The sequence below is a fragment of the Neomonachus schauinslandi genome, chromosome 4 (genome assembly GCF_002201575.2).
Source record: "Neomonachus schauinslandi chromosome 4, ASM220157v2, whole genome shotgun sequence".
Lineage (NCBI taxonomy): Eukaryota > Metazoa > Chordata > Mammalia > Carnivora > Phocidae > Neomonachus > Neomonachus schauinslandi.
The window spans coordinates 123,130,097-123,202,185 of record NC_058406.1 but is presented as its reverse complement, the minus strand read 5'-3'; the positions used below and the strand labels follow the sequence as shown (position 1 = coordinate 123,202,185).

The window sequence follows — 72,089 nt, the reverse complement described above, 5'->3', positions numbered from 1 at the left end:
GATTTTCATAAAAGCCTTTGCAAAATTGAATTAAACTCCACTCAATATGAACTTTAAATGACCTTTTATCACAGCAGTAGTGAGATACATACTCTATGTAAGTTGGGTAGAAATATCCTACAGTTCAAGGTTATCATATAATTTAACAAAATTGTACATCCTCAAAGCTCTTCATAATATAAGAAATTAATTTTCAAACCAGAACTATTCACTTGAAAACATACCATAGTAGAATGTTTACTTAAATAACAAAGAGGAGCTACTGTAAGATTTATAGTTAACTGTAAGTTCTGCCATTCTTAATAACTCTTCAAGATGCTAAGTGTTTCAATTCATATTTAATGATAATTAAATCGTGGGAATTTTAACGTTTGTTCCAAAATAGCAGAAATTGTAAAAATTGTGAATTATTGGAGAAAATGCCATTACTTGTATATCTGACATTTAATTTTTTAAATTATGGAGTCTACATGCTTTTGTAGTATAATATTAATACAATGATTATTCTCTTGTAAAAGAAAAGGAAAACTAGTAAAAAAAGTTTTAGTTGATGTTATCTGCTTGTGAGTATCAATTACTTAGTATTAAAATTTGAAGGTATTACATACTTTTCTTTAGAATGCACAAGTCCCTTCCTGAGCCTTTATGCCTGTGGTGGGGCAATAAAGGACTGAAAAGGTTATCAATATTTTCAGGTTTATTGGACTTTAAGAATTAGTGCCAAGAGCTGGAGAGTCTACTTTTTTGGAGGGAAATATTCTTTAGAAAATGTAAAAATAAGTGGTAATGTAAATATTTAGAAAAATTACATAGCAAGTGCTTTAACTGCTCAATTAAATAGTATAAATGTTCTATCATCCCTAAGGCACTGGCTGTTACCCATTATTTTCTGATTTTGTCGTTGCTGTATATATTACATTTGAGTAATAAATAATTGGTAATAGTGTATTATAACTATAGTGTTCTACACACCTCACTGTACAGTATTTGAAGTTTTCTTTTATATTAATAAAACTATAAGTTAATACATACTGATTTTCCCCTCGACTTCTCCACATTAACTTTTTAAAATGATTTTTATTCTTGAGTTTCCTGGAATTATACTTTAATAATATAATGCATGAAAATATAGTTTAGTTTTATAAAGGAATTCTTTTTTTTTTTTTTTAAAGATTTTATTTATTCATTTGAGAGAGAATGAGATAGAGAGAGCATGAGAGGGGGGAGGGTCAGAGGGAGAAGCAGACCCCCTGCTGAGCAGGGAGCCCGATGCGGGACTCGATCCTGGGACTCCAGGATCATGACCTGAGCCGAAGGCAGTCGCTTAACCAACTGAGCCACCCAGGCGCCCTATAAAGGAATTCTTAATGTAATAAAGGTCTTTTTTAAACCTCCTTTAGTGGGACATCATATAGGAACAGGAATTTCTCCCCTTTACTGTGATCTCAATGTAAATGAAATGGACTCAGTTAAAAAAGAATAAGCAAAATTCCTTTAGACATTTTACATAATTGGGTTATGCTTACTGAATATTTAAGACAAAACAGACATGTTCTAATAGAGAACTTAGTTTTGTGCTGATTTTTCAAAAATACTGGTTAGAGATAAAGAGGGAATAAAGGGAAATACAGAAAATAGTAGTAACATTTCTATGGCTTAGCAATCAACATGACTTATATTTACTTTTAAGTTTTAATACGTATGCTTAATATCCATTCTGTTAGAATAGACTTGTTTAACTTAGAGCAGAGCCTCAGACACTAGGCTCCTAGAACTGAGTCTTGGCACACTGTTTACTGTGTGATCTGTCTGTGCTTCAGTTTTTTCTCTAGTAGGATGATGAGGACATCTACTCCTGGGGTTCTTGTGAGGATTAAATGAGTTAACATGTATTCGACGATTAGAACAGTGCCTGACATACAGTAAACACTTAAATGTTTACTATTACTGTTGTTTACATATCAAAATAATTCAGTAGAGTTCAGTTGACATTAAAACTGATAAATCCTCATATATAGGGCACACATTATTTAAATAATTTGTTTTATTAGGTTAAAACCTGCTTTATTTGTGATACATAGTTAATGAGCTAAAAACAATGGTTTCTATGTTCAAATATTTATGCAAGAGCTTTATGACCACATGCAATACTGAAAATCTGGAGAACTGACAGTCTGTGCTTTGTGACTAACTTGTTCTGTGACTTAAGGCAAGTCATGGAGCCTTTCAAGCCCTCAGTTTCTACTATAATTTTGGTTCTTTAGTTGCTACCCCCTTGTTCTGCTGATAGGTCATCATGGGCTCATTTGCTGTTGGCATAGTGCTGATGGGACAAGTGACATTGGTGTGGGCTCCAAGTAAACTAAACATAATTAGCTTTGCTTTATGCTTTGGCTGGCTACACTTGTCCCAAGCTTGGACTTGAGGTCTTGTACATGCGTCCCACTGGTCACATACCATATAGTTTGGAGCTCTCAAAAACTTCAGTGAATAAGATAAACATCCTACTTATGACAGTTCAGTATGGATTTTATTTTTCTTGACTGGCTTTTTCAGACCCCAGTAACTGCAATTATGACTGCATAGCTCATTGTTTCTAATCATTAAAAATGTATACAGAAAAATTGAAGTCTTTAATTGATTTTCTAAATGAAGTCTTTAATTGATTTTCTAAACTATATATGGTATCCTGAGGTGAAAAACTAACAGGCTCTTTAAACTTGCATTCTTTCCTCGTTGGAACTAAACGTGTCCTTGGTCCATTTGTCATACCACAGAACAGAAGCTTGACTTTTGATCAGTGCGTAACAAACAAATTGAATGATTGAAGTATAATCTTGATTCAGTCACATCCTAGGATTCACAGATTTTCACTTGTAACCCCAACCCCTCTCCTGAAAAAAACAAACAAACAAAATTCAACATGTCCCCTGTTCTAGGAACTGGGTAATAATTCTAAATAAGACAAATTCCATGTAGCTTTTAGAGCTACATCCCAATGATGGAGACAAGCAATAAACACATTCCATATTAACTATCATTTAGTGACCATTTCCCTATATCCAGACAATAGGCCAAACACAGCATGCAATAATTAGTTCAACCCTCAAAACAACTCTTTGTGGTTGGGTAACATCATTGTTTTCATCTTTCAGGAAATAGGCTCAGGTAGATTGGTAATTTACCCAAATTCTGGACTTACAGGTGGTAGAGCTGAACTTAAACCTAGATGTTTATGACTCCATAGCCTAAGTTCTTAACCTGAGTACTATATTTGTAATTTAGCAAAGGAGTAAAATTTGGTAGTCACGTAAATCTTTATAAACATCTATTGTTAAATCTAGCTTGTTTTCAGGTACACTAACCTGGTTTGAAATTATTTCAATGTGTACTACCTGGCTTTAATTTCACTTCCTAGAAGTTCCCTACCTGAACCCCAGTCCTCTACCCCAAGTTCTTCCCTCCTTGGGTTTGTTTTCTGCCCCCAAATTTGGAGATAATTTAAAGAAGGATTTCAGAATTTCTTAGATGATTGATCTGGGTAAATTCGAGAATAATTGGTTAAATAAAAGTCCAACTCCCTCATTTCAAGAGCCTGGAATGATTGTCATTTACTAAGCAGGTCTGTTGCTTTAGTAGGAAGGCTCCCCAAAGGTGATACTTCTCAAAGGACAGTTCATGGGCTACTTGTAACTCATCAAAACATTTCTATGAAATCTTTTCATATGCCAGGTACTTTGCTACAAATAAGGAATAATAAAATGGCAAGAAAGACATACTTCCTGCCATTATATTTTTAGTGAATGAGAGAGTCGCTTAAACAAGCAAGTGCAAATATAGGGGGACTACTGGGTGGTGGGAGTCACACTACAGGAGGAACTAACCTGACTTGCTAGTGGCTTAGAGAAGGCTTCCCAAGAGGGGATGTTACAAGCCAAGACCCAAAGAATTAATATGATGTTTAAAAATCAAATTGGCAAGATTACGTACCAAAAATATTTATTAGGGCAGTCCGTCAAGCAAAATTAAGTGTGATGCTTAAGTCTGCCACAATTTAGACCCCCAAATCCTTCCTGTAAGAGGGTAGCAATCCAGTTGAATGGATAGGGATGACAAAGTTTGAGAAAGCTTGTGCAAATAGGGTTGCTAAGGAAAGGTAAACAGTGTAAAAGAATGAGATTCTAGGGGCACCTGGGTGGCTCAGATGGTTAGGCGTCTGCCTTCAGCTCGGGTCGTGGTCCCGGGGTCCTGGGATCGAGCCCCACATCGGGCTCCCTGCTCAGTGGGGAGCCTGCTTCTCCCTCTGCCTCTGCCTCTCTCTCTCTCTCTCTGATTCTCATGAATAAATAAATAAAACATTAAAAAAAAAAGAATGAGATTCTAAATTCAGTACATAAAACCATCTTCAGAATATGAGCTTATCCTTTGAAACTAAAAGGTATCTCTCCTACTGAATATGACCAGTATAAATTAGATGCACAGATACCTAACAAAAATTTTAGCGAAATAGTAAAGTGAGAAATTAGGAGCTAGAAACCCTCAATTATTTGCTTTCTTTCACCGTTATCAGGATTATAGGAAGATTAGTTCCATTTCTATCTCTAGCTTCTCATGGCTCTATCCTGGTATTTGTCATCTCCTCTGTTTCCATTTAGCAGTAGTACTACCTAAGTGACTAGTAACCAGCGTACAAAGTTGTGCTTAAAATATTGCTTCTCACATTAAGATTATTTCTTTTTGTGATCTTTCTTATGGCAAGTGATTTGGCTTTCTCTTTACTATAATAAGCTTTATAATGTTATTAAATTTATTTTTGGTACAGTGAAGTGATTAGAAAAAATTAAATCAATAGCTGAAAAAGAAGTAATCTATAAAAGTTTTCATTGAAATGGGCCTTAATTCTTTTTCTTTTTAAAAAGTTATTCTCAAAGCAATGAATGTATTTGGTTAAAAAAATTTTTTCAAAACTATATAGAAAGACACCCAGTTCCTCCATCTCAATTGCTAAATCAACTATTTCTATTTTGGTGGTTACCTCCCTACCAGGTCTAATCCCTTGATTTATCAACTTTAGACAGTATTTGATTTCTCCATTATGAAAGATGAGTGCTATTGCTCTCTTTAGATCATCCTTCTAACTTTATATAATATTCTTAAGTCTGTTTATTGAGCCATCAATTTTTTAGACATCTCAACTCTTCAGTATGTAAAATGAAGAAATTATCATTTCTACACTTTCTAATATCCCTTATCCTCCCGTTCTGCTTAACTTCTATTAGCTATACTATTACTGTTATGTTGTTAAGGTTTATGGCATTCAAAATATGTTCTGTAGCCATAATTGCTTTAAAAGTAATCTATAGTTTGAAAACAGGTGAGGTGATCCCAAATGTCAAAATGAGAAGGGTTTTCTGAGACTCCAATTAGAATTGGAACTTTCCCAAGGCAGATATTATAATTTAAACAGACTTGTGTTTTAAAAGATCCTTCAGGTGGCCAAGTGGAGGATACAGTGGATTGGATAAGACTAGAGGATGAGAGATCAGTTAAAAGACTTGCTGTAATTGATGAGAGATGAGAGCCTGAACTGACCCACTGGCAGTGGGGATGTCAAGGAGAAGATGTTGGAGAGACAGTAAAAAGGCCAATCCAGACTCTCAGGTTATGAGTTGAGAGGCTGGATGGTGGTGCTACTAATTTGGAATAGGATACAGGAGTAATTACAGATGGGTAGAAAGGGAAGGAATTCCATTTGGGAATTCACATGTTGAATTTTGGGAGAGAGATGGAGTTCAGGAGAGGGTTTGGGATTGCAAGTTGAAGATCTGTGAATCCTAGGATGTGACTGAAATCATGAAAGTGGCTGAGATGGCCTAGGAAGAGAGTGTACGATGAGAGGACAGCTACATGCAATTTGGGAGAATGCCGACATTTAAGGAGCTGGCGGAAGAACAGAGACTTCCAAAATACTTTGAGGTATGGAAATTATGGAGGTGAGGTCACAGAAAACGAAGGATGAAAGTTTCAAATAAAAGGAAGTAATAAAGTCAAATGCTGTAGAAAGTTCAGGTAAAGTGAATTTCTTTTTTCAAGTGTCCATTGGATTTAACAGCCACAATTTTGCAGCCACAATTTCAATGGATGGTGATGGTAAAGGTTAGATTATGAGAGGACTGAAGACCAATGAGGTAGTGAAGTCAAGACACCTTTGAAGTTTAGCTGAAAGGGAAGAAGGGAAGATAGCAGATACAGGATTATGGGAGGGAGGGATGGATGGATGAATATATTTAGATCAATATTTTCAAACCGACTGGAGCCAGTGTCCTCTTTTTATAACCAATATATTCTACTCCCTGTACCCTACTAAAGTGATATTCATAGATAACTTACAAATTTTTAAAAAAACAATTTAATGCTCTCCCTACAATATGGAGGAGAAACAGAAGGGATTTATAATAAAGCCCATCAGGCACAACTAATCCAGCCAAAATATATGTAGAATCACTATGAACTCCATAGCTAGAAACACAGATACCAGTGGGCTATATTTCTATCTTAAAATCTTGAGCTGAGTTATCCTCAGTGATGTGATTTTCTAAAATGGGGAAACAACTCTTGGTTAAGTCTGAACAAAATAAAATGCAATCTTCCCCTGGTTTACGTACTAGTTGTATTTCTGGAGATAGTGTATATTTTTAAAAGATTTTATTATTTATTTGATAGAGGGAGAGAGAGAGAGAGAAAGAGATCATAAGCATGGGGGAAGGGTAGAGGGAGAAGACTCCCCACTGAGCAGAAAGCCCATGCAGGGCTCAATCCTGGGACCCTGGGACTCTGGGATCATGCCCTGAGCCCAAGGCAGATACTTAACTGACTGAGCTACCCAGGCGCCCTGGAAATAGTGTATTTTAAAACAGCAAAAAAAAACCCCAACACCGTGTACTTGTGTTTATAAGTTAAAAAAAAGTTGATTCTAGGCTTAAATAATTTCAGTTTTTTCACTTACATTACTGTCCGGTTGGAAGTTGAATGGAACTCAAGATAGTTCTTCCTTGTGCAGGACTGTTTTGAACATTACAAGAGTCTTCTGTTCCTAGAACTGGCACTCTAAATGCCAGTAACGACTTTCAATAACCAGATTCCCCTAAGATCTTGCAAATTCATTGTTCCCTTTAGGAGTGCCTGGATGTACTAGGCCAGGAGAGAAGGGGAGGCTGAAAACAAAAACAAAAACAAGATATTATCCCTAATAATGTAAAGGTGACAAAATTGAAACTAGAGGTAGAAAGCTTCGAATTAAAAAGAAGCACATACCTTCATATCTTCGTACATGTCATGTTTCCCACAGATGAGCAAGTCTTGCTTTAAGGATTTTGTGATCTTCTAGTAAATAATTTCTCTTGTTTTTTTTTTTTAAGGATTTTATTTATTTATTTGAGAGAGACAATGAGATAGAGAGAGCATGAGAGGGGGGAGGGTCAGAGGGAGAAGCAGACTCCCTGCCGAGCAGGGAGCCCAATGCGGGATTCGATCCCGGGACTCCAGGATCATGACCTGAGCCGAAGGCAGTCGCTCAACCGACTGAGCCACCCAGGCGCCCCAATAATTTCTCTTGTTTAATGCCCTCAGTACCTTCTCTCTTAATCCGGAGTTCATATCCTTCATTTTGAACCCTCAGTTAGTAGGCTCATTTGTTGTAAATGAGTGCTAAAATTTGAACACTATGTGAAAGATGACCTTTTGAAGAGAAAGCAGTACTTTTATCATCACAGGCCAAAAATGTTGCAAATTTCAGAGAAGGTGTAGTTTCCTATGTTGCTATAACAAATTACCACAAACTCTGGATTAAAACCATACAAACTTAATATCCTAAACTTCTGGAAGTCAGAAGTTCAAAGAGAGGGGTGCCTGGGTGGCTCAGTCGGTTAAGTGGCTGCCTTCAGCCCAGGTCACGATCCCAGAGTCCTGGGATCGAGTCCCACGTCGGGCTCCTTGCTCGGCAAGGAACCTGCTTCTCCCTCTCTCTCCCTCTGCTTGTGCTCTCTCTGTCAAATAAATAAAATCTTAAAAAAAAAAAGAATTTCCCTGAGATAAAATCTGAGAGGAGAATCCATTTTCTTGATTTGTTTTTTATTTTTTTTAATTTTTTTATTTTTTTAAAGATTTTATTTATTTGACAGAGAGAGAGAGAGAGAGCACAAGCAGGGGGAGCGGCAGAGGGAGAAGGAGAAGCAGACTCCCTGCTGAGCAGGGAGCCCGATGCGGGACTCGATGCCGGGACTCCAGGATCATGACCTGAGCCGAAGGCAGTCGCTTAACCAACTGAGCCACCCAGGCGCCCATTGATTTGTTTTTTAAATATTTTTTTTTGGTTGGTTCATGACCTCTTTCTCCATTTTCAAAGCTAACAGTATAGCATCTCCAAATCTGTCAGGCTCTCCTGCTCCCGTCTTCCACTCTTAAGGACTTTTATGATTACATTGGGTCCTCCTGGATAATCCAACCTAATATCCCCATGTCAAGATCTTTAATCACAACTGCAAAGTCCCTTTTGCCATTAAGGTATTATATTCATAGGTTCTGGGAACTAGAACATGGATATCTTTGGATGGGCCATTATTCTATCTACTACAAAAGAGTAGAGCAAAGAATATTGGTTTGAAATAGGGACACTTAATTTTTTTTTAAGTTTTTATTTAAATTCCAGTTAGTTAACATACAGTGTAATATTAGTTTCAGGTATACAATACAGTCATTCAACACTTCCATATGACACCTGGTGCTCATCACAAGTGCCCTCCTTGGGGCTCCTGGGTGGCTCAGTTGTTAAGCGTCTGCCTTCAGCTCAGGTCATGATCCCAGGGTCCTGGGATCAAGCCCCACATCGGGCTCCCTCCCTGCTTGGTGGGAAGCCTGCTTCTCCCTTTCCCACTCCCCTTGCTTGTGTTCCCTCTCTCGCTGTGTCTCTCTCTGTCACATAAATAAATAAAATATTTAAAAAACAAACAAACAAAAAACAAGTGCCCTCCTTAATCCCCATCACCTATTTAACCCATCCCCCCACCCACCTCTTGAATAGGGACAATTTAAAATATTTTTTTCTCTTACAGTTTTTTTTCTTGCAGATCAACCACTCATTTTTACCTTTAAAAGCCAAACTAAGAATTCTATAGCTGCTTATGACAGTATGATTTCTATTTATAATTTCCATCAAACTTAAAATAGTATCCTAAATGTAGAGATTACCAAAATACATTGGTGGTGGGGAGAGGTTGAAACAGATATTTATGTATCCAAGATATAATCCTAAACCTGATTTTTGTTCTCAGATTGAGCACATAATATATGGTTTCATCATTTCTGCCAAAGCATATTTATTTAGCGTTATCAGTACTGGGGCAAGTTTTATATAACATGCTATTTCTTTTTATTTTCAGCTCATTTTTAAATTTTTATTTCATTTTTAATGATTTTAAAGATTTTATTTATTTATTTGACAGACAGAGAGAGAGAGCATGAGCACAGGCGGGGAGGGAGGGGCAGAGAAAGAGGGAGAAGCAGGGAGCCCAACACGGGACTCAATCCCAGGAGCCTGAGATCATGACCTGAGCCGAAGGCAGACACTTAACCGACTGAGCCACCCAGGTGCCCCTCCAGTTCATTTTTTTAAATTAAAAAAATAAAATAAACAAGAATTTATGCTTTAAAAGAGTCAAATAATACAAAAATACATAGAGTAAAAAGTTAAAGCCTGCCCTGCCCCCATCTCATCCCTCCCTCCAAAGTAAAACACTGCTAAACAGTTTGGTATGCAGTCCATAGACCATTTTCTTTTTCTTTTTTTTTTTTTTTAAGATTTTATTTTTATTTATTTGACAGAGACAGAGACAGCGAGAGCAGGAACACAAGCAGGGGGAGTGGGAGAGGGAGAAGCAGGCTTCCCGCTGAGCCGGGAGCCCAATGTGGGATTCGATCCCAGGACCCTGGGATCATGACCTGAGCCGAAGGCAGTAGCTTAACCAACTGAGCCACCCAGGCACCCCCATAGACCATTTTCTATAATGTTAGACACTTACCCACATACACATATACCCTGAGACCTTACGTACATAGATAACATATTAATCATACAATTCTGCTACCAGCTCTTTGCTCTACACCATCCTATAGTACATCTATACTATGCTGGTAGTTGAATGCTCATGGATTTTAGGGTAGTAAAGTGATTGGGAACTTGGTTTCTAATTCAAATCTTGGTTCTGCCTCTATAGGCCCTTGAACAAATTAACCTTTTGGTGCCTTATTTTTCTCATTTATAAAGTGGATGATGGGGCTCAGTTGTTGAGCATCTGCCTTCGGCTCAGGTCGTGATCCCAGGGTCGCGGGATCGAGCCTCACATCAGGCTCCCTGCTCGGCGGGAAGCCTGCTTCTCCCTCTCCCACTCCCCCTGCTTGTGTTCCCTCTCTCACTGTGTCTGTCAAATAAATAAATAAAATCTTTTCTAAAAAAATAAAGTGGATGAAAATAATAGTACCTACCTCATAGGATTGTTACAATTATACAAGTTGTGCATATTATCTAAGATGAATGCATGTGAAACACCTAAAAGGGCCCAGTGGCGTAACAGCTGTTTAATGGCATTGTCTTAATATTACACTATTTTTACTGGCTGTAATTGTTCCTGATGAGAACCAATTGGGGTTTTAATGAAAATATAGCACTATAAGCACTGAAGTACATCTTTTTTGCTTGCATTGAATTACAGTATTTTTTAAGAAGATTTTATTTATTTTAGAGAGAGAGAGAGACGGCACAAGCGGGAGAGACAGAGGGAAAGACAATCTCAAGCAGACTCCCCCCTGAGTGTGGAGTCCGACGAGGGTCTTGATCCCAGAACCCCGAGATCATGACCCAAGCCGAAACCAAGAGTTGGACGCTCAAACGACTGCACCACCCAGGCACCCCAAATTACAGTATATTAAGATAAAATGTCTGTCATAGGCTATGCACATCTTTATGGCTTTTGCTTAGTATTGCTTTCCAAAAGGATTATACCAGTTTCAGTACTAACATCAAGGAATTATTCAAAGTTTGTTGACAGAATTTAGAAATATTTTGCTACCTTAGTAGTCATAAAATGGTATTTCAAATTTATGCTTTTTTAAAAGACTATTTATTTATTTGACAGAGAGAGAGAGAGATGAGCCAAGCAGGGGGAATTGCAGGCAGAGGGAGAGGGGAGAAGCAGGCTCCCTGCAGAGCAGGGAAACCCAACGTGGGGCTCAATCCCAGGACCCTGGGATCATGACCAGAGCAGAAGGCAGATGCCCAACCGATTGAGCCACCTAGGCACCCCTAATTTATATTTTTATGAACACATTTATTCATGAGCTTATTATTTGCCTTTGTTTATTCATTGTATACTGATGTATTGCTATTCTAGGGACTGGGATTCTACAATAAATAGAACAAAAATCTATTTATGGCAATGATACATATGGCTCTATTAAAAGTATAGTCTCTCAGGTACTATATTAAGCCCACAAAAGCTTTTCAAACAACATAAGCAAACCTTGGGAGTATTTGGCCTTTCTGGAGAATAAGTTGGTATAGTCATGGGAAGGATGAGCATGGTGCACTTTACTGCTCATTTATTTAATAATAATGAAGCAATTTATTTAAAGATTTGGAGTAAGAAAGTAAATCAGTATATACTTTCAAAATAATTTTTCTAGGGTTACTTGGCTGGCTCAGTTGGAGGAGCATGCGACTCTTGACCTCAAAGTTGTGAGTTTGAGCCCCATGTTGGGTTCGTAGAGATTACTTAAAAAAAAATAAATTAAAAAAATATTTTAAAAATCATTTTTATAATTAAAAATAGGAATATATTTGTCATGGAGTAGAAAGAAAACTTTACATGAGTTTTTAAGATAAAACAGTTTTTAAAGAAATTTCTAACACTTGTCCTCCATCATTTTCCCCTTGGTTTTCAATCCCCTATACCTCAGTGGAAAAACCTGAGAAACTTTAACAGACTATTCAAAACAACTCTCGGGGATTGAGAAGTGTGATAATGAGAAGAACATCCCTTTGAGTGTTTTCAGTTTTGGGTGATTACAAATAAAACCACTATAAACATTAGTTTTCCAAAGTGTCTGTTCTTTTTTTTTTTTTTAAAGATTTTATTTATTTATCTGAGACAGAGAGAATGAGAGACAGCATGAGAGGGAGGAGGATCAGAGGGAGAAGCAGACTCCCTGCCAAGCAGGGAGCCCGATGCGGGACTCGATCCCGGGACTCCAGGATCAGCGGGACTCGATCCCGGGACTCCAGGATCATGACCTGAGCCGAAGGCAGTCGCTTAACCAACTGAGCCACCCAGGCGCCCCCAAAGTGTCTGTTCTATTTGCATTTCTACCAGCAATGCATGAAAGTTATATTTGCTCAGCATCTTCTCCTTTACCGACACTTGTATAGTCAGTCTTCCCCCCCTCCTAATAGCTGTGTGATAGTATCTCACTGTGGTTTTGATTTGCATTTCTCTAATGATCAATGATGTGGAGCGTCTTTTCATGTGGCTTATTTGCCATTTGTCTATCTTTTTTGGTGAAATGTCTGCTCTAATCTTTTGCTCATTTTTTCATTGCTTCCCCCCACCTCATAGCTGTTTTGAGAGCTCTTTATAATACTCGGAATAAAAACTCTTTTAAAATGTATATTTTGCTAAAAAAAAAAAAGTCCAGCTCTCAATTACATTCAAGTGTGTATTCAAATGACTGTGAACCCCTTTCAAAATCTAAAATACCTGCCTTCGAGCTCTAAAAAAGTACTCTGTGTAAAAAGCCTAATATATAGGAGAAACTCTGCTTCCTATTAGAATATAAGTAAGTTGAGTAATGTATGACTCAGGAGTAAATCAGAAATCAGTTTTCAAATGACATTACTTTCTCAATTAGGTTAAAAATAAAGTGAACGAGCAACACAATAAGGAATGATATAAAAGGTGTTTTACCTTCCCAGAACCTTTATCTTGAGAAAAAGGAACTATAAAAAGGCGTTTTAGGTTTTCAAAGTAGTGCATGCAAGCTCTTCAATTCACATTTGCACCTGCATCTCTGATTTGCAAAAATTGATGCGTAAAATTTCAAAATAGCAAAATGTAAGTTTGTTATAATATTAACATGTGGTTTAGTGCTCTATGCAGTAGAGCATGTTACCTTGCAAATTTGGATCCTTTACCATGTCTAATTGTTACTGTAATTTACTTTAATGTTACTTGATTCCAGCAGTTCATAGTTTTACACTTGAAACTTCTAAAGTAGTTAGAACTGCTGGAAACTCCTTCCATGCAATTCTCCCCTCCTCCCGTCTCTCCTGCGAGGGAAGGTCACCTTCTATAGTTGACTACCATACTGACTTATCTGGGCAAAATTTCCAGTTCGCTCCTGTCTTCCTGCATTGTTCTTCTGGATCCGGGTTCAATTATTTCCCCTACAGCGAGCTAAGGGATTAAGCACTGCGAAGACTGGACGCAGACTTGGCTTATTTCCTTTTTCTGTGCCAAGCACGACTCCAGCTAAAAACTTTTTTCACCTGTCACTCCCGCTCATTCTCGATATTCGGTTTCCTACCACAGTCTTCGCTAGTCCAGTAGCTCTGATGTCTGGGCAAAAAATAGCTCACATTTTTGCTTAAACAATAACGGCCGCGCAAATTTTATGGTTAGATTTGTCTCAAATCGGAAGACCGCGCCTCCTAACTAACAAGGCGGGATACACACGAGGAGTTAGGAATGGAGGAGCTGTGGCTGAAAGGAGGGTGCGGGGACTTGCCTTGGCGAGGCCGCCCAACCCCCAAGGACCGTGTCCGCGAACCCCGGGAAGTTTGGACTCGCGCCGCAGCTTCCGGACCCGCCTCTAAGCGAGCACCGGAACTCGCTTTCCCAGCAGGCCCCGCGCAGTGCGGCGCTCGGCGCGCTCCGGGTCCTGTCAAGGCAAGACCCGCGAGCCCGCCCTGCGGCCCCACCCCCTGACTCCCAGCTCCTTCCACGACTCCCGCGAGTTCCAGTCCCGACTTCCAGCTCCCCAGCCCCGCCCTCAGTCGCGCGCGCTCTTCCCGCCCCGCCCTCGTCCCCCCGCGTGCGGCCGCTACAGCCAATGAGGTTCGGGGCCGCGTGCGCAGATTCAAACGGCGGCTCTTGAGGGAGGCTGGGCGCGAGATTCGGCGGTGCGGACAAAACCCTGCAGGAGGCTGCGAGCCCTGCAGAGCTGCTCGCTGCGGGGTGAGGGCGGGGGTCGGCGCCCGCCGCAGAGCTGAGCTGGGACCACTGAGTAGAGGCTGAGAGGCGGCGGGAGGGGCCGGCGGAGGGCGGGAGCGCGCCTGCTGACATGTTGGGGGCATCCCTGACCGGGCCGGACCGGGGCTAGGAGCGGCGCTGCGGGCCGGGGGCGGGTCGCGGTCCGCCCCTCCGTCCTACCCTGCCGGGGACGTGCGTTCCACTCTCGGTCGCCTCGGAGAGGGAGCGAGGGAAGCGGCTGGAGGGTCGGGAACAAGGAGCATTCGCTTGAGGCTGGAGGAGGCTTGACTGCGTCCCCGCCCAGCCCGCGCCTATGCGGTACTTGAAGGATGGCGAAGAGGTCGCGCAGGTGGGTGACATCCCTTTCACTCAGGCCTGTTGGCACTGTCCCGGCTCAGATTCTTTTCCCTGTCCCAGTGCTTCCCCATCAGGCCCTCCCCAGCTGGGGCAGAGGTTTTCCTTCCCGCAGCCCCACAGCCTCTTCGGCCCGGCTGGCCCGATCGCAGCCGTGACGTGTGGAGAGTTGGGGACCACTGTGTTTAAGACGCAGAAAGTGAGTAACAAATGCCCAGATTGATCTAAGGAGTTGATTCTCCCAACAGCGCACGTCCAGACTTCAGTCTCTCACAGCCTCCTCTTGGAGTTTCTTGCCAGGTAAGTCTGCGCTTTCAGGGAGTACCCTACGCACATAAAAGTGCTCATGTGCAGCCCGGACGGCTTGAAAATGGTGTCCGGAGAGATTCTTTTCTTCTGAATTACTGTATCAGTTAAACTCTGATAAACCTGCGCTGGGACCCCTCTGCCATCTTTGCTACCTTGACAGGTAGAGAAAATCCTCTGAGGAATAGCTGAGGAGAGAGGACCTTTTTGATGTTTTCGGTGATTACCATTCCCATGTTCTCAGCTTTATGTATATGTTTTTAGTATCTTCTGCTGGGAAGTTGTTACACTGTTACTACCCTAGCTTGATCTTAAAACAATGTTTGATTCACTGAATATTTTTAGTTCCCGTGTTTGGCTCTGTCTGTAACTAAGTGTTGCCCAGAGAGGTAGGGCATAATTTTTGTTGGAAAACTTGCTAGGAGGAATTTACTCATCTAATTTTTATTTATACGTTACTATAGTAGCTACACCTAAGTTGTGTGTAGTAACCACTTAGATGACAAAAAACGAGGTTGTCTTTTGTCAGTAGTATTAAATAAACCTGAAAAGATGTTTGGCAGGATTTCCAAGTGGTTTTGTTTATCTAGGTTCACAGCCTTAAAGTCATAACTAGAGATGTATTTCTTAAGTTGAAATTTAGTACTAGGATTCATTCATTGCAGATTCAGATGGAACAAATATACACTCACATAAACCCACCTCTCTACAACAGGGTTTTCAACCTTATCACTACTGATACATGGATTAGATAATTCTCAGTAGTGGGAGGCTGCCCTATGCTTTGTAGTATGTTTAATAGCATCCCTGGCCTCTGTCCAGTAGATGCCAGTAACACCATTTCTCTGAGTTGTGACAATCAAATGTTTCCAGACATTACCAAATGTGTGTTGAGGGGGGTAGAATCACCCAGGTGAGAATCTCTGCTCTAATTAACTTCCTAATCTTCAGAAAAGATAGATATTAAAGCTCCTATAATTATAATTACTGAGGTACTGGCTTAGGCCTTGTGGATTTTTAAATATACAAAACTTTTAAAATAATTTCATTAAGCAAAGTGACAAGTGACTATGTCAACTCAAAAACAGAAGTTTGTTTATATTCATTGTGTGGCATTATCTACCTATCAGTACTGATGTTAATCTTATTTGAAAGAGTGTCTTAGCTAATGCTACCATCATCATTTAGATATGGTTAGACGCGGATACTTGAACGTTAGAACCCTGTCCTCCAATTGATTTTGTCTGTTCATTTCATAGTTTTTGTATGCTTCATAATAGTAGACTAAGAAAGGAGAAGTGATTTAATGACTAATTTGCCTGTGTACGTTATTTTCTTTTATTCACAATACTGTGAGCATAGAGATCTGAACATTGATGTACTGTTCACTTTCGTTCCTTGTCAGCTGTATGAATTATAATGTATTATAGAATGATTTAAAAAATCATAAGGCTGGAGTAATTAAATGCGGTGGGGTGAAGCTGTGCTCCCTATGGGAGTATAGAGGTAGAGGATGTGGTGAGAAATTATCACATCTAAATGGTGTATTTCTTGGGGTCTTCTTACTTAAATGTGTTTCATGCTCCAAATTATATTTCTTGTATATGAAAATATGTCTTATTTATCTTAGAAGATAATAGAATGTGAAATGTTTTGAAGGTGAAATTATTGGGCAAAGTCTGGTCTCATGCCTTTTCGTTAAATGTCTTAATAATAAATATGAACCTAATTTATAGTTGAGAAAGGAAATAATTTGGTCAATTTAAGATCTCTACTATACGACTACGTATTTGAGTGAAAACTATAGTTTGCTATATAAAAGTTTTGCATAAGACTATGGGCATAAATCCTGTAATATACTTTTTTCTGTATGATATGAAAAAAAAGTAAAAAAAAAACTGTTACCTTAGGTCGAAACAACTGGAGGATGTTGGCTCTTTTGATTTTTGTTTAAGATAGCTGTAGTATCTCTGATCTAGATTTACATAAAGGAAAAGGCTCATTTAGTGTTGTGACTTTAAATAGTTTTAGATCTCACTGGGGGTTTTAATGATATAATTTATAGGCAATACCAAAATTGGTATATGTTATTAACATGTATTTGATTTTTAAGCATATTTATGTATTGAGTAATTAATTTTAGTTTTTAAAAGCTAGATCTACCCTTAAAAATAAACTTAAAAAAATGTCATTTAGAAGCTAGAAGACATATTTAAGTAGTAACAGATTCAGGTATTTACACTTGGTGAACTGCACTAAACTGGAAAGGTAAAAGCCAGCTTTTGCATTGGAAAATGTTTTTTAGTGGGTTATGTGTGTGTATGGGAAACAATTTTACTGTTATTTCCAGCAAAATGAGTGTTATGGGTGAAAGAACACTGAAAATGAACTGATTTTTTAAGCAGCTGTGTCATTAATTAGCAATATTGTTTTAGAAAAGCAAGTAAACTCTATATCCCAGTTTTTAAGTCTGTTGTTCTAGGGGTTTGGATTTTAGGGTCTGTAAAGTAACTTCCAGATTTAATGTATGTCCTGTTTTGAATCCTTTTGTAATCATCTTTGCTCATTTAAAAATATACACACTAATGGAATAAAATAGAAAAGTTCAGTCATCATTTTTGTTTATCAGTAGGTAGGTAGAATTCCCTTCAGAACTTATTTCAGTATTACTATTAATACTGGTCAAATGAAGTCAAATTTGTCTTACTATAATGATGTTAGCTTGCAGTCCAGGTTTGGAAATAAAATATTCATGTGTGCAGTACATAATATTACCACCGGGTGGCCTGATTTCACTTTTTTAAATCAACCTGGTAAGTTTTCATACCTTGAATTTGATTGGATTTAAGAAAATGTAGAATTACCCTGTCAAGACCGTTTTTTTTTTTTTTAAGATTTTATTTATTTATTTGACAGAGAGAGACACAGTGAGAGAAGGAACACAAGCAGAGGGAGTGGGAGAGGGAGAAGCAGGCTTCCCACCAAGCAGGGAGGGAGCCCGATGTGGGGCTTGATCCCAGGACCCTGGGACCATGACCTGAGCCGAAGGCAGACGCTTAATGACTGAGCCACCCAGGTACCCCAAGCCAGTTTAAAATAAAGATGTAATTTTGGATTTTGATAAAAATTTCGGATTTGATGATTTATGACTCAAAATACGATCAAGTTGAAGTAATTTTATTAGAGCAAATTTGATAGAACTATTGATATTTCTTTAATTTTGAACCGGTGATTCTTTTCAAATAGAAGTAAATTTTTAAAAATTCTCAAATTCTTCCTTTCAATACCTCATTTCACTCTAAAAATTAGTATCCTTTAAAAATTGAACTTCTCCCTAAATGTTTTATCTTAATATAGTCAAGTATGAATAGTTTGTGTATTATTTCACAGGGTAAGTTATGACCGTAACATCCTATTAGCGCTCACCCATTGTAAAGTTTCTCTTAACCATTTTCCTGGCCTAATGAGTCATAGTATTTGTGTGTGTGTGTGTGTGTGTGTGTACATGCTTCATTTGGCTGTTTCATAATCACCCTAAACACTTTGTTCATTCATAATCTAAAAAAAAACCTTTTCATTTGAATGTAGTGCTAGTTTACATATCAGACAGTTATAGAATAAATATTTTCTTTGACTTCAAAAAATAAAACTGGCAGAGTAATTCTGGTAACCAAGTCCTGGATGAAGATTCAGAAACCAAATTCCTTTTCTATTTTTTGCTTTGTCTCTGGAGAAATAATTTTACCTATTTTTGTTGTCTTCTAGATCAGTCATCTTAGGCTAAAAATGACTGACTTCTGTAGTAAGGAGTTGATTTTATTTAGTTATTATATATTATCATCACTGATTGCTACAATATAAAAATGCTAAACGATGATATTAAAAAGCAGATAAATAGAACAGATTTGTTTTGATGGTGTCTAACCATTATTAAGCAGTGGTGAAAGTAGAATATTGGTGAGATTACGTGTGGGGTTTTATCCCTTCTCTTTTTTATTGGCAAATTGTACACATTCTCAGGCATCTTTCTATTGTAGCTAATGATATTGATAATTTTCTAGGATCTTATTCTGTCACACTTATTTAAAAGTTATATCATTCTTTCAACAGTTACTTAACCAATATAGAAATAACTTATGCTAAAACTAAGAAGTGGCTAGGTGGATAGACTCCAGGAAAGTCCCAGTGGTAGAGAGATGATTCTAAGAATTCTACTTTAATCCTTTCTCACATTCACCCACTCAAAAAACCCAGCTTCCTGAACATTGACTGGGCTGTATAACTCTCTGAAACTGATGACCATGCTGATGCAAAACAGAGAATGAAACCTCATGTAGAAATAGAAATTTCTCACAAACCAAGTATGTGGTTAAAAACTAAGGCCAAATTTTAAAGTTGAACAAGTTTTCAGGAAAATGACTCCTTGGAAACTGGTCTTTTGACCAAAGTAACGTCTTTGGACTCCTACCCTTAAGTTAAAATAATTTGATAACCTACAGTGAATTTTGTACAGATTGGACTTGATGTAGATATTTTTTTTGAACACTCAAGATTTATATAGGCAAGTCCCCGAATTAAACATTTTTTGATCTAGAAATAACCTAATTTTTAAAAGCAGTGTCAAATATGCTGTTGTGAAAGCTGTTGGGATCTGAGGGGTGGGAGAAAGGGGGGAACCTGTGAAAAGCACAACTGAGGGCTGTTTGGGATGGCAGGAAGTGGTAATGTTGCTGGGGACAGTTCCAGGAAAGGTTAGGCAATATTAGTAGACACCCGAAAGAACCCCTTCTGTACTGAATATTTTGTTTGTTTCAGCAGGTTATGCTTCTTAAAATTCTACCACTTGGATGTGCATTTGGATTTTGAAAGTCCTTTTTATTTATTTATTTATTTTATTTTTTATTTTTTTAAAGATTTTATTTATTTATTTGACAGAGAGAGACACAGCGAGAGAGGGAACGGAAGCAGGGGGAGTGGGAGAGGGAGAGGGAGAAGCAGGCTTCCCTCCAAGCAGGGAGCCCGATGCGGGGCTCGATCCCAGGACCCTGGGATCATGACCTGAGCTGAAGGCAGACGCTTAACGACTGAGCCACCCAGGTGCCCCTTGAAAGTCCTTTTTAATAAATGAGAATGCCTTTCCCCTTCTCCTAGAGGTATTTTCATTTGTTAAAAAAAAAAGTTTTCTCTCTCATATCCACTTGAGATCAGCTGTATTGATGGAGGTGGAAGTTTTCATTGGGTTGGAAGGGAATGAGGTAATTTTGGAATACAGAGTACTTGGAGGAGGTAAAAGAGTAAGGAAGATCATTCACTGATCATTAATTTTACAAATATTACAGGTACTGTGCTTGGTGCTGAGAGGTATCAGATATGGTCTTTGCATTCCTGAACTTACTATTTGGTTGGAAAGGTTGGCATGTGTGATGAGCATTAAAAAAGAAGGGTAGATACCATGAGTACATACAAATTGGACAGAAAGCCTCAATATGGTGTTTTTCTGATTTGGTAGCCTTCTTAGAAATTTATTAAGTCACTGGATCCTGAACCATCTCCATTTTAACTATTGAATCTTGGCTAATCTTGGCTAATCAGGTGGATATTTCTGATAGCTGAAGATGGCAGCAAATAACAGGTATTTCTTTAAACTTGTGTCTTTATTTTCAGATTAATTCAACAAAACAAGCATAGAACTGGCAGATTATTATTACAAATAGACACTGGCTTTAGGGAGAGAGCATTGGAATGTTGAAATGCATTGAACTAAAGCAGATAGATAGTTATATAGGTAGGGGAGTTGGGGATCTTGGTGTCTTGCTTGGTCAGATATGAAGAACTTTGGTCCGGGGCCGGGGGTGGGGGGGTGGGGGGGCTCGCACCAGGCTGGCTCAGTTGGTAGAACATGTGATTCTTGATCTCTGGGTCACGAGTTCAACCTTCACATTGGACATGAAGCCTTCTTAAAAAAAAAAAAAGAATTTTGGTCCTATAGAATTGACAAATCAAGGGAAATCAGAAGTTCCTGCAAAGGATCTATAGACAGTATATATTAAATCTAGGCCTTCATTTTTCAGTTTTGTAAGAATTAAACTATATGTAGATATTGGGAACTACCCACATGTTCTTAAATATATTACATTAAAGTTAAATCATCAAACTTTAGCTATTTGAAATCAGAGTGAATTTTTGGAAAAGAGTTGAATCTAGTAAAGCAGAAATAATCTTGAATATTGTTGGGCAGTCAGCCTATGCACATAATACTAATATTGAGCTACCTCTCTGTGCCATGAGGTGTTTTATATGTTTTTTCATTTAATTTTATCCTTGAAGCACTATAAGGTAGGTGGTATTATCCTTATTTCACAAACAGGTAAACTAAAGCCCTAAGAGGTTAACATATCCACGATGCAAAATAAGTAGTTCAGTTATAACTAGAACCTTGTTTGGATTTCAAAACATACTTCAGGTTTGTCTTTGGTATCTTCCAGCTTCTTAGTATCCTCTTCCCTATTTTTCTAGTATGTGGTAGTATACTGGTTAAATAGTGAATTTTGGAGTTCAGTCATGCTACATTTGGTGTAACTGTAGGCAAGAAGTTAACTTTTCTAAGTCAAAGTCTCCCTTTTCTGTAAAGTGGGAATAGTAATATTTCCCTCTTGGGGTTGTTGTGGGGTTTTAAGACAGAAATTTCAGAGACTACCTAATGTCTGGTACTTAGAAAGTTTAAATAAATATTTGCTCTTATTATTTTCAGTCCTCTAGCTACTCAAAATCCTCTAATTCAGTTTATCATAAAGACCCGCCCTCTTTTCTGAGGCTTCATGTTCTCATGGCTTTAACTGTTTTCTCTATGCTGGTGATTGCCAAAACTGTGTGTCTACCCTAGGCCTCTTAACCTGAGCAGAAGATCCATGTGCCCTGGTGCCTTCCTAGATCTGCTCTGCCCAATAGAATAGCCATTCCCCACATGTTGCTATTGAGCTCTTAAAATGTGGTTAGTCTGAATTGCAATGCACTCTAACTATAATACACACTAGATTTTGAAGACTTTAGTAAGTAAAAAAGGAATGTAAACTAGTTCATGATTATGTTGAGTATGTGTTGAAGTAGTAATTTTTTAATATATTGGGTTAAATAATTTACATTATTTTGACCTGTTTCTATTTTTAAAATGTGGCTACTAGGAAATTACATATGTGGCTGTGTTATATTTCTATTGACAGTGCTGTTCAAGATATATTCACTTGTATATTTCTCAAGTGCCTTTAAATCAGCTAGTCCAAAACTGCCTACTCTCCCCATTCTCTTCTCCCTCTCAAAGTTCTGTTTTTCCTTCTATTCTTTATCTCAGTGGATAGCTCTGTTTATGCTCCTAAAGTCAGAGAAGTTTTGGAGGCATCCTTGATTGCTTGCAAAATCCTTTTGTTTCTACCTTTTTAATAACTCTGTTTCACATGCTTCTTTCCATTGCCACTGTTATTACCTTAGTTGGTTTATTCTTTTATGGTTTCTTGATTTTTGTTACATTTAGATCTCTTCTACTCAAGGGTATAAAAAGATGGAATTCTATCCTATTTTTTAATAGTACTATTACGGTTTCAGTTTTTAAAATGTAAGATAGTTGCTTCATCTGACGTTTTTTATTTTAAAGTAAGACTCAAGCTTTATATATAATAGCCACCCTGTGTCTTACCATTTATTGAAAAGTCCATCTTTACCCCACTGATTTGATATGTTACTGTTACAATTTACCGAATTCCCATTTGGGTGTGGTTTTTTTTTTCTGAATGTTCTGTTCTCTTCCATTGACCTGTGTATCTGTTCATATGCCAGTACTGTTCTGTTTTATTTATTGTTTCTCTACAGTATGTTTTCATACTGGGTAGTGCTAATTGTTTATTTTTCCATATGAACTATAGAATCAGCATGTCTAAGTCCCTCTGAAATCTTATTTTTTATTTTTTTTATTTTTTTTAAAGATTTTATTTATTTATTTGAGAGAGAGAGAGAGCACATGAGAGGGGGGAGGGTCAGAGGGAGAAGCAGACTCCCTCCTGAGCAGGGAGCCCGATGCGGGACTCGATCCAGGGACTCCAGGATCATGACCTGAGCCGAAGGCAGTTGCTCAACCAACTGAGCCACCCAGGCACCCAATCTTTTTTATTTTTCAAGATTTTATTTATTTATTAGAGAGAGAGGGAGGGAGAGTGAGCGCACAAGCAAGGGAAATGGCAGGCAGAAGGAGAGGGAGCCCAATGTGGGATTTTATCCCAGGACCCTGGGATCATGACCTGAGCTGAAGGCAGATGCTTAACTGACTGAGCCACCCAGGCACCCCTCCCTCTGAAAATCGTTATTCATTAAATTTATGAATTAGGGGTGCCTGGGTGGCTCAGTCGGTTAAGTGTCCCACTCTTGATCTCGGCTCAGGTCTTGATCCCATGGTCATGAGTTCGAGTCCTGCATTGGACTTCACATTGGGTGTGGAGCCTACTTTAAAAAAAAATAAAAAATTTATGAATTAATAAAAATCTTTAAAAAAAAAATGGGGCGCCTGGGTGGCTCAGTTGGTTAAGCGACTGCCTTCGGCTCAGGTCATGATCCTGGAGTCCCTGGATCGAGTCCTGCATCGGGCTCCCTGCTCAGCAAGGAGCCTGCTTCTCCCTCTAACCCTCCCCTCTCTCATGTACTCTCTCTCTCTCATTCTCGCTCTCTCAAATAAATAAATAAAAATCTTTAAATAAAAAAAAATTTATGAATTAATTTAGGGAGAATGGACATCTGTAATATTGTTTTCCTATCCAGGAATGGGGTCTGAGTGTTTTTCCATTTATTCAAGTCTAATGTATCTTATAATAGTGTGTCATTGTTTACTATGCCTTGATCTTATATATTCAAATTATTTTCACATATTTTAATTTTGTTGTTGGTAATGCTGATGAATCATTTCTTCCATTGTTTCTTTTAACTAGATGTGACTGTGTTTTGTATTTCACCCTTAACATTGTCAGGCTCTAATAATTTCTTACTTGGGTTATTGTAAAAGATTAGTAATTGGTCTTCCTTCCTCCATTTCTCCACATTCCTGCCAGTGATTTTTCCAAAACACGAGGTGTCTTTCCCTTACTTAAAGCCCTTTAACTCTTTAGGATAAAGGTCAAATAAAGAATAAAAGTCAAACTCTTTAGCATGACATAGAGGTTATCACTTGACCCCTGGTGGCGTATCATTTCTCTGGTGTCAGTAAGAACTATAGCTATTCTCAATTGTATGACTCTTAATTTTTTATATTTTGAATAATCTAACTTGATGTATGTTAGTCTGAGTGGCTTCTTCAGTCATACCTGTATACAAAGTTTCAAAGATTGAATTCACAAATTTACATAAAATTCTTGATTTCACAATTGTGGGTTTTTATTTTTTTTTAGTGAGGATGAGGATGATGACCTTCAGTATGCTGATCATGATTATGAAGTACCACAACAGAAAGGATTGAAGAAACTCTGGAACAGAGTAAAATGGACAAGAGATGAGGTAATTATGTGATCAGGTTTATTAATTTCATACTTGTATTTACTTGTTAATAATAATATTTAATAAAGATATTAAAAGATATTGAAAAGCAAAACCTGAGAAAAGTTATTCATCAACTAATGTGCACATATTTTTCTTCCACCAGAGGTGTGAACAGTGGTTTGATGTTGAGACTGAGAGAAACAGTAGAGTAAATGGGAGAGCTTGTATTATAGTGGCTTGTCCTTCTATAGATGGCTGTCAGATATGACAGGAAAGAATTGGAGAGTTATCCATATTTAGGGATAGAGGAATAGGTGGGGGAGGAAAGCTTTCTAATTTTCATTCCTGTTTTAATAGGATGATAAGTTAAAGAAGTTGGTTGAACAACACGGAACTGATGATTGGACTCTAATTGCTAGTCATCTTCAAGTGAGTAAACTATTATCTTCTATTTCTAACGTGGATGATATAGGTCATTGGATTAAATTTGCTGTTTTTCAGAAATGTGTCTTCATTATTTATTTATTTTTTATTTTTATTTTTTTTAAAGATTTTATTTATTTATTTATTTGAGAGAGAGAGAGAGAGAGAAACAGCATGAGAGGGGATAGGGTCAGAGGGAGAAGCAGGCTCCCCGCTGAGCCGGGAGCCCGATGTGGGACTCGATCTCAGGACTCCGGGATCATGACCTGAGCCGAAGGCAGTCGCTTAACCAGCTGAGCCACCCAGGCGCCCCGTGTCTTCATTATTTTAGACTTAGGTTTCCTTTCTAAAAACATTTCTGTTGTTCTGATCTTCCGATAGTGGTCAAAGGTCAGAAAGTCTGATTTTCTAATAATTAATTTATACAGGGGCCTAAAAAGATTACTAATCTAAAATGAAAATGATGGTAAGTTTGGTTAGGGCTTTATAAATATTTGTTGATAAACATTAAAACATTTGAAAGAAGTTAAATACATTGAAATCTTTTGGCAGCTGATCAATGAAATCAGAAAAAGATCTGTTGAAAAGTTTGTCATTTAATGTTTGCATTTTAAGGTGTTACTGATTTTTAAAAGAATTATACTTAATTGTTCATCATACTATTCACATACTATTCATTAGTATGTAATTTTATAATTTATGAAGTGTTTTCACATACATTCCTTTTGTTCCTTACTACATTAAAGGTAGTGAGGCAAAATATTCATTTTTGAATTTCTGTTTTGACTACCATGGGTTTCAGAAACCAGGTTACCTATGTTCTTTCTAAATTGTTATGATGCTTTTCAACATAACCTGAAAATTGAGACCAGATAATGGAAAGAGCATAAGTTTTGGAGTCAGTCTATATTCAGGTGTCAGCTCTGTTAGCTGTTTGGTCTTAGAAAAATTACTTAACTTTTTTGATTTTCAGCTTCCTTATCTACAATATGTAAGTAATAGTACTGTTTTTGTAGTATTTGTTGTGAGAATTAGAAATAACATATATAGGATTTTGGCACATTTCCTGACATTTAGCAGGTGTTCAATAAATGGAAACTAAATTAGAAAAGTTATTTATATTAGCTTTATCAGTTTAACTTGAATGAAATAGCAGCAAATGAAGAGAACCGAGAAATGTTACAGTGACATGCAGGAACTGCCTGATTATTTTGAAGAAAATGATAGCCTTAAAATGGATCAGCATTGATGGTTAGAAGCCATAAATGAAAATCCGCTTAAACATAATTTGAAATCCACCAGGCACAGAGACAGCCACTGGTAAACAACATTATCCATAATCCTATATATGAACTAATATTTTTGTAAACTCTGAATCAGTCGTGAAGTTAAGTGTTTTGTTGTTATTATTATGTATTATTATTATATGTAAGAGTTACTAGGTCTTGAATTGACTAAGGCTTCATTTGTTAATGATTTTTGGAATTTGAGATGTTTCTACATAAGGCTTTCTTATCCTGGTAAATTCATTTTCATTTTAAGCTTCAACACTTAAATAATTTAACTGATATGTCATGCACATCTTTCATATAGATATATTTAGTTTTTTTCTTGATAACTTGGAGTTCATCATTTATAAAAATCCTTTAAATACCATGCAGTGGTCTAGTAATGCCTTTAGGGGTTTTTAAGTATTGCTGTACTATATGAATTCAGATTGCTATGCTATTTGGGTTCATATGTCTGCTTTGTATAGTTTTCTGTCTACTCCCTTTTATTCCTCAATTTTAGATACATTTCTTTATGGCAGTATCTGTGTTAAATAGCTTTGCATTTTGCTATGTTATAAGGTGCACTGCAGAGATACATACTTATAAATTAAAATAATATAGATAGTCTAAGCTCTGCCAAAGGCTTTAATTTAAGAATGAATCGAGACATAGGCATGTAAGATAAATATTACAGTTTAAGGCCTTTCTTTTTTTTTTCTTTTTCTTTTTTTTTTTAATTTGAGAGTGAGGGCACGCATGAGTTTCAGGGAGGGTCAGAGGGAGAGGGAGAAGCAGATTCCTTGCTGAGCAGCGAGCCCTAGAACAGGGGCAGATCCCAGGACTCTGAGATCACGACCTGAGCCGAAGGCAGACACTTAACTGACTGGGCCACCCAGGTGCCCCAATAAATACTACAGTTTAAAGAGGTTTTTTTTTTAAGATTTTATTTATTTATTTGAGAGAGAGCACAGAGGGAGTGTGCACGCAGGTAATGACACTCAGCCCAAATGTACCATGGGGACATGAGGAGCTGGGAGAGGTCTGTAGCAAGTGAGTCCAGGATAAGAGCCCAGCAGAGGGTGAAGGGAGAAGGAGCTCCAGAGGGACTCCAAAAGCCACTTCTGACATTTGCCCATGATCAGCCTGCTTGAGTCCACCTTCCCACCTAACCCTACATTTCTATTTTTTTTAAAGATTTTATTTATTTGAGAGAGAGAATGAGGGAGAGAATAAGCAGGGGGAGGGGCCGAGGAAGAGGGAGAAGCAGAAGCAGACTCCCCGCTGAGCAGGAAGCCCCATGATACGGGATTACATCCCAGGACCCTGGGATCATGACCTGAACTGAAGGCAGATGCTTAACCGACTGAGTCACCCAGACACACCCCCAGTTTAAAGAATGATATTGAATACATTATTCTTGAAGACTTTCTTCTTGAGTTTAGGCTGACTTGCTTTCTGGAAGACAAAATATCAAAAATTATTCAATAACAAAATCATTAATTCTTTCAGAATCGTTCGGATTTTCAATACAGTGTTACATGAATTATTCAATAACAAAATCATCAATTCTTTCAGAATCGTTCGGATTTTCAGTGCCAGCATCGATGGCAGAAAGTTTTAAATCCAGAATTGATAAAGGGTCCTTGGACTAAAGAAGAAGATCAGAGGGTAACATGTTCATATTCTTTATTCCGACTGTGTAGGTGGACTGGCTTTTTTTCTTCCTAATATATTGTTTTGTCACAAAGAATATGTTTAAATCACATGATTTTGTTCTTTGGGTGCTGCTTGTAGAAGAATTGAAAGGTGAGTGTCTGGAAATGTAGTTTTTCTGAATTGAGTCAAACCAAGTATAATATACATAGCTTTTTCTTTCTGAGAGTTTGGTTTACAGGAGGAAAAATGCCGTCAGCTAAGTCATCTTATTTAGAGCTTAAGTTAGCAACATTTAGGGTATAGCTTCTTGTTGAAAATTGAGTTAACATTTTAAAAACAATTTAAATTTTTATTTTATCTGATAACATGATATGTAAGAAAGTCATTCTTAACTATCCCTCTTGACCTGTAATGAGCCCCCAAATAAGGTAGATACCAGAGCATCGTGTTTCTAAAGGGTTGGATGATTTAAAAACTAAGGTAATTCTTTGTGTTATAAAAGTCTGAGAATAGGAATATTGCTGCCCTCCACTAGGAATTGCCCTTTAGTTCATGTTCTTTATGGCAGAAACGTTAATGTAGTTGGGGAATTAGAGCATGTTTCTTCCCACTCAAAAAAAAAAAAACGTTCACCAGGCTCAGAACTGATCTGCTTTACTTGATAGTCAGTGATAGGTTTTACAATGTGTGATCTGTATCCTTTTAGTGTGAGAAAGGAAGAAATGAAGACAGTAAATTGTTAATCCTTCCTGCTTCCAAACTGATTTATTTGGCTTTCAGCTGAAGCTTTTTTTAAAAAAAAAATACAGGAGTAGAAAATCTATAAGTCTCAACATCTTTACTGTTGTTTTAAATAAATTTTCAATGAAAACAATTTAACTTACAATTCACCTTAATTGATTAGCACCTTGTATTTTGGTTAAGTTTGTACTTTTGTACTTGGCAAATGATGAATATGAGAAAAATTGTTGTGGTTTGGATTTAATGCATTAAAAAATAGTATTCTTGAGTTATGTTTCAAAATTCTGTCAAGGTAATTTGTAAGGTAATTAAAAGGTAATTAAAGGTAATTAAAAAGGTAAATAAAGGTAATTAAAACCTTTTTTTAATTGAGGTATAACTGACATGTAACACTGTATTAGTTTCAGGTGTACCACATAATGATTTGCTATTTGTATATATTGCTAAATGATCACAACAATGAGTCTAGTTAACATCTGTCACCATATATAGCTGCAAAAATTTTTTTCTTGTGATGAGAATTTTTAAGATCTTTCTAAGCAGCTTTCAGATGTGCATTACAGTATTGTTAACTATAGTCACCATGCTGTACATTACATCCCCATGAATTATTTATTTTTAAAAAGATAGTGCTTTTTTAAACTTTGTTTTTCTGTTTCTTAGGTTATTGAATTAGTTCAGAAATATGGGCCAAAAAGATGGTCTTTAATTGCAAAACATTTGAAAGGAAGAATAGGCAAGCAGTGTAGAGAAAGATGGCATAATCATCTGAATCCTGAGGTAAAGAAATCTTCCTGGACAGAAGAAGAGGACAGGATCATCTATGAAGCACATAAGCGGTTGGGAAATCGTTGGGCAGAAATTGCCAAACTACTTCCTGGAAGGTGCTTATATAAATGTATATACATTTTCCTGTACTTAAACTTGATCTTTATTAAGTTACTTTTAAATATGTTTGCAAGTATCCCAATGACTTTTATTTATAATTGAAATTTAGACAGGCATTCCTTTGGGCCTATTTATAATAAATTCTGTGTAAAGGATAGAATTACTTTTTTAATGAAATATTTTATAGCAGTAATTTGTGCAGTAAAATGCTAAGTCCTTAGATTATGTGAACAGTTAATATAATCCACAGATTGTTCACATATCAATGCCAGTCAGACAGACCTTTTTTGTACAAACCTGGTTGGAATGGAATCTAAATTGAAGAGATTTCTTTCATATTGGATTCTATGTATAAGACCAGAGAATAGCAAATATATGGGCTGAAATAAACTATGGAAGTTCATGAGAGAAAATGCAATTCTTAATTATGGTATTATTCAAATCATGGAAGTAGTGTATATATATCCATGTGGCTAAAATCCAGAATTTCCCTCAGGGAAAGCGATACTCCCCTGTATACTATAGGTATACTCTAAGTGTACTATAGGTATGTATTGCCCTGGTTCAAATGTTTCCTGATTGTCTGTAGTACAGTAGACCAGCAACCTTGGGAAAATCCATACCTCACTCAGAGGTCTGCATGTTTTTTTATTGCTGTAGTCTCTGTATGGTACTTCAGAGTTTATAAAATGCTTTTACCTATATACTTAATTTTCATATACTAATGAAATACTAAAAGCAAATAATGCTGTCTTTTTTTATAGGTAAGGAAATTAAAGCATCGTGTTTTTTACTGAATCAGGTTTAGGAACTTCTGATGTTTTCAGTCTTTTATATATCTTTTTACTGTCCATTTAAGCTAGCCTTAATATAAAGTGCCTTAACGCTTTATGTATGTAGTCGATGCTCAGTAAATGTTTGTATATTTTATGAAGGGTGGAATTTATACTACAAGTAATTGTGGGTTGAAGGTTCCCATTTTTATAAAAGGAACTTTAGGTAAAAAGGGAGCCAGTGAACTCTTTCCAACATAGGTATTCTAATTAGTGAAAAAATATTGGGATTCTCTAATTTTTGGTTTGTTTTTCTTGACCATGTTAGTTCCTGGCTTTTAGCCTTTGCCCTCTCTATGCCTTTATCTGGAATGCTCTTTTTTTCTTTTCTTGTACGGCAGGTTCATTCTTGTCATTCATTCTTAGCTTCACTGTCACCTCACAGAGGCCTTCCTGGACCACCTATCAAATTACCCTAGTTACTCACTTTTCTTATCCTACTTTAATGATCTGCATTGCACTGATGTTTTTCTTTGCTTTTTTCCAACTGAAGTGTTTTTGACATGTAATATTATATTATTTTCAGGTATACAACATGGTGATTTAACATTTATATACATTTTTAAGTGCTCACCAAGCTAAACCTAGCTACCATCTGTCACCATACAAAATTGTTACATATTATTAACTATATTCCCTATGCTGTACATTTTATCCCCATGTCTTATTTATTTTATAGCTGGAAGTTTGTACTTTTAATCTCCTTCCCCTATTTTGCCCAGCCCTCAACCTCCCTCCCCTTTGGCAACCACAAAATTGTTCTTAGTATCCATGAGTCTATTTCTGTTCTGTTTGTTTTGTTTTTTAGATTCCACAGATAAGTGAAATTCTATGGTATATATCTTTATCTGACTTTTTTCACTTAGCAAAATACCATCTAGGTCCATCCATGTTGTTGTAAATGAAAAGATTTCATTCTTTTTTATGGCTGAGTAATATTCATGGCATGCATATACCACATCTTATTTTTCTATTCATCTATCAGTGGCCACTTGGGTTGGTTCCATATTTTGGCTGTAAATAATGCTGCAATGAACATGGGTGTGCATATATCTTTGTATTAGTGTTTTTGTTTTTTTCAGATAAATTTCCAGAAATGGAATTACTGGATCATATGGTAGTTTTACTTTTAATTTTTTGAGGAACCTTCATACTGTTTTCCGTGGTGGCTGTACCTTTTTGCATTCCCACCAAGAGTTCATGAGGGTTCTTTTTTCTCCACATCCTTGCCAACACTTTTTTTTGGTATTTTTTGATAGTAGCCATTCTAACCTGCATGAGGTGATAGGTCATTGTGGTTTTGATTTGCCTTTCCCTGATGATTAGTGATGATTAGTGAGCATCTTTTTAAGTGTATAAGCCATTTATATGCCTTCTTTGGAGAAATGTCTGTTCATGTTCTCTCCTCATTTTTTGATTTTTTTTTTATATTAAGTTGTATGAGTTCTTTATATATTTTGGATGTTAACCCCTATTGTTTATGTCGTTTGCAAATATCTCCTCCTATTCAGTAGGTTTTGTTTTGTGGATGGTTTTCTTCACTGTGTAAAAGCTTTTTAGTTTGATGTAGTGCTTTTTGTTTTTGTTGCCCTTGTCTGACAGGTTCAAGAAAGTACTACTTAGACCAATGTCCAAGAGCTAACTGCCTGTTTTCTTTGAGTAGTTTTGTGGTCTCTGGTCTTATATTTAAGTCTTTAATCTATCTTGAGTTTATTTTTGTATATTGTATAAGAAAGTGGTCCAGTTTTATCCTTTCATGTAGTTGTCCTGTTTTCCCAGCACCATTTATTGATAAGACTGTCTTCTCCCCATTGTATGTTCTTACCTCATTTGTTAAAGATTAACTGACTGTATAAGCGTGGGTTTATTTCTGGACTCTATTCTCTTCCTTTGACCTATGTTTCTTTTGTATCATTACCATACTGTTTTGATTACTATCACTTTGTAGTATAGTTTGAAATCTGGGAGTGTGATACTTCAGCTTTGTTCTTCTCTCTCAAGATTGCTTTGGTTATTCGGGGCCTTTTGTGGTTCTGTACAAATTTTAGGATTATTTGTTCTAGCTCTATGAAAAATGCTATTGGTATTTTGGTAGGGATTGCATTGAATCTGTAGATCGCTTTTTGTAGTATGTACATTTTAATAATTCTTCCAGTCTATAAGCATAGTATGTATTTCCATTTATTTGTGCTGTCTTAAGTTTCTTTAATCAGTGTCTTACAGTTTTCAGAATACAGGTCTTTCACCTCCCTGATAAATTTATTCCTAGGTATTATATTCTATTTGATGAGATTGTGAATGGTATTGTTTTCTTAATTTCTTTTTGATAGCTTGTTATTAGTGTATTAGAAACACAGCAGATTTCTGTATACTGATTTTGTATCCTGCAACTTTACTGAATTCACTTATTAGTTCTAATGTTTTTTTGGTGGATTCTTTAGGTTTTTTTTATATATAGTCATGTCATCAGCAAATAGTGACAGTTTTACTTCTTTTCAAATTTGGATGCCTTTTCTTTCTTTTTCTTGTCTGATTGCTGTGGCTAGGACTTCCCAAACTATGTTGAATGAAAGTTGCAGGAATGGGCATCCTTGTCTTGTTCCTGATCTTAGAGGAAGAGCTTTCAGCTTTTCACCATTGAGTATGATGTTAGCTGTGGGTTTGTCCTGTATGGCCTTTATTATATTGAGATATGTTTCCTCTGTACCCACTTTGTTGAGAGTTTTTATCATAAATGGATGTTGAATTTTATCAAATACTTTTTCTCCATCTATTGAGATGATATGATTTTTATCCTTTATTTTGTTAATATGGTATTGATTTATTTTGCAGATATTGAACCATCTTTGTATCCTTAGAATAAGTCCCAGTTGATCATGGTATATGATTTTTTATGTATTGTTGAATTTAGCTTGAAGAAAAACTAATGTTTTTCTTCCTTTTTTTTGTTTTTCTATTCTTCACTCCTTCCATGCTTCCACACTTTCAATGAGAATGTAAGCCTCATGAGAGAGGGACTTTCTCATCACTGCTCTATCTCCACTGTTTAGAACTATGCCTGACTGACAGTTTATCTTTGAATTGAGAAAGTATCTAGTTTCATTATTTGTGAAAATTTGTTTTAAGCACTTTGTACACTTTATACAGTGTTAAAATTTGTGGAATCCTTTTTTTTTCCTTTTAAATTATACACTTTCATTTCTTAGGACTGATAATTCTATCAAAAATCACTGGAATTCTACCATGCGAAGAAAAGTGGAACAGGAGGGCTACTTACAAGATGGAATAAAATCAGAACGATCTTCATCTAAACTTCAACACAAACCTTGTGCGACTATGGACCATTTGCAAACCCAGAATCAGTTTTACATACCTGTTCAGGCACATATTTTTAATACCTTTATTATTTAAAAGATTTCTTTAGTTGTTATATGGGAGAATGATTGATTTCTTAATACGACAGATATAACATATATTAAGGGGAATAGACATTTAAATTTCCAAACTGAAAAAAAATTGCTATAACAAGCTGTTAGACCATTAGTGGAGGTTTATCTCTACTTATTTTGATTGATAAATATTTTGGAAACAAACTCATTAAAATGTTTCCTTTTATATGTAATTTTTATATTATCTAGTTAAGAAACAGTATGTACATTTCCTAATGCTACCATTCTTTGAAACTTCATTTATGATTCAAAGCTTATGGTCATCTGTGCTTTATCATCCATTGTAGTTTCCTTTTAAGAAATATTTTGTAGTATTGCTTATCTCTAAGAGGTAAGTGTGTATAAAATGGTTTTAAGGAAAAAATAGTCAAAATCCATTCATCATTTTGGGAGGTGTGGTAGATAATTAATTGGTTCTTTGATGGCACTCAACTTTGCTTTTCTCCCTACTAACCAGTCAACTAAGTGATGTCAGTCTTTGTTTAATCAGGTTCATTAGAGATTCCCCAAGCTCATGATAGGGCAAGCTCTATTTTCCTTACAGTGCATTTTCTTCTCTGCAAGAAATTAGTTTAGGAGTTTTCATAAGGTTTGTTTTATATTTTTCTGTCTGCCTGTCTGTCATACCATTTTTCATGTTCAGCAATTCTTGGTTCTTATCACATAAAATGTAAAGATTAAGTCAGGACTTAAAAATAGTGTCTACCAAAAGATAAAATTTGTCTGGGTGTTAAAAATCTGTGGTTAGTATGCACAGATTCAATTTGAATTTACCTCATTAAATGGACATTATTTTTTGGACATAATTTTAAAAGAACCGTTTTAAAAAATAATGACATCTTAATTTACAAATAGAAAAACATGTGAAGACGGTATAGTTATCTGCTGATACTCAATACCTTAAGGTTTTTATTGTCTGTTTCTTTACATTTTTCTTTAGAGTCCTAGATTTCAGCACCATAAACTGAAACATTCTGCTTCTGTCTTAGAAAGGTTATCATTTAAATTTATTTTTTTAACTCATAGAAACATAGTTTTAAACATTATTTGGGGTCAAGGGAGTATTTAACGGTTTCAATCGAAATATATTGGAAAATAAGGATATTTCTTGTACTTTAAGAATTATTTATTATACTTTTAATAATTCTTAAAAGATTTATGCATTCATAATTCAACTCATTTGAACTACTAAAAAAATCATTCTAATTTTGACTTGAAAGAAAAAATGGATTGGTTTGAAATACTGTCACAGATTTAAATGAAAAGTTTGAGAAAGAAATTTCTAATTCATTGAAAGTTTAGTGATAACATACAAATCAAGTATTGTGAAAGTTAAGTTCTATGTTAGTAGTTATGTATGGTGATTCTGCATCAGATAGTGATTTAGGTAGGCCATTATGGAAGATAAACAATTTCTTATTTATATTTATTAGGTTTTTTGGTTTTTAAAAAATATCTTTTCATGTTTCTTTCCACCATTGCACACTAAATTTGCATGCAACTTCAAAATTCTTACTACAGATGCTTTAGAAAAGAAAGAAAATAATTCTTAGTCTGTTGTCAGAGTATTAAAAAGCACATGAGTGATTCTGATTGTTTTTCTAAGGCAATAGAATAATAGAAGAAGCCTCTGTTTTCATATCTTTTTACAAAGAGATTGGCGTGGGGTGGTGGTAGGAATAGGAGGAATGAATATTGAAAAACTTGCTTTAATCTCTGTCTTTGTGAGTGCTTCCTATGGACCAAGCCCTTCCTCTGAAAGATAAGAACACAATTACTTTGTCTTCTTCCAGAGATAGAGCAATCCTTCTAATAGCAGATTAAAAAAATAATTTGGTGGATATTGTAGATAATAGACTGGCTGATAAATATATGCCAAGTAATTCTCGTATTTCATCCAGGAGAAGATTGGTCTTTCCTATGAGTTACTTTTCATTAGTAGATTCTAAGAACAAAGATGTAGTTATTAGAAACTACTATATAAATGAATTTTCAAAGTTAAAGAGATACTTTATGAGTTTTTAATGCTGATATTTTGTCAAGAGTTTTTATGCTTTGCCTCAGATATCGTGCTATATGTATGATACTAATATTTTAACTACTTTTTAGATCCCAGGCTATCAGTATGTGTCACCTGAAGGCAGTTGTGTAGAACATGTTCAGACTCCTGCGTTTATGCAGGTAACTTTTATTTATAGCAAAAAAAGGAAATACTTTCAAACATATATTTGAAAGTCTAATAGTCCTGTTTCCTCATTCATAAAACTAGGGCAAAAACAATACTATCTGTTCTATTTACTTTGAGTATTATAACACTAAAGGAGAAAGTTTATAAATGGGTTTGAGAAATATAAACTATACAAATGTAAGGTGGTTGACAACACCAGTAGAGTCGTCCTTTCATTTTTCCAACTTAAAGCATTTGGGTTTTAAATGGACATATTTTTCTTAAATTGGATAGAATGTGCATACATATGATTTAATAAAACACACTCCAGACATAAATTTCTAAATTAATATAGATGATACAATATAAGTTTTTTAATGCATTTGTTTATTTTTTTAGTTTTTTAATGCATTTGAATTTCCTAATTCTGGGGCTGTCTGGCTGGCTCTGTCAGTAGAGCCTGTGGCTCGATCTTGGGGACATGAGTTTGAGCCCCACACTGGGGGTAGAGATTACTTAAAAAAAGAAAATAATAAATTTCCCAGATCTTTTCTGTTAAATTGAAAATATTTAGATACCAGAGAGATTGTGATATTGAGCATTTGGGATTTAGTTGTATTAAGCTTTATTGGAGAAAATAGATTTTATGTTGCATAGAAGATAAAAATTAGAACACTAATAATATAATAATAATAAAAACAGTTGTTTAAGTAGCATGTCTTTCTCTTTTATTTAACTTATTTTAGCCACCCTTCATTGATGAAGATCCTGATAAGGAAAAAAAAATAAAGGAACTTGAGTTGCTTCTTATGTCAGCTGAGAATGAAGTTAGAAGAAAGCGAGTTTCATCGGTAAGAAATAAGCTTAAGTGTTTAGATTTTGTTAGAATCCTTATGTGCTTTTATTGTTTTCATTAGCATTGACTTTCATATACTAATGCATGGAAAGCATATTCAGTATGACTTCAGATTTTAATGTGGACTAAAAATAGTTTTTCTATTTTGCATTGTTGAGGTTGCCTGATTTTGATATACAACTCTTTGAACATATTTTACAATGTTCTGTGTTAAGATGCTTCTTGAGTTGTAAATGTCAAGCAGACTTAAGGTATGATCTTCAATATATATATATATATATATTTGTGAAAATGATGTGTTCTTTAGATTAGGCTTTGCTTTTATTATGATTTTTGGCTCTGCTTTTATTTTAGACATTCCTTGTAATGATGGCTTTAATAGAAAAAAAGTTTGAAAAATAAAGAATTTAATAGATGTATAGAGATTTATGTGCTTCAAAATTGCCTTTATTCTGTCCTTGAGCATTTTTTCCTATTTATTATGAATACAAATTTGGTAAATTAGAAAAAAATAATAACTTAAAAAATATAGGGAAAGGGAACATTTAAGTTTTATGTTCTTAAAAAATTTTTATGTGAATATTGATTACCACATGTGAAAACTATTGTCTGGGATTTGGTTGACGGGAACAATTAGTATTAAATTAGGATAAATGGTATTCATTCTAGCTAAGTTAGACAGGCTATGTTAGATGGATTAAAGGAAAAAAAGTTTATACTTAAATGACAATTTTAAGTTTAATATCCTGAGATTTGTTTTGCATTTAGGAAAGGGTTATTCTTGGTTTGCAGCTTAATGAGGGGACTGTCCATTCAGGGTGACTGAGAACTAATACAAAATTACTAAATAGAATAAACTGAGTTCTTGAAATAGTGTTACAAGGCAACTGGTGATCTCTTTAAACCATTTAAAACAGTGTTAATAAAAACAACATTTGTTAACCGTAACAGACAAGATGCATGCCATAGGAGGCATAGTTTTTGTTTTGAAATTGCAAAAACCATGGGCAAATAGGAAGACCTGAAGTGTACTTATTTTAAAATTAATTTTGGTTTTATTGAGAAATAAATAGTTATGATTAGAGAGTCCACATTTCTAGATAATTATATCATGTTCAAACCATTTTTTATTTTTTTGATAGTTTCTCTCATTTTTAATTTAACAGAAAGATATAACTAGCTAAAAGAAATGGCATTTTGCATTAAAATGAAGGAAGCTATTAATTTTTTTAGAACTTATTTATCTAAAATCCATTCTCGTAAAGATCTGGTTGGAGATTCTGGATTCTAGAGGGAAGTTGCTACACCCAGTGGAGTAGAGTCCATACACATATAAAGTATTTATTCTTAAAAATTATTTGATAATAAATATTGTCATTTTACTGAGTATCTATTATGTTCGACCATTATAGGTGTGTTTTATGTATTCTTAGTAATCCTTATGTTAACTCTGTGAAGTAGGTGGTTTGTTGTTAAAAATTAAATTCAGGTGAGTCTGAATGCAACCCTTTGGTTTTTCCACTGGGCCTAATCACCTTTTTTAATCTTTTTCCCACCTCCAAATTTAATTGAAATGCATACGGCTTGGAACCTATCTCTAGAAAGTGATTGTAAACTCGGAAGTTGGCTATGCTAATAAACTAAGAGTGCCTTAATTTCTTTTATTTTGGAGGAAACTTAAAACAGGTGGAACTTATTTTTATAACAATGTTGGAAATTTTTTTCCACCTTACTTGAAAGTTAACATTTTGCTATTGTTGTCTAGCAAACATTTTGCTATTGTTTTCTAGTTATTGACTATCTAGCACATTCTAGTAATTTTTATTTTTAAAAATAATAGGTGCCATTTATTGAGTACTTCCTGTGGACGGGACAGTGTGCTTTCTAAAATATGGTAGCTACTAGCCCCATTTAATTTTAAATGAAATTTAAAAATTCAGTTCCTCAGTTGTACTAGTCACATTTTGGTTGCTCATATGGCTAGTGGCTCTCATAGTGAGCAGTTTCAGATGTAAGAACATTTTTATCACCTCCGAGAGTTCTGGACAGAGATATATGCTTTACATATTTTTTTCCCAAGCTTTATTGAGATAGGACATACAGCACTGTATGTTTAAGGTGTACAGCATAATGAATTGACTTACATATATTGTGAAATGATAACCACAATAAGTTTAGTTAACATCTGTCATCTAATATAGGTACAAAACAGAAAAAGAAAAGAAAAAGGGAAAAACTACTTTTTTCATATAATGAGAACTCTTAGGATCCACTCTTAACAACTTTCAAATTACATATTGTTTCTTAACCATGACTCTTCAAGGTCTCCTTTCTTGTTTTTTTATTATGAGATACTAGGAAGCTAAGCTCAAAAGATAAGTAAATTGCCCACTGTACCTCTTCAGAGAGAGAAAAATGACACAGTTCCTGACTTCAAAGGATTTACTCTGCAATGAGGACACAGACAAGAAACAGGAAGTAGTGTGATAAAATAAGTCACAAAGTTTTATAGGGCACATAAGAGAGGTGTCTAAGGTTTAGGTAGTCAGAGAAGTGTTCCTAGAAGAAATCCTATTTGAGCTCAATCTTGGAAGGCAATGATTATATTCCAGCAAAGTAGATGAACCAGGACATTATTGTAAGTGAAACAGGTAAAAGTGGATGATCAGATGGAGTACTTTCCAATATTTGAAGTGTATCTTAAAATGAAGAATAAAAGTTTTCCCTGGTTTGTGTTGGAGAGCATTCTAGATAACGGGAGCAGTAGTATGTGCAAAGGCATTCTGGGGTCAAAGACTAACTCGTGTGGGAATTGCAATGACTATAGTTGGGTATTCGGTATTCCCTGGAAGGAGGACGAGTGAAAGTGTTGCGAGATGAAGGGTAAAAGGTAGAGAGAGACCACATTCTGGGAGCTTGAACTTTATGTTGTATACATGTGCTAGTTTTATCTCACCATGACTTTATAAATTAAAAAGAAAATTTAGTTAGAAAAAAGAAATAGAGACAAGAGGTTTAATGAAAAAAATGTTTACATCCATTTTGAGGAAAGACAGTATATTTGCTACTATATTTTTTAGCTGAAATGTTGTGAAGTATGTTATCCTAGGAAAAAACTCTTACTTAAAATCCAAATTTATGCCTAGGTTGAGAATGACAAATAATACATTTCTTTTGTACTTTTAGCAACCTGGAAGCTTTTCTAGCTGGTCTGGTAGTTTCCTCATGGATGATAGCATGTCTAATACTCTAAATAGCCTCGAGGAGCACACTAGTGAGTTTTACAGTATGGATGAAAATCAAACTCTGTCTGCTCAGCAGAATTCACCCACAAAGTTCCTGGCCGTAGAGGCAAATGCTGTGCTGTCCTCTCTACAGACCATCCCAGAATTTGCAGAGACTCTAGAACTTATTGAATCTGTAAGTTTGAAATTGTGAGATTATCAAAAGCTCAATTTTAGTTACATGGTTTCATGGTCGGAAACTTAGTTTAAGGGACACTGACCAGTTTTATTTTAAACATTCCTTTGTATGTCATGCTTAATTTTATTCTGATTTTTTGCAGTGGCTTTTGGGAAAAACAAAAAACTTAAATCTATATCTATCTCTGTATGTACTTTGTCTAAAATTTTTAAAAAATAAAATTTAACTATTTTTTATTATACAAGTTGTATAAGTATATTAGAGAGAGTTGGAAACTAGATGAAACTGTAAAAAAGAAAAATCCTCCAGAAGCCCAGAGTTAATAATCTGAAGTATTTTCTTTCAGGGTGTGTTCTATACATTAAGACATACATGCATGCATATATTTTTAAACCAAAAGATACTCTTATGTATTTTGTTTGTGGATTTTTTTTCTACATTATATCATGAGCATGTCTTTGTTTTCTTAACTATTTTTTAAACTTCAACTTTAATGACTCATACTATTCTATCATATGAATGTAAAAAAATTTATTTACTCAGTGTACTATTATTGAACATTTAGGTGGTATCCAGTTTTTCAGTATTACAAATTACAGAATATGTTATGTAAACCTTTGTGTAAAATCATGATTATTTCCTTAGGTTAGACTGAATTTCTGGATCAAAGTGTATGACCATTTTGAAGATGTTCCATACACATTACCAAATTATATTGAATTTGATAGTATTTTTCTGATGTGGATTAGAGTGTGAAGTTTTATGAAGAATTGTATTCTTTGATAATAACTTAAAATAATTTATTCTTTTTACTTACTTTGACAGTAAGCTTCAGCTACTGAATTAAATGAAATATTATTTCAGAATGTTCCAAATTGGAGTTGTAGTCAAACCATAATCTCTTCCTCTCAAATGGCCTTTCTTTAAAAAAAAAAAAAAAAAAAAAAAGAACAAGAAAAGCCTATTTCTCCTAATAAAAATGAGTAGTTAACTTTGTGAAAGTCATCTTTCTATGTTTGATATCACATTTAACTAGTTTAAAGCATTAGCTTTAGTTAATTAGTTAAGGATTTATTTTATTGCAGGATCCTGTAGCATGGAGTGATGTTACCAGTTTCGATCTTTCTGATGCTGCTGCTTCTCCTGTCAAGTCCACCCCAGTCAAACTAATGAGAATTCAACACAATGAAGGAGCCATGGAATGTCAATTTAATGTCAGTCTTGTACTTGAAGGGAAAAAAACCAGTTGTAATGGTGCAGACAGTGAGGCTGTTCCTGTAACATCCCCAAATGTGGCCAAGTTTAGCACTCCACCAACCATCCTCAGAAAGAAGAGAAGAATGCGAGTGGGTCAGTCCCCCAGCAGCGAACATAGCGATGGCTGTTTCAATGATGGTGGTAATACAGCACTAAAACATACGCCGGTGAAAACACTACCATTTTCTCCTTCACAGGTAGAGGGTTGTTTTTGGTTGTTTCCAAATGTTGGTGAGCTCGATTAATATCCTTAATATCCTTACTAGCAGTTTGTTGCTTTGATAACACATAAAAATGGATAAGGTATTTAAACGTGTACATGAGAGTGCTAAGCTCTGGTAGATCAGAAGCTATCTCATAAAGTATAGTAGTTGCATTATGGTATCTTAACATTTTTAGAGCCAAAAAGGATGTTTTAGATAAGGAGTTCTACATCTTTATAGAACTCATCAGGAAATAGGCCCAGGAAGGTAAAATGGTTTGCCCACAGTTATCTAATGGCAGAGTTGAGACTGAGATCCAGTTTCCTGATTAACTGTTCAACAGATATCGGTTATACATCCATAGACAACTGCTCACTGTAAGAATTTCATGTGTCTGAAGGTTTTCTAAGGTTGTCAGGAACAGATACTCACTTTCTCTTGGAGTTATGTTCCTGGGTAGCAGATATTTACAAGAGATACAGGGCAAACTGTATCTCTTATTTTATAATACTATCTTTCTTAATGAATACTGCGTTCCAGGCTATATGCTAAACACTTTTCTTATAGCATCTCAGTTAATCCTCTTCCAAAAGACCTTAGGAGCTAGGTGGAACAAAGTCAGAAGTTAAGCAATTTGTCCACGGTCAGCTAGTAAGAGAATGGAGCTGATGTTTACTGAAAGTGTCTTGGTAGAGGTTAAAAAGTTTTATGGAAAAAGAAGAAAATTTAATGGTCAAATAAACTTGGAAGATGCTGGGATATTATTGAAGGTGTACTTTGATGCTGGGAAGTTAGGAGAATCTGACTGTACGTAAGCACTCTGTTCTCTGAAAATCAGTCCCCCTGTGCCTCAGGGGATACCATTTACACAGAATACAGTTTGAATAGTTGCATTTTCCAATAGCACCCCAGCTCTCAGAGTTACAAAGCATCCTGAGGAAGGTGAAACTGGGTTGGGCACACTAGCAATTTTCTATTTTTGGAGTTTTGAACACTAGCAATTTTTGTTGAAATATAAATCCTAAGGTGGAAAGTGGCTGAAAAGGTTGAGGCATGGTAATAAAGACCTTGTATCCCATAGTAAAGAGCTTGAATTTTATCCTGCAATTGATGGGCACCACTGCAGGGTTTTGAGAAGGTTTGACTACTAATCTTAGGGTTAAGTGTATTGCAGATATTAGGAGTTGGAAGTGATAGAGCTAGAATTCATTCCAGTTATAAGTAGCCTTAAAGTAATTTCCACTTCTTCCTACCACTGCTTCTATTCTGTTGGCTACAAAAATCAATCAGTATTTCATGATTATATGTAAGTTAAGATTCAATGAGTAAATTGTGTCATTTTCTTGATACCAGTTCTGGCTGCTCCAAGGTTCTGAGCTGTATTCTAGGTAGGCAAATTTTTTAGACAGCTGTATTATCAGCAAAGCATTATTATTATTTTCAGAATTCAAAGAAATCTCATAGAAAAGGATACCTAAGATTGCATATTCATAAAATAATAATACTTTTTTCCAGTTACCCTGTTGCATGAAACTGTTAAACTTAACATAGCAGCTATTTATGGCTTCTATAGATTTCTATTTGATAATACAGTTATAAAATTGTTTTACTGTGTTTTGTAACTTTCGAATATTTGTTAAACAACTATTTCTTGAATGTCTATTATATGCTAAACACTTAAAAGAGCTGGGGAGGCAATGATGAACAACATTAACATTCCTGCCCTCATGGAGCTTAATTTTCATGGAGTGGAATGTAAATGAAATATTATTGCTAATTCTTTTCTAAAAAGAATGGAGAGATATCTTATACTTGAAAATATCTTTGGGGTGCCTGGGTGGCTCAGTCGTTAGGTGTCTGCCTTTGGCTCAGGTCATGGTCCCAGGGTCCTGGGATCGAGCTCCGCATCGGGCTCCCTGCTCCGCTGGAAGCCTGCTTCTCCCTCTCCCACTCCCCCTGCTTGTGTTCCCTCTCTCGCTGTGTCTCTCTCTGTCAAATAAATAAAATCTTTTAAAAATATATATATATATATCTTTGAAAATCCTATCAGTTTAATATTTTAATGTTCTAGAAATTGTCTTTAAATGCTCTTTTTTAGTTTTTCAACACATGCCCTGGAAATGAACAAATTAATATAGAAAATCCTTCATTTACGTCAACCCCTATTTGTGGGCAGAAAGTTCTCATTACAACCCCTCTTCACAAGGAAACAACCCCCAAAGATCAAAAGGAAAATGTAGGGTAAGTAGATATTAAATAATTGTGTTAGAGAAAATGGAAAGCACAATTTTAAGAATAGATTAATAGGGTGCCTGGCTGGCTCAGTCAATGGAGCATGAGACTCATGATCTCGCAGTCATCACTAGAAGCCCCACGCTGGGCATAGAGCTTACTTAAAAAAATAATAATAAAAATGACCTTTTTAAAAAAAATAGCTTTTCGTCCATTTATTCTAATCCCTATTTATATAGGACTTAGAATTGAAAACAACAGATCATAACCTCATGTTTCATTCCTACTGACTGAAAACAACTAAAAATAATGGAAAACTTTGATATGAAGCAAAATAACATTTTTAGTACTTCTTTCTGCATTTGTCTTTTTCTATTTTAAGATGATTGATTGGAGTAAGAATTAGTTTAGGCAGGCATACTTTAAAATAGTCCTGGAATGTTTAAATAAAACGTGTATGCAAGAAAAATTTAGTGTATGCTTTTATCATGGGTTTGCCTTCCTTAACTCTTATAGAATCAAATTTTGACTATAATACAAATATCTAAATGATTGGCTAGGTTTAGAACACCTACTATTAGAAGATCTATATTGGGTACCACACCAAGAACTCCTACGCCTTTTAAGAATGCGCTTGCTGCTCAGGAGAAAAAATATGGACCTCTTAAAATTGTGGTATGTATACATTTTTTATTTTTAAGAAATATCCTAATTTTAATAAAAGTTTTTTGATTTTTATCTTTGATTTTTTACATTTTAAAAAGATGTTCACTCAAATTGTTAAAATTTTATTTCTTGATTTATAAATTTGAATTTGTTGTGTGAATCCTTTTACTCGACTTGTAAATAAACCTTTGCTTGGCTTGTTCTGAATTCATACTTCTTTTATATCATGTCATGTAGAGAAAGCAAATCAAGTGTTAGTTGAATCCTTCTCTTAATATTAAAACCCACCTTTTAGTAGTTTCTGTGGTGGATACCTGCAATAGAATAAAGTAATTTTCTTTCTTTTTTTTTTTAAAGATTTTATTTATTTATTTGATAGAGAGATAGCAAGAGCAGGAACACAAGCAGGGGGAGTAGGAGAGGGAGAAGCGGGCTTCCTGCCGAGCAGGGAGCCCAATGTGGGCCTCGATCCCAGGACCCCGGGATCCTGACCTGAGCCGAAGGCAGACGCTTAACGACTGAGCCACCCAGGCGCCCCAGAATAAAGTAATTTTCATATTTTGATATACATAAGCACTTTCCTTATAATACTTATGACTGATTGATCAGGATACCTCTTTAAGGTTCAGTTTACTCTTCTCTTCAATGGAGATCATAAAACACATCCCAGAGGGTTATTTCTGGAAATAAAAAAGATAGTAGAAATAAAGGGATTGGTGCTCAGTTGCAAGTAGTATGTACTTAGTTGCTGCTATGATTAATCATTGTAGCAATAGTACATAAATGGAGGTGGGAAATGTTTCTGTGCTTTCAGATATATAGTCAACTTTGAAATATGTTAGATGAACTATGGGCATTCTAATTGTAGGCAGATACAGATCTCTGCCAAGTTAGGTTCATTAGAAATAAAATATTTTTAAAATATGGTTACTTGTAGGGGAGTTTAGTTATGTTCTTCTATTTTTAGTCATATTTTGACTAGATTCATTAATTCTAGTTTACTTGATGTAATCAGTTTCCTGCCAAAAGGAATGTTACACCCTCAAATCTTCTGCTCTTTTCCGAGGGTATATAGTAGGATTGATGAAATTTTTTTGTCCCCTAGCTCCTTAGACCGCTGTGAACAATTATATTCTTTTTAGCTGTCTGGACTTTTATTTGTGCATATACACATAACAAAAGTGAGATCACACTTTATGTACTATCTTATAACCTTTTAAAAAAAATTTAAGTTAGGGCACCTGGGTGGCTCAGTTGGTTGAGCGACTGACTGCCTTTGGCTCAGGTCATGATCCTGGAGTCCCGGGATCGAGTCCCGCATCAGGCTACCTGCTCAGCAGGGAGTCTGCTTCTCCCTCTCCCGCTCCCCCCTCTTGTGCTCTTTCTCTCTCTCACTCTCTCTCTCAAATAAATAAAATCTTTAAAAAAAAAAAATTTAAGTTAATGTGTATATATCTATCCCATAATTTTTAATAGTTGTGTAATATTCCATTCTGTGGAATTACCTAATTTATTAGACTAATCTGTTTCAGTGTTTTGCTATTCATTTTAAAATGCGTCATTAATTTGACAAGTTTTGATTGAGTGCCTAATAGGTACCAGGCACTGGGCTAGGCTTTGGGGATATAATGTTGAACCTGTCAGGTATGGTGTCTGCCTTCGTAGGAGTGTGTAGCCTAATTGGGAGTTAGACAAATAAACAATGATTTGAAGGCATTTAAGAGTTCTGCAGTGCCTCAGGGTCATTTGTTCAGCATATAAATTGAATAAAAATTGTTACTTTAATAATAGTGCATGAGAAATTAGGTTTTAAGTGACCTAAAGTCCCTGTCAGTATGTTCTCATTTGGGAATAATTTATCCATTGCCAAAACAGATCATTTTCATCAGCAATTTAAGATAAAAAGAAAATAATGATTTAGTAATTACAGTTTCTAAAATATCTATATACTCATACATTTGTTTGCAGCAAGCTGACTTTTCATTCCCCCTGTTCCTTCCCTAGTTGTTATTTACTGAGTACCTACAATATTCTAACCATTTAGGTTTCTAATGTATTTTACTATGAGTCACATGCACTTCTTAGAGATGGTTCCAGAATTTTAATCTGGTATACCTTAAGTACCTGTTGCTTTCTTAATAAACATTGATTCTTCTCATGTTTGCTGAAAATCACTCAAAAGACTAAAAACTCTGGAAGTCCTTTAAATATAAATCTAAATTTTGGTAGTATCAAACTGAGAAGGATTAAATACAGTAGTTCTTTTCTTTGTCACATTAGGACAATTAAGAGAGTAATTCTTGGTAGTGAATGAATTCATCTATGTCTTAGGCACTTCCCTAGGACATTTGTATTCTTATGAGGGAAAAACAAATCATAGGTTTTTTTTTTAGTATATGTGCTGCCGAAGCGAGCACCATAGGTTTTTTTTTAGAGTACCTAATCAATGTTCTTTGTGAAATATAATTCTTAAAACAAAAGCTCTTGGAGCATTACACAGAAATACTGACATAATTCCTGCATGTCTCAGGCTGTAGATGCGAGCACTTTAAAAACGCTATTTCCATTCTTAAAGTTTTTCTAAGTGCTGTGAAATCTCATTTATATATGAATGTTTTTCTCCCTAGCTTTGTTGACTGGGAATATAAGCTGCTGGTCATTCTGTGCTGTCAGTTTGTTCTTTATATAGTGGCACTTTGATTACTTTTTTTTTCTTAAAACAGATCTTGGTTATGGTAGGTGTTGTTTGATATAATTAAAAACATTTTTCCCAGGGGCGCCTGGGTGGCTCAGTTGGTTGGGCGTCCAACTCTTGATTTTGGCTCAAGTCATGATATCAGGATCACGAGATTGAACTCCAAGTGGGGCTCTGCACTGCGCGTGGAGCCTACGTATGGTTCTCTCTCTCCCTCTCCCTATGCTCCCAGTCCCCCGTGTGTGCTCTCTTTCTTTCTAAAACAAACCGACCATTTTTTCTGACTTACATGGTAGGCTTAGCTATTTGATAGGAAGCTAGGTAAATAATATTTTGAGACTATCTCACTATTCAGCCCACACTCAAGTTTCTTTCCAGTACATAGCTGCACACACGCACACAAACACACACACACATATCACTTCTTGAACACTGTCTCAGCTCTAAGCTTGAGGCTAGGTGTACAGAGATATACACAAAGATGAAAAAGATGTGCTCACTGCTCTTAAGTAGCTCACACATTTAGTGGTAAGAGAAACGTGTAAATTAGTGATTACATACTATATAATAAGTACAATAAAAGTAGATTAAGGAGAACTAGTGTAGTCCCAATTTGTTCTGTATTTATTTTTCCTATTTTTATATAAAAATATTTGGGAGGGGCGCCTGGGTGGCTCAGTCGTTAAGTGTCTGCCTTCGGCTCAGATCATGATCCCAGGGTCCTGGGATCGAGCCCCACATCAGGCTCCCTGCTTGGCGGGAAGCCTGCTTCTCCCTCTACCACTCCCCACTGCTTGTGTTCCCTCTCTCACTGTGTCTCTCTCTGTCAAATTAATAACATCTTTTAAAATATATATATATATTTGGGAAATAATCTCTTACCTGTTTAATTCTGAGGCTCCTGATTGACGTGGGAGCTATAGTAGGTTCCCCAGAAGGAGGAAGGCTAGAGTGAAGCCTGGAGTGAACAAAGTGCCACACTTCATTCAGTGCTTGCAATGTGCAGTATTATTTTTGCCATAAAAGTATTAGTTAATTCATTCAACTTAGGTATCTACAGGGCCTGGGAGAAAATTATGCCAATAATGAAAAAGTATAAAAGATGGGTTTCTGTATATGGGGAAAAAGGAAATTGCTATAAAAGACTCTTTAATAACCCTTTTAAAAACAATTTAGTCACAGCCACTTGCCTTCTTGGAAGAAGATATTCGGGAAGTTTTAAAAGAAGAAACTGGAACAGATATATTCCTCAAAGAGGAAGATGAACCTGCTTACAAAAGCTGCAAACAGGAGGTAATCTTTTAGTATTATTTTTAATAAAAGTCTTTATTTTAAAAATAAAAGTGACTTTACCATAATGTTTCTGTTGTAAATTATTCATTCTAGCATACAGCTTCCGTAAAGAAAGTCAGAAAATCACTAGTCTTAGATAATTGGGAAAAAGAAGAACCAGGTACTCAACTATTGACTGAAGACATTTCAGACATGCAGGTTGGTAAAGAATTTTTTTGTTGTTGTTAAGATGGTTGCTTTAAGTCCTGCTGGTTCTTGTTTCTTACTCATTGTGTGGTTAGTTCATTAGAGATTCATAGAGAGTTTCCTTTAGTATTTATTTTGCTTACTTCAGAAAGAAACTATTAACTGTAGAGAATATTTACTTCCTTGCTTTTTATATTTGTTTTGTTTTGAGAGGAGTTCGCTCTCTTATGTATGATGTCAAAAAATGGTAGTTCTCAAAACTTTAAATTTCAATGTTTATCTTAGGTTAATTTCTGAAATATTTAATTTTACTACATTACTAGAAATTTCCTTGGAGCCAAAAGCTTTCTTGGAGGGAAATGAACAGGGCTTCCACCACCACTTACTCAGTAGTCCCTCCATTTGTCTCCATTTTTGAATTAGTTATTTTCCTCTTTCTTTTTTCTCTCTTAGTCAGAAAATATATTTACAACATCTTTATTAATGATACCATTATTGGAAATACATGACAATAGGTGCAACTTGACTCCTGAAAAACAAGATATTATAAATTCAACCAACAAAACATATACACTTAATAAAAAGAAACCAAACCCTAACACTTCTAAAGTTGTCACATTGGAAAAGAACCTTCAGGTATGAATTTATAAGTTTCTTTTAGTGATTTTTGTTGTTGTTTATTCAGTTATCACTTTGGACTTACTGATCACAAATTATACCTTTTCTTTTTAGATTCAAAACTGACTATAACAGTAACTAAACATTCATCATTATTTTGTCACTCAAACTAGATTTGGTTTTTGAGAGACTCATTCATCAGGGCACATATAAATTAAACAATTGAAGTTGTAGCCAGAGTCTCTTCTGGTGATTTCTTAAGCACAATTTCATTTTTAAACTGAAGATATCTAAGTCTCCTTCTCTTCTGTAACAAATATGTGTAGCCCTAATTGCTATCTTGAAAGGGTAAGTGGTTGGAAGCAGTTTCAGCTTGATTTTGTTGGTATGATTGTTTCCAGTGAACTTTTTGGCTCAGAAGTTGTAAAACAAAATTCTTTTTTCTGTTGCTGTGCAGCCATTATGTCGCAGTAAATGAAGCCTGGAAAATTTTTTACTACATTATCTTAAGAATTCAACCCAACTAGTTTGAGAGTTCATTGAGGAAGAAGTTCTCTTCTTTATACCACAGTGACTGCAGCACTAGCATTCCTGACATTTAAGCAGTCCTTGAAAACATCTTTAGCAATCAGATGTGGCCACCTCATCTCTGTCTTTAGCTGCTGCCCGTCAAAGAGCCATGTAGCACATTCTCTTAGTCCATTTTAAATGGTTTGATTTCCCAGTGTTCAACACAGAACTTTTCAGGAAAATATATTACATAGCAGGTCATACCTGTAATGTAGTAATCTTTATAATAAAGGAAGAAAACCAATGAAGCAAACACAAACTTGACCTTGTATTATGGATATATTTCCTAATTTGCAAAACATAAAGCATTCTCGGCTCATTTTTTGACATTACATCCTCTCTTTAAATCTTTTGCAAAATTTTGAAGCAATAAAGACTGACATTTCTTTCTGTGTTAAGACTGATTTGAATTGGGGGGGGTTGTGGGTAGAAAACTTTTCAACTGCCTTCACAGGTCTATGAACAATGTAGATAGTTAAAAAAGATGGACTTTTTAAAAATAAAAATTATTTAATTAAAATAAGAAATAAAGAAAAAGATGGACTTAAAAAAATTGACCATGAATATTTCAGTATGTATTTTTAAAACATTGTTTAATAAAAAGAATCACAGTGCCATTATCAAAACATGTTTACAGTGATTATCATTAAATATCCAGTTGGTTGAAATAATTGACTTTTAAAAGCATAATCAGTTGTAAAGTGGAGTGGATAGTTATTTTAGTAATCTTCACATCACTATTAATGTTTCCTTCATAGTCAAATTGTGAATGGGAAACAGTGGTTTATGGGAAGACGGAAGACCAACTTATCATGACTGAACAAGCAAGAAGATATTTGAGCACTTACACAGCTACCAGCAGCACTTCAAGAGCTCTCATACTGTAATTGTTATTAAAATGGATGAAATGCCCCACTCTTACTGTATTCTATACTAAATTAGGTTGCAATGAAATTTTTGTCAATTAATTGTTTTTAAAGTTTTAATACAGCCCTAAAACGGTTTGCATCTTTTTTCATATTGGACGGGCAGGAAGCCCAGCCACTTAAGTAAGGGGTCGGTAATTTCATAGTTAATTTTTTTAAGAGATGAGATTTTAAAAAATTGTTTTTAAAAGAACAAGATGGGAAAGCCATATTAGAATGTTATGGATATCCTAAAAGTAAGTGTTCACGTATTTTCTCCAGAAGATGTATGTTGCTACTCTCTTGATGCTGCAGTTTTGTTACAGATAGGTTTAGGAGTATGTATGGTTTCTGTAATTAGTCTATGTATGGGAAGCACACATGGTTTTATGAAGTACTTTAGCCTACTTGGGCTACCATTTACAAAGAAATACAGTGGGAAGAAATTGAAAAGAAGGAGAGAAAGTTGCACTACTAATTTTTGGTATTTTTCAAAAACAATAAAATTAACTACAGTGTTAAATGTATTTATTTGAGCATAGTACTAAAAACAAGAAGCATTGAAAAAGGTTTTTTTCCTTATTAGTAAAGAGTCAGTATTTTCTTCATAAATCTCAGAAGAGCTGAGAGTTTTGTTGAATGTATTGTACAGTATGTAGGAGCAAGAAGACTTTGTAAATTGGAAAGAAGTCTTTTTATAATTTATTTTCATTTTTAAAGCTTAAATGTAGATATTTATACCTATACAGGGTGTCTAGAAGCCAGTGTTGTTTCCTGTTATTTACAGCTAACATAAAGAACAATTTTGATGTTTAAGTATGAAATATGAAACAGTAGTAAGTTATGGCTGCAAAGAATACAGTAGCTATACTGTATGTCACATCTACCTAAATATTGCACTATGCCCTTTAAATCATGTTGGTTATAAAGTAGTTCTAAAAATGTACTAAATAATAATTTAATATTTTCTTTTTAAATTATATGGGGGGTCATATAAATTAATCTGGTGATTTGTATATGTGTTTGAAATTTTTGCATTTTGTTTAAACAAATAATATGGTACTTTGGTCCCTAAAAACAGTCTGCACTTAGAAGTTTATTATATTTACTCAGTGTTTCAGAAGTAGAGAACATTATCTTTTATTTATAAAAATATTTTGTCCTTTTATAAATGTTTGTGTTTCTCTACAGGTTACAACAGTTGCTTCAGTTGCCTGTTTTAGGTGTTTGCACTTATTTCTTTTTGAAAGAATGTCTTTATTTGCTTTTGTGTAGAGATTTTATGTACTTTCTTTTGAGACATATAATGGTGTGCTGTCAACTTAAACACTGACAGGCAAATAGAATTGTACACTGTAGTTGTAATTATTTATAATTGACACACTCTCTCCCTCTCCACTCCTGAAGTATGCTGCTATAGAAAATAGCAGAATCGGCTTGCTGCTATGAGAGACGGAAAGAGCCACCACCACTTGCACTGTGTGAAAAGGTAAAAAGCAAATGATGGCAAGTTCTCAAGTTAACTTAATGGAATCAACCATTACCAGGCAAATTCTTGCAAATGCCAAAATACTATGCCTTAAAACAAAGACAGCTTAAGATTTTCTGATGTTTTTATGTTAGTAGAAATGGTAATACTAAGTATTTTAACGCCTAGCTCTTGAACAGTAGACCTAAGAGGGTTTTAAGCTATTTAAATCCACTTGCTCATTTTTGCATATTATATGTAGTGAGAAGTGAAGAAAATGTATGGTACCAAGATTATGCCTCGTTGATAACAAATAGATGACCAATTTGAATCTTCTTAGCATGTTTGTTAAGTCTGTTGATTGCTTCCTAATTAGTGAACTTCTCACAGAAATACCACTTTGTAAAACCAATGATTGTAGCAAAATCATACTGGATCATTTCAATTTCAGTTACTTTGAACTAATAGCACATAATGGTTTTTGTTTGTTTGTTTGTTTGTTTTAATGTAGCCCATAGCCCTTAGCTGGTTTGGATGTACATAGTTTCCAGTCACCAAAGTATATCTTGGAAGAGCTATATTTTTTTAAAGCATAATTTTTCTTGAGCATTAAATTATCCCAAGTGTAATATATTGCAGATAAGCCTGGGCTTATTGGACATAGTACATATTTGGGTTGGTATTGGTTGAATCCTTTAGTTAACTGCTTTGTTGCTTTTTGCAAGAAGATTTTTAATTTTAAACATGTCAGGCATCTTAAGTCACCTTTATACTGTTGTGTTCATTTGAATTTCTTTCAGTATGTTATAAAAATGCCAGACATACATGTAGCAGCCATACTTGCATGGAAACTGACTACACATATATAATACTGCATTTTGTTGTAAGGTTTTCACATTAATACAGCAATTACCGTGACAAATAAATGGAGTCTTTTGATGTATGGGAAAACTTTCCATTGTTAAGAGAATCTTGCATACAATGTTGACTATTAACATCCATAATAAAGCATCTGTGTACAAGCTGACCTGGCATTCCTCATTTCATTTTGGTTTTGTGTTTTATGGTATTGATTGAACCCTTAAGGACTTAACCCAACATTCTGTTTTAGACTTCTTTTTCTCCTTTAGTACTACCTATACAGGTGATTTTATCTGTTAACAAAACTTGATCTCATTATCAAGAAGTGGAAATACTTACACAGTCTCTTTCAGAGCCATATTTTCAACTGCTTTTAGATATTTCCATATGACTTTTCTGCTAACACCTTAAATGCAACATGCTCTCTTTTTCCCAACTTGGACCTCCCCTTCCTTTTTTTCTCTCTCTTAGTGGTGTTGCCTTCCCTTTTATCACCCATTGAGAAACCTCCTGCCTCCCTCACGTCTCCACATTGAAATCCGTTGTAAATTCTCTGCCTAGGGGTCCCTGGGTGGCTCAGTAGGTTCATCGTCCTGTTCTTGATCTCGGCTCAGGTCATGAGATTGAGCCCCATGTTGGGCTCCACGCTCAGCACAGAGTCTGCTCGAGATTCTTGCTCTGCCCCTCCCTGCTCTCTCTCTAAAAGTAAATAAATAAAATCTTTAAAAAAATTTCTCAGCCTGCCTAAGGCCATTGCTCTAATTCTATTCCTTCATCTCTTACGTGGATTGTTGCACTGATTACTCTGATTTCCATTCTATAGAAATATGAATAAATTGTGCCAGTGACATCAGGGTGTCACCTGCAAGGCCAAATGGTCACCCAGTCAGGTCTGTGCAGTATTATATTGCCTCTGAATTTGTCACCATCTGGATTTTACCTTTCTAGGCTTAGAAATCTGATGGATTAACCCACCAAAAATGAGTTTACCCTTCAGTAGAATGCTTATCTCAAATGTGCAAGACTGACTGACACATGACACTAAAATGCCAATCTATTAATTTACAGTGTAAAATACAACTGCTAAGAGGATAAACAGGGGCGCCTGGGTGGCTCAGTCGTTAAGCGTCTGCCTTCGGCTCAGGTCATGATCCCGGGGTCCTGGGATCAAGCCCCGCATTGGGCTCCCTGCTCTGCGGGAAGCCTGCTTCTCCCTCTCCCACTCCCCCTGCTTGTGTTCCCTCTCTCATTGTGTCTCTCTCTGTCAAATAAATAAATAAAATCTTTAAAAAAAAAAGGGTAAGTATAAAATAATGTGAAAGCATAAAATAATAAAAATAAAAATAAAAATAAATAATTCTCCTTCACTTCCTAATGTAGACCTGGTGACTTGGATCTTCCAAGAACATGTATGTGCGTGCTTCTATCTCCATGCCTGTATTTGTAAATGTTTTCTCTGCATGATTGTTTTGCTTTGTCTCCTTAGCCTTTTAAAATTTTACTCATCCTTGATGGCACAGATCTGTGAATCATTTCCTGATTATCCTAGTGCGTCCATAAAACTTTCCCACCAGACTTTGTTTTGAAGAGTGGGGATTGCTATTTATAGCTCTTTGTCTAGCATGGTGCTTAGCAAATCTCAGTAAGTATTGAAAGAATTTTTAAAAATTAGTCATGACTATCAGGGAATAATAGCCATACTTTACACAACAGATTGATCAAAAATAGCTTTGGCTTCTTAGTTATCTATATGAAACTAGTTTTACTTTATAGTCAATAAACTATTATTTTGTTAAAATCTTTCAGCTCATTTTTATAACCATGTAATTTCTTGCTTGGTTTATGCACCTATAGAGTGGTAGACTTGCCAGCCAATCAGACCTTTAATTATAATGTAAAACAGTTGGTAGTTTTTGAAGAAATACATCCCACTCTGAGAAGTGAAAATTTATTTTTAATTAAGTAGTGGAGGGTAAAATGAATCAAGTGAAATTCCATCGGAACATTAGACTTTCCCCTTCCCTGTTTTTTTTTTTTTAAATAAATGGATATGGTCAAGAATATGTGAAATATTATCAGTAGAAAACCAAGATAAAGTGTACCAGGAAAAAAATTACTCATGGCGGACAAATGTGTGTCAAGAGAATGTTTCTGAAAACTTTTTAGTGTGTTGGCATTAGTATGTTAAGAGCTGTTGCATTTGAGCAAACTCAGTATTAAAAGCAGTGTACTACACTGCCCTTATTTCTGAAGGTCTCGGATCTGATGTGCTTATTCAAGTTCCAAGTACAGAATGTGCTAGCTTTGAGTGGATTTCCCTGGCCAGCACAGGGAAAGAGGGAGGGAGATTGACTTTGCTGTGATTTTACTACTGTAATTTTACTAACCATACCTCAAAAGATTGGATCAAATTCTGACACAATTTCCTAAGCCCTAATACAGTTAGCACTTATTTATTCATTCAACTAGCAACTAATACTTAACCAAGTGCTTACAGTACCTGGTGCTAGGTACTGGGGATACTTGTGGTAAACGGGACATGACCCTTCCCTTAAGGAAGCTGATATTCTAGAAGGGGTATGAATAAGTATGTGACAGAAATGGCATCTATTTTCCTTAGGCCGAAAAATGAGATGGATCAAGTAAGCAGGTTTCCTCGTATTTGTAGATGCTCATTTGAGAATTTGGTCACTGCCTAGAGAGTGCATATACTATGGAGAATTGTTTGGGCTAGCACCGCCCAGGGATCTTGCACCACCCAGAAGTTCACAGCCTGAAAGTCTGAGCATAGTGTAACAGCTGGAGCCATGTGCCAGTCACAAGCATGTTATTTAATCCTCCTGACAACTCTCTCAGGTAAACATTGGTATAATCCACTTTTGTGGATGTGGAAACAGACTTAGGTTAAGAGACTTGTCAAAACACACACTACAATGCTCAGCTGGGATTCATTTAATCATCTGAGATTTGGATTGATTTTTTAAATTTTATTTTATTGTGTTAGTCACCATACTGGATTGATTCTTTAAAATTATGCGTAAGGCACCGAAGAGTACAGAGTGTACGATTTCATTTCTATAAAAGTACAAAAACAGGCACAAATAGTGTATGCTGTTAGAAGGTAGTGGTTACCCTGGGTGGAAGGGTTGTTGAAAGGAACCCTGAGGAAGGGGGCTTCTGGGTGCTACAATGCTCCATTTCTTGCCGTGGGTGCTAATTTTATGGATGTGTTTAAGTTCGTATAAATCCAAGCTCTACTATTAAGTGCACTCTTCTGTATGTATGTACATTATGCTTCAATAACAAATTTTTTAAATTAAGCTTAGGTTGGAGAGTAGAGGGAAATAAAAGTGCTCTGCCACAGCAAAATGTAACAAATGTACCTTGCAGGGTTCAATTCACATGCTTACAAGAGTCTACAAGAATTATGCACTCAGTTATGAGCTTCTCACTATTCTTCTCTAGCATATGTTGAACCCATTTCTTCTGGTAAAGTAAATTTATACAAGATTTCTATGTGAAGTGAGTGAATTATTCCCTTGGGTGGTATATGCCAAACATACCAAAGTTTTATTTGTAAGAGCTTACTCCACTCCATTGCATGAACTCTTTACTCAAGCCAAACTAAACAGTCACAGTTCCCCATAAATACTCCACAATTACATTTCTCAACCTCTGCTCAGCCTCTTACTTTCACTCCGACCCCACTGGAACATCCACATTCATCAAGTAACCAAATATTCATCTATCTTATGTGGTCCACTAGGTACTTTGCACCTTATCAACTGCATTTCTTTGTAGCATAATGTGTTACTGTCTTTTCAGTGTTGGTGTTCTCTTGACCAACATTCACTTAATTCACTCAGCTGATTAACCCACATTCCTCATTCCCAAATTCCCAAGTTCCCTGTCACCCAGGGCTAGTAGGCTGGTAGACCTACTTTAGTTAACTGAACACATTTTCCTCAACAATGAATACAAATAATGATAGATGAGAGAGCTTCTACATTTTTTTAAGTTTAATATATTTTACCCAGTATGTCCAAAAATATTATTTTAACATTTAATATACATTATTATTAAGGTATTTTATATTCTTTCCACCCCTCCCCCCCCACCACATTCTCAGTCTTTGAAATCCAAAGTGCATTTTACACTTGCAGCACATCTCGATACAGACCAGCCACATTTGAAGGGCTCAGTAGCCAAATGTGGCAAGTGGCTAGTGTACTGGGCAATGCAGTTTTAAATCACTAGGAATTCACAGAGAAAACGTTCTGTAATTGAGAAGAAACACTACCTATTTCAGGCCACAGACCAACTTAGTAAATTACAGTCACTGGAATCCTTCTCCACCTCCCTTTTTCCCTGGGTGTTTTGGAGTTCATTAATTTAATCCCAATTCCTCTCCTTGCTGACCTTGGGACTATGCCTGTCACAAGCTTCAGTTTCTTCATTAGTAAGAAGGAGGTCTACTACCTTCTTAACCTCCATATTACTGTCTCTTTTTTTTAAAAAAAGATTTTATTTATTTATTTAATAGAGAGAGGGAGAGAGCACAAGCAGGGGGGAGGGGCAGAGAGAGGAGCAGACTCCCCGCTGAGCAAGGAGCCCAACGCGGGACTCGATCCCAGGACTCTGGGATCATGATCTGAGCTGAAGGTAGACACTTAACCAACTGAGCCACCCAGGTGCCCCTATATTACTATCTCCTTAAGTGGATTGTAAGTTCCCTAAGGGAATGTGTCCAGCGTTTAGCACACCACCTGGAACTATGCAAAACAGAAAGGATATAATAGCAAAACCAAGCAGCCCTGCTAGTGAGCTTAAATTCTGAGAGGGCAGATGGAACTCCAAATGCTATGAAGGAGAGAAATATGGTCCCATGAGAGGTTATGACAAAGGAAACTGATCTGTTTTCCTCAGGAGGAAGTTATGTGTGAAGGGAGACCTGGCAGATGGAGCGGCAATGAGGTAACTAGGTAAGGAGAGTAAGGCCCTACGGAGGGAACAGGCATTCCAAATTCAAAGATCCCGAAGCCAGAGTGAAGTGGTGAGATTGGTGGAGGAGGACAGTGCAAACAAGGCTCCTGAAGAGGCAGGCAAGCCCTGGTAGGCCATGTCTCCCCTGGGAAACAGTCTGATGGAGATGAGCATGCAGGATGTGGGCTAGGGAGTGCTCTTGTAGTCAACACCTGAGGAAGGGAAGGGAGCAGGACTGGGTAGAGGGAGAAGTTGACTACAGTGCCGTCTCAGTGAAGACCTTGGCCAACTCCTTGGGGAGCTCTGAGTTTCAGGTGGCCCTTCAAGATGTCCCAAGTCAGGTGAGGAGACCACACCAGGACGTAGGCCGCACCAGGAGAGGGGCCTGCCCTTGGGTGAGTACTCTCCTCAGAGAGCAATTCATTGACTTCAGTTTCTTTTGTGGAGTGAGAGGCAAGGTCATCTGCTGAGAAAGACAGGAGGAACTGATGGTGTGGGAGGCACTGTCAGAGATCTGAGGAGAGTAAAGAATTTTTAAGTGATTGTTGAGGAAAACAGGGAAGGAATTTGATCAGGGAAACACAGTAGAACTGCCAAGTAGCCTTGAGGACTCGTTTTGGCAAGCATGAGTTCAGGCCCTCTGCTAGGTCCATCATGATGCTTTGGTGTTAATTATGCCCCACTTGTCCCCTCAGCTGGGGAGCGTGACCACAGGCAGGGGCCCTGCACCGATCCTTAGTGATACACATCTGCCTCACCCTTGGTATCCACTGCTGGGCTGGTTGACCCAGGGCCTCAGCAGAAGAAGCAGACACCTTTTCCATTTGCCAAACGGACACAGCAAAAGGACTGAGGCAAGGGAGTGTGGAACGTTATCAAGAGAGGAGGTTCATGGAATAAGGCAGGATACCCTCAACTGGAGGCCACTTAGCCTCTTCTGAATTTCCATTGCACTTTATCTGTCTCCCATTTGTAGCTGTCATTACTTCTGTCCTTCGTTAGAGCTTTTTGTGTATGCCTTGGCTCCTCTTCGAGATTTGTGGCTCTCTGAAGAGCTCCAGCTCCCAGTGGGCTCTCAACAAATATATTCTAAATGTTCCGGAGAGTCGTCTTCTGGTTTTTGGCTCACCTACATTAACTTGATTTATAGCTTAGCCAAGAGTTTGTTAGTGGTGGAGGAAGGAAGCCTGGATCCACACCTTAGGTTCCTCGTTCATTCATTCTCTCAGCCAGTATTGATCATGGCCTACCATAAACTAGTAAGGATAAACCAGACCTGGTTCTAATCATGGGATTTAATGTTTAGTGGTATAGGGAAGGAAAAATTCTTCCTCTACCTTTCAAGGTCTTCCAGCTGGACTAAGAATTAAATTTACACGAGAAGGATTAACAGAACAAAACCCAAAGTTTTATTATGTGTGCACAGAGGCCCAATAATGAAATCTGAGACCTAAAGAAATTATCAAGGCATGCAGTTTTTATACATTTTAGACAAAGAGACAATAAATCTGTGAGGAAATGACAGGATAAAGAAAACAGGCATTTGGGAGCTTTAATTAGTAGGGAATTCTTTTTTTTTAAATTTGTATAGACATTTAATTATTTTTTTAAATTTTATTTTATTATGTTAGTCACCATACATTAGTTTTTGATGTGGTGTTCCATGGTTCATTGTTTGCGTATAACACCCAGTGCTCCATGCAACACGTGTCCTCCTTAATACCCATCACTGGAATTGGTAGGGAATTCTAAGCAGAATTAAAGCTGAGGTAGTTGATTAGAAAAAAATAACAAGATTTGTTTCCATAGTTTCCTTGGCTTTTAAAGTCCCTATCTCTGATGATAAAGATATATTTTTGCTCTTTAGTACAGGGAGGGTATTTTTTCATATGAAAGATTTGTTTCCTGCTTTTAGGGGGACAGAGGAGGGGCTGAGTGTCCTTGCATCAGCTTTTTCTTATGTAACTTTTATTAAAAATAATCAAGATGTCAAAAGGGCACATTTTGTGATGTCCTGCCCCTGGCCCCTGCAGTGGGGAAAGAGACACACTAAACAAATAACCACCCTAATGAATATATAACTACAAACCACGATAGGCATTCTGAAGGAAAGGAATACAGTGTTTTATGGAGGTCTATAACAAAGGGCTCCAGCTAGTTGGGTGGTTGGGCAGGGAAGGTTTTCCTCAGGAAATGATGCTTGAGTAGAATCCTCAGCTGCAGAAGGGGTCAAGAGGAAGAGAGAGAAAATAAAAGAATATGAACAGAACGAGACTAAAATTATTTATTGGTTGGCATTGCTATCCAGGCTCTCACAACCTTTCATCAGGGCAGGCTTTCTTGGCTTCTACTGCATCTGCTGAAACAATGCATTCCAAGATCAGAGGCCACAGCTGCAGGGGGTGAGGATGCATGTCTGGACTTGACCTCTGTGTCTTTCAAGGTTTCAAGAGGACACAAAAACTATGGCACCTCTTTGGGGCGTGTTGGAAGGAATGCCAACTCTTAGGACAAACCCTTTGATCTCCTGGTTCTCAATTACCAACTGTAGCTACTTCTGGCAGAATCTTCCTTTACAAATGTGTATAATCTGTTAATATAACTGTGTTGACTCTAGAAAAATCAAACCCAACATATACGATTAGGGCCTTACCAGTTATTGTAATTAGCAGATATTGTGCTTAATATGAAGTCCTACAGGACTCTGGAGTTTATTGAAATAGTATTTTTTTTAAAAAAACTTGAAATGACTTAAAGGTGTATCAAGGAAGTTACTGGGAAAATTCTTTAAAAACAATGCAATAATAAATAAAGAATCTACTGGATTTTTGTTAAGTAGTCTTTTAACTTTGAGGTTGGTTGATTGGTTTCTTTTCATCCAGTTAGCTCTTGCCCATGATTTTGTCATTTCTGCTCAAGGACTATCAACTCATCCTATTCAAGTCACTGTGCTCAATTATTTTGGATCATAGAAGTTTGAAAGAGAAAGATCTTAGATATCTCTATGAAAAATGAAATTACTATACTACACTCTGCTCTATTAGTTTCCTATTGCTGCTCTAACAAATTACCACCATTTAGTGGCTTAAAACAACACATCTTTATTATCTTAAGTCTGGAAGTCAGAAATTTGACGTCAGTTTCATTAGACTAAAATCAAGATGTGAGAAGGTCTTCATTCCTTCTGGAGGCTTTGGGGGAGAATCCATTTCCTTGCATGATCTTGCTCCTAGAGGCTGCCTATGTTCCATGTCTCATGGCCTCTTCCTCCATCTTCAAAACCAGGAACAGTTGGTGGTGTCTTCCGCATGACACATCCCTCTGACATTCCTCTTTCTAGTCAAATCTCCCTCTGTCTCCTTTGTGATTACACTTGGCCCACGTGGAAAATCCACGCTAATCTCCCCATGGCAAGATCCTTAATTTAATCACACCTGCCAACTCCTTTTTAGCATGTTAGGTAACATGCTTAGGAGTTTTGGGAATTCACACATTGACATTTTTGGAGGTCATTTTTCAGCCTCCCATATTAGGCTATCATTGCAGTGTTTGGCAGAGGTTTGTCCATGGGCAAATTTCGATTAATGGGCTCAACATAATATGCTCAGAAATTGTAGTCAATGAAAAGAAGCTGTCCAGAAAGCCCCTTATAAGGTGGACTTTATCTTAAATACTCCTTTTATCCGCCCTATTACATTATTTTAGTTTCGTTCTCATTTTTCACAAACTTTTTTTTAAGCATGGAAGAGGGTTTCTCTACCATTCATTCATTTATCCAATAAATAGACATCCATGTATGTGTATGTGGGAAGCATTCTCCCCAGGCATGGGGTCGGGCACACTCTTATTAGGAATCACCATCCATCAAACTACACTGATGTTAACAGAAAAAAAGCCAAAACAGCTCAGCCTAATGTTTGAAGAATATAGGAGCCAAAATTCAAGATATAGAGAAGAAACCTGTGTTGAAGCTTTGGGAAGAGCAGTAGTAGGAATTAGTACAAATTTCTCGTGCCTTTGGGCTAGAGTGTAGATAGGTGGGCCAAGTATCTTGAGAGCAGTGGAAGTATGAAGTTTACCATAGAATCACAAGTTGATAAAGCAGATATATTTTTTCCCATGTTTATAAATTTAATTTAAAGTTTGAGGTCAATTCTAGCTCTTAAAGAATGCACAATTACTAGACATTTACTTTCAGTATTTAAGGAAATTTCCTTATAAGTATTCAATTGTCTTCAAGCGTATATATATATATGTATATATTAAGTAGGCTTCACACTCAGCATGGAACCTAATGTGAGGCTTGAACTCACCACCCCAAGATTAAGACCTAAACTGAGATCAAGAGTCAGATGCTTAACTGACTGAGCCATCGGGCACCCTCTCCAAGTATATTTTAAGCATATACTCTTTTTTAAATATGAAAGAGAATTTTAGTAAAAGAAATCTTGTGAAGTAACAGCTACACCTCACGACCTGCCCTTTAGAGTTCGTTAACTGCAAGCACTTGCATGGCTCAGTCGGTTAAGCGGTTAAGCGTCTGCCTTTGGCTCAGGTCATGATCCCAGAATCCCTGAGTCCTGAAATCAAGTTCTGTTTCCCCGTCCCCCACCTACCCCCCCACCTCAGGGCTCCCTGCTCAGTGGGGAGTCTGCTTCTCTGTCCCTCCCCTGGCTCGTGTTCTCTCTCTCTCAAATCAATAAATAAAATCTTCAGAAAAAAATAAAATTAGTTAACTGGTAACTTGTTTCCTCTCTCCAGTACTCAGAGGTGGTATGCAGCCCATTTTCCCGCTCCTTTGTCCCAGATCTGCTTGTGAGATGGTAACAAGCCTCCTTTTTAGGTTTGTTTCTCGGGCCCACCTCGCAGTTCTTCCTGCTCATCCCTTCTTCCATTATTGTGTGAGAGAAAGTAGCTGAACTGGGGTTGGAGTAGCTGTAATTGTAGAAGCATTCCTTTCACAAAGGTGGGACTACAACCCAAGGTTAGTTTTGTTTTTGGTTTTTTTTTAAGATTTTATTTATTTGACAGAGAGAATGAGAGAGAGAGCATGAGAGGGGGGAGGGTCAGAGGGAGAAGGAGACCCTCCGGCTGAGCAGGGAGCCCAATGCGGGACTCCATTCTGGGACTCCAGGATCATGACCTGAGCCGAAGGCAGTCGCTTAACCAACTGAGCCACCCAGGCGCCCCCCAAGGTTAGTTGTTTAAAATGGAATGAGACACTTGGCATCTCTTGCCTCTTGGGGTATTAGCACCTTTCCCCAGGTTGTGTATTATTTCACAGGTACCTAATTAGTCCCTGTTTGCCAAAGCCTGTAGGATATCGGGTAAAAAGCAGCCATATGAAAATGGTCCTTAGAGGGATCTATGTTGTAAACTGTGGAATAAATGACTTAGGGACAAGTTTCAGAGTTTTTGGAGCATTTTGGGAAGTTGCCCCAGCCAAGGGGACCTTTCCTGGTGAGGAAGCAATAACAGGAAATAGTTAATTGAAACCTTTATGGGTTACTTACAAGATAAAAAAGATTGTGGCAGAGTCCCTGTGGTTTGAAGGAAAGCACGTCTGTGTTGTCTACACTGGATTTCTCTGTAGTGATTTGTAAAAGCCAGATCGCGGAGGGCGGTGAGTCCCTCGGATGAATACAGGCCACCAGAGAGGCCAGCCCTGAGCAGTGTGCACCGCCAATGGGGCGTGAAACAGACACATCTCCAGGCTTTTGTTCCATAAGTAGACCAGCTTGGGCAGGAAATTCATCTGAGGCCGCTCCAAATTGGAAATTACAAAATTATGAATGGCCCGTCTGCTCACAGGCCAGAGCCGTTGAATCTTTTGAGTCCTCTTTTTGTAATTGCTTCAGTACATCCAAAAACAACAAAAAACAAACAAACAAAACAAACAAAAACCAAATGACACAAACCCCAAAAAGCAAAACCCCAAATCAGATTTTATTAGGCACTGTTTTCAGAAGAAATAATTAAGAAGGCCTGGAAAAAGAGTTGCTTTACTTAATTCCTATTTTGAGCTATAAATTGCTAGAGAAGGGTTTGTAAAGAACTAACAAAATCTGTAAGTCTAAAAATCCATTAAAACTGACACAGGAAAGGGAGAGATTGTTGAAAAATGACAAAAATCTAACTGGAAGGGAAGTAGTCTCTCTAAGGAGGGGGACCAGTGTTTGGTGTCCCATAAGCAGCCTCCACCTCTGGATCATTGGCATTAGGGGGCTGATAACCAGCCTGTGTGGTGCTGCTGGGGTTCCAGCACTGATTTCTGCATTATTTCATTTAGTTCTCATAGCAACCTCTTCAGGTAGCTGTTACCCATTTTATAGGTGAGCAAACTGAGGACCAGAGGCGTTATACAATCTGCCCAAGATCTTAATGGCAGATGGGGATTTACTGTAAAGCAAATGAAGCTTAAGCTTTAGGGCCCCCACTTGCAGGCCCCCTGTGAGTTCAGGAGTCACATGGTGTGCAGGGGAGGAGGGGAAACCAGATTATAATCAGAGAGCATTTCTGTATAAGCATTTCTGGTAAATTGCCTGCAGAGAGCTCAGAAGAAAAGATCGAAATCTCCACATCTCCAGAAATGTGTTGTGATTTCCTTTTCCATTCCAAAAGAATATTTAATCCTACTCTGAATGTTGTATTCTTTAAGAGCCACCCCCCCCCCCACATTGTAAAAGCTTTGAGCCCTGTAAGGTCTACAACTGCCCTTGTAGATAGGTGGTAAGTGTAGAGCTACATTTTGAATTTGGGGCTTCTGATTCCAAGACCTGTTCTATTTTTAGACTGTGTAGAAACACAGAAAAGGATGAATAGAATATCAGGTGAAAAAATCAAAGCAGAGTATGAGAACTATAATTATAATAATATAAAATGTTTGTGTCTGGTAAAAAACTGAAAGGAAACGTTTTCAAGCTAGCAGTGTTATGTCAGAATTTGTGGATTATGAGAGGGTTTTTTTCTCCCAATTCTCTGAAATGCTAAGTTACTTTAATAGTATGAGACAAGACTGGAACTACAGAAGAATTACTTGCATTTGAATTTTTTACTGGCTTAGTGAATTACAGGGTTACTTGTTCAAATTTTAAGTGTTAATAAAGCAAGGCCAATTTACCAACAGTTGAACATATGAATTAAAATAAATTGCAGCAAGTGGTTTATTTTTTCTCAAGGCCCTGGTATATGATTTACGTTATCTTGGTGGAAGAAGTAATATTGAATTTGATTTCCAAATACCACTAGGTTGCATTTCTTTTTGCAGCATATCCTGACATCCACTATGCTTAAATGAGTTTTCTCATTTACAAAGTAGGGCTAATATTGCTTATCCCTCCTCCACAAATGGTTTCTGGAGGTGGTGAAACTGGACAGGAGGTTGGAAGGCCAGGATTCTCATCTATATCTGACACCAGCCTTGGTCAGTTAACTTAACCTTTCTGAATTTCTGTGTCCTCTTTCATAAAAGGGGAACCTCTGAGGTAGCATAAAATGAGATAATGAATGGGTATATGCCTATCCACCATCGAACTGCCTACAAAGACAATGCATTCTTGTTGGCCACATGATGAACTGTTGTATTATCACATCAGGAAAACAAAGTCATTCTAAACAGAAATCCTGCTCAAATTCTCAGAATATATTGCCCGACTAGCAGAGGCAAGGATGATGAGGAGGGCAGGAAACACTGTCTCGTTCACTGCTGTAGTTTGAGCATGTAGTGTGTACCTGGCATAGAGTAAGTGCTCAATAAATTATTGTGGAATAAATGTGCTGTGTGTTTATGGACGAACAATTCAATTTTGCTCTATTCCAGTGTTGGGCTCAATTCTAGAGGGTAATTTTGATCAATGATGATGAGGAATTGCATTTTAGGCAGAGATAATAAGAATGAGTAAAGGGTGGAGAATGGAAAATTAAGGACATTCATAGGGAATGACAAGTGGCCCACTTTGGTTCGAGTGTGGAGCGCAGAGTAAGTAATAATACAATGAAAATGCACATTAGGTTCAGATCCTGAAGGGTGTTTAAAATCCTGGAAAGAGGCTGAACTTTATCCTGAAGGAATTTGGGAGCTTATCCATCTCTGAGCATGATCAAAGAAGTTTTTTGTTTTGGGGTTTTTTTATTATTTATTTATTTATTTATTTATCAGAGAGAGAGAGCATGCACAAACAGGGAGAGTGGCAGGCAGAGGGAGAAACAGACTCCCTGCTGAGCTTAACCTGACTGAGCCACCCAGGCGTCCCACCAAAGAATTGTTTTTATAAACTAGAGCCTCTGTGTGAATAAGATATGGTATGTATTATTCCCATGGAACAATGGGAAAATTTGTTCTGGCAACAGAATGAGAGGGGCCACTGAGGTGTGGTTCATTTAATGACCATTGGCTCTAAGCCATAATGCAGCTAGTAATTAAAACTTATTCCCATTCAATTAACTGACAAATATTCATGAGTACCTCCTGTGTGCAGGACCCTGTGGAGGCCGTGCGTGGCAGTCACAGATGTGCAAGACAAAGGCAAAGATTCACATTGCTTAAAGCTTCCCCAGGGAGATGAACACATACATGTGAAAAGGTTAGCAAAAACTAATGGCAGTGCTTCCTGTGTAAAGGAAGGGGTAGAGATAAAGGGCTTTAAGAGTTCTGGGAAGACTGGGTGCTGGGCAAGAAAAAAACATTGTTACAAAGGTCATTGGAACCATTAGCGTATTAGCCTGCTTAAGCTGCTATAACAAACTACCATACAGTGGGAGGCTTGAACAACAGAAGTTTATTTTCTTATAGTTTTGGAGGCTGCAAAATCCAAGATTAAGGTACCTACAAATTCATTTCCTGGCTTGTAGAGCACCACTTTCTCTTGTATCCTCACATGACCTTTCCTCTGTGCTTGTGCTCAGATAAAGAAAGGGAGAGAGGTCTCTGGTGTCTGTTCTAATAAGGATCAGGGCCCCATCCTAATGATCTAATTTAATCTTAATCGCGTCCTAGGAGAGCCCATCTCCAATATAGTCATAATGGGAGTTTAGGATCGCAACATATGAATTTTGGGGAGACACATTCAGTCTATAACAATTAGCAACACTTGAATAAAATTCATAGATTAGATAACAGTATTGTACCAGTGTTAAATTTCATAATTTGGACTATTGTACTATGTTGTATACATGAATATTTTTGCTCTAGCAAATATTCACTCAAGTATTTAGGAATAAAGAAGTATAATGTCTGCAACTCTCTTAGATAATTTAAGGAAAAAGTGTGTGTGTGTGTGTGTGTGTGTGTGTGTATACACATACAGAGAGACGGGGGAGGAGATAGAATGATAAAGCAAATGTGGCTAAAATGTCAGCCGTTGGTGAACCCAACTGCTTGGTTTGAAGGGCTTTATGAAAGTCTATTTTTGTTACTTTTCTTTCAGTGTGAAATCATTTCAAAAGGACAAGTTAAACAGAAACTGTCTGGGGGAAGCAAAAGAAGGCTTGGATTGTGGAAGAGATAGGAACAAATACTTTACTCCTTGTTGTTTCCGAACACTGTCCCCTTAGCTTTTGGTGTTGAGGGCCCATGCTTTGTGTCCACGTCTTACCTCCCTCCTTAGGGACCGCATCGGGATTTGTCTTTGCCCCTCACAGAACCAAAGGAGGGCAGGCAGTTGACTGTAGGTGGTTGATAAACCTCACTTAGCTGACTTGAGGTAGTAAATTTAATTTATACTTTTATGTTTGGTTTACTGTTCACCTTCTGAAGGACAAAGTGTATGATGTCACCGGGGAGTCATAAATGAATCTGGGGACTAGGTATGATGATAACATCTAAATTTACTGTAATTACTGAGCACTTTAGATCTAGTGGTAGCTTATTTGTGTGGTGTGAGCCCTTTAATTGGCTTCTTTCACTGAAATTTGTACAATGTGGTTATAAAGATGAATGGTTTCTCAGGTTTGCTGATGGAGAAAGAGTGGCATAGGAATAGTTTCCCTAGGCCATAATACAAATTAAGGGGTAGCAGGAACAGGATAAGAACATAGATTCTTTGGAATTCATTAGACCATTGCAGGACCATATTATATTGCCTGAATTCTAGCATTCAGTTTGGGATTGCTTTGATTAATTTTTTGATCTGAGTAAAGAATTAGAAAATGTCTTTCTAATTCCATTGTCTATATGAAAGATGATTCTATCTTGGATGAGGATATGCCCTTATTTGAGAAAAATAGGTGGGCATAATACATTTTTAAGTAAAACAAAATTTAACTTATAGAATAATCATTCTGTGAACACGTTCTTTTTATTTAGGGGTATTCAAATAATAATCTTTCTTTTTAAAACAATGAAGGAGGGCACCTGGGTGGCTCAGGTGGTTAAGCGTCTGCCTTCGGCTCAGGTCATGGTCCCAGGGTCCTGGGATCGAGTCCCGCATCAGGCTCCCTGCTCCTTGGGAGGCTGCTTCTCCTGCTGCCTCTCTCTCTCTCTCTCTGTCTCTCATGCCTAAATAAATAAAATCTTTAACAACAACAACAACAACAACAAAAAACAATGAAGGAATCTTTATTTGGCAAAATATACCAGATTCCAAATGTGTCTCTTCTCCAAACCCCCAATATTTTTGAAATCTTACATCTAAGTGTTTGGGAACTACTCCTGGGGCTCTTGGATCAAAAACTCCATCTCTAGAGCTTTTTGCTGGAGGGTTCTAGAAAGATCTCTGACTTTTACTCTCTTCCAGACACTTGCTTGTATTGTCAATGTTCTTGGATGGCTTGATAAGAAGTTAGGATTTAGCCCTTGTTGCTATTTTCTTGGCACACTAATATCAGAAACTGCACTCATATTAGTTGGCAGGGTAGTTGATTCTACAATATTGAATGTGAAAGAACATGGTAGTGATAAGTTTCAGTGCACCATGCTGGCGTCTTTCTAGGGTCTGTGATAAAGGAGAAGTTGGTCAGCAATTTCCAACCCCAAATCCTCACATAGAATGTGAGCTGTGGGAAAGAACAAAGGGTCCGTGGGAAACAAGGCCCATTGCACTCTCAGCTGCCACATGGATTTTCTTCTTTGATAATCCAGAGAATATGGCAAGTCAGGATATCTATTTAGTAACAACCACAAGTGCGAGTAGCTGGCTGAGACAGTGGAATGGTTGGGTGAGCCGGAGCAGAGGAACCCAGAGGCAGAACGTTTCTGGGCCATATAATTAATCATCAGTTGTCAGCTACTGTCTTTCCCCTGCAGAGTGAGGAGAGAGAGATGTTCTCATTTGTGATACTCCCCCCCCGCTTTTTGTGAAAACATAAGATGGATTGTGTCCTGGGAAAAGAATACCAAAGCTATATCATGCTCAAGAATATGATTGTTGTTACAATTCCCATTTATTATCTTAAGAGTTGAGATGAAGTCATTTCCTGAGACATATAAATTATTACAAAATTGAACCAATGAGAGAGAGAGAGAGTTACAGAGTGTCTATTTGGGGATGGAGTTGTGTACATTAAATAATTCATGTTAATAGAAAGCTTAAGATATACATGATTTCCTGCCTATAAATAAAATTAGTCCAATTATTATTGTTTGGTTTCACAGCTGTGAATTTACCAAAAATTATTGAATTGGACAAGTAAAATGAGCAAAGTTCGTGGTATATCACTTACACCTCAAAAAGTCTGTAAAAATGAATTCAGTTTTCTTTGGTATGTGTAATCAAGAAAATATTAACAAAATTAAAAAATAGCAAAATATTTTTAAACAGATATAGCTCAGTTCACACCCACGTGTAATACACTGGGGTTGTGGAGGGATGGTCAAAAGTGAGAATCTGATACTGATCCATATGAAAACCATGAAAAAGTTTTGAATTTTCAGTTTGCAGATTGTTCTGAAAGCTTTCACTCAAGTAACCAGCCCCAGTCTGAACTCAGTGTCCACTGATGACTCCATTAATAATTATACCAGGACAATTAGCATAAGCATATCGTGCGCCGGGTCCCTCTAGCTCAAATCATGTATCTGATAATATGACCAATATTAATATGTAACTCTTGGTGTTTTATAAGCAGGGTTTGAAATCAGAGTTTTGATTTCCTCAATTCTAAAACGGGGAAAACTTTTTCCTCCTTGCCTTCCTCTCTCCCTCCCTCCCTCCTCCTTTCTTCCTTTCCTTCCTTCAACACCTATTTATTGAGCGCCTACTTTTTAAGTTCTGTACCAAGAATTCAGGAAATAAAGTAAAGATAACCCACTCCTAGCCTTCAAGGAACTCCTACTTTAATTTTAGAACAGATACCTAATTACAATTCATGTGCTTAGTGACCGCACCTCTCTCAGCTCTTTGAAGCAGGCAGACCTCTAAGTCGGTAAATAGGCTTTGGGCAGGTCTGGGAGAAGGCTTTGCCAGCAGCGGGCTGAAGCGCACCGGGAAGGGATGCTTGGAGGTGAGAGACTCCCTGCAGGGCAGCATTCACCCACGCCCTGGCCAACTCCTCCCTCCCCATGGAGAGCCCCCTCGCTCACAGAGCAAACGCACAAGGGTGCCAACCGACCTTCTGTAAAAAGTGCGTGGATGCCACAAGCCTCAAGCAGTCCCTCCCTCAGGGTTGCTGCACAATCCTACCCCCTGCACCCCTGGACAGGTGACTCTCCCCCGTCTGAGGAGGTCATGCTCATCTCTCTCCTCAGACTTCCCTTCACGCACAGCTTGCTGCTTTTTATTTGTTTATTTAAAAAAAAGTCTAGAACGGCGTGGAAACACCTCATCTTTGCCCGGCCACGCCTCCCAAGCTGCCTGCATCGGGCCCACCTGTCGCGGTGCTTTTTCCTCCTGGAGGAGGGCGAGCTGGGGGCCCCTCGCCACGGGCTGGACCCTGCGCCTCTGGCTCAGCCAAGCTTGGAGCACTCGCAACCCTCCCTTCTCTCCCCAGCATCCCTCCCTACTTGACCCTTCTTGTCATCCTTACCCCAGTGTGGAAATATCTCCCACCTTTAAAAAAGCCAACCCTCCCTCAGCGGACAACACTCTCCATTTCCCGTGTTTCTGCCTTTTCTTCCCAGCAAAACTCCACTTCCTCAACTTCCCTCTTGTCCTGATAAAATTCCATCTTGCCAACCATTGCCCAATTTGCTGTCCTAATCTTACTATCTGACCTCTGAGGGACATGTGACAGTGCCTCTCTTGTTTGCCTGAGCCACTTCGTTCACGTGGCCTCTGGGATCCTTCTGGTTTTTCTCCTTTCATATACTGGCTACCCCTTCCTGGTTTCCTTTCCTGTGTCCGTCTCCTCCTATGCCCAACTTCCAAATATTGATGTCGCGGGGCCTCTGCCCTGGAGCCCCTTCTCTATATTTTCCTTCAGATGACTTCATCTAGTCCATGGTTTTAAATAATACTTATAAGCAAATAAGAGAGCTGACTCCAGCATTCATTTTTAAACCTCTTTATTATACAATTATGGAAAATGTGTAAAAGTCAGAAAATACAGATAATAAAAAATAGGAAGAAAAAATCAGCCATAAACTCAATATCCAGAAATAATCAGTTAACAGCCTGGTACATATATTTTTTTCTACATACAGAGATACACACAGTCGTGCATGTACATATAAATTTACATAAAAATATTTTATAAGGAAAGAGGATGATATTATGTATATTATTTTGTAACTGGCTTTTTAAATTTAAGAATGTTTTTCTGGCTATCCTTTGATGCCAACACATACAGGCCTCCAGCATCACCTTTCATCACTACCCAGTATTTTACAGTGTGTGCCTTCCAGTTTCTGCAACCCAACCCATTCTTAATTGTTAGAGCTGCTCCCAAGCTTTTGCTATTTTGCAAAAGGGCGGCGCTGGGAACCTTTGGCAGCTTTGTCTCTGGGCCCTTCTGAATTGCAGTCTGGGATGTCCCTAGGAGCTGGGAATTGCTGAGTCAGAGGCAAGCGCATTTTAATGCACACTGCCAACGCTCCATGGGG

At 36.9% G+C, this 72,089-nt stretch overlaps 1 protein-coding gene across 2 annotated transcripts; it reads left to right on the top strand.

The window, feature by feature from the left end:
* The first annotated feature begins 14,626 nt into the window (after positions 1 to 14,626).
* MYBL1 (MYB proto-oncogene like 1) lies at positions 14,627 to 51,908 on the top strand. 2 transcript variants are annotated; one of them, XM_021688184.1, is made up of 16 exons: positions 14,627 to 14,646; positions 24,383 to 24,488; positions 24,828 to 24,899; positions 27,740 to 27,832; positions 29,225 to 29,445; positions 33,489 to 33,663; positions 35,841 to 35,912; positions 36,645 to 36,749; positions 39,941 to 40,174; positions 41,263 to 41,631; positions 43,736 to 43,878; positions 44,430 to 44,544; positions 48,407 to 48,523; positions 48,617 to 48,721; positions 49,163 to 49,345; positions 50,656 to 51,908. In XM_021688184.1, exons 1-16 carry the CDS (start codon positions 14,627 to 14,629, stop codon positions 50,782 to 50,784), a joined length of 2,259 nt encoding a protein of 752 aa, XP_021543859.1. In that variant the 3' UTR covers positions 50,785 to 51,908. The 2 variants fall into 2 exon arrangements, with proteins under 2 accessions (XP_021543859.1, XP_021543860.1); XM_021688185.1 differs by lacking the exon at positions 49,163 to 49,345 and having other exon boundaries at positions 50,656 to 50,784.
* Positions 51,909 to 72,089: the final 20,181 nt, after the last annotated feature.

What these genes read in the sequence shown, in the direction of transcription:
- MYBL1 (XM_021688184.1), top strand. Translation starts at nt 14,627, where the DNA reads ATGGCGAAGAGGTCGCGCAG. An exon ending in TAAAATGGACAAGAGATGAG is followed by an intron (nt 24,489 to 24,827) that starts GTAATTATGTGA and finishes CTGTTTTAATAG; the next exon opens with GATGATAAGTTAAAGAAGTT. An exon ending in GCCAAACTACTTCCTGGAAG is followed by an intron (nt 29,446 to 33,488) that starts GTGCTTATATAA and finishes TTCATTTCTTAG; the next exon opens with GACTGATAATTCTATCAAAA.